The sequence below is a fragment of the Salmo salar genome, chromosome ssa27 (genome assembly GCF_905237065.1).
Source record: "Salmo salar chromosome ssa27, Ssal_v3.1, whole genome shotgun sequence".
Taxonomy (NCBI): Eukaryota; Metazoa; Chordata; class Actinopteri; order Salmoniformes; family Salmonidae; genus Salmo; species Salmo salar.
This window is the reverse complement of record NC_059468.1, coordinates 4,337,835-4,409,923: the sequence shown is the minus strand read 5'-3', so window position 1 is coordinate 4,409,923 and position 72,089 is coordinate 4,337,835. Positions and strand designations below refer to the sequence as shown.

The following is a 72,089-nucleotide window of genomic DNA, read 5'->3' as shown; positions in this document are numbered from 1 at the left end:
CTCAAGGGTACATCAACAGATTTTTCACCTAGTCGGCTCAGGGATTCAAACCAGCGACTTTTCAGTTACTGGCATAAAACTCTTAACCGCTAGGCTAACCACCGGGGTCTCCTTGGAGATGTTAAGCCCGGACCTGACGCTGATCAGAAACGGATCTGGTGACTTCTTCCAAAGACGCAGGATCCGGAGGTACCTGTGTCTTTGTCCTCTGTTCTGTCTACCTCTCCGGAGGCTACTACCTCTGGTTCAGATCCTTAGCACTCCCACCCCCAACAGACCATGTGGCTGTCTGAGAGACCGGCCCATTCAACATCACCAGCTGTCATCATCGGCAGCTCTATGGTGAGAAACATCTAGATTCCCAATGCCCTGTGCTACGCAGGAGCATGAGTACAGAACATCACAAGGCTGCTTCTGACTGTTCTACGGCAGATGGCGGGAGCTGACACTGTCGTAGTCTATGTGGGTTCAAACAACATCAGGAGGGCTAGCTCAGAACATCTGAAAATTGATTTTAAAGAACTGATTTTGGCATTGAAAGACTCCAAAAAACGGGCAATCATTTCAGGTCCAGTACCATCGCTGGGCCGTGGGTGTGAAAGATTCAGCAGGCAAATGGCTAAAAGATTACTGTAGCTCTGCTGGAATCCCTTTTATAGATAACTTTGACATCTTCTGGAAACAGAAGGTGCTCTACAGGACTGAGTCCATTCAAATCATCTTGGATCCTGGACTCTGTCCACGCATTTCAAGGCTGCATTGAAACAATGACTTATCAATGACCCAAGACCAGCTCAGTTAATCCCTACCATTGTGACAATGAGTCGTCATAATGCTGCATCAAATGTACATTATCCTAGGGGTGTTGGCAGACACAATGTAAGTAGTTAAATAAAGCTACAAAAAAGTATTATGTCACCAGCTCCAATATAAATACATTTAGCAAGTCTACTTCTGATAAGCTTCCCAGTAAAGCATTAAAAACAATCAAGCAACCCAGAAAAGAGCTAAATATAGCCCAGCCTGAGAAACAAGGTCCATGAAGTCAATAACTTGCTTGTAAAAGATGACAATCATATTCTATCTCTGAAACTCACTTAAATAATACCTTTGATGATACAGTGGTAGCAATACATGGTTATAACAGCTACCGAAAATACAGAAATGCCAACGGGGGCGGTGTTGCGGTTTATATTCAGAACCACATTCCTGTAAAGCTTCAGGTTCAGGTTCAACTCTCACCTTAAAACCTCTTGGGGCTAGGTGGGACGCTAGCGTGCCACCCGTGGTGCACTCCATCAACAGCAGGTGCATTTCAAGAGCGGCAAATTTGAATCCAAATAAATGTCAAAATTCAAATTTTTCAAAAATACAACTATTTTACACCATTTGAAAGATAAACATCTCCTTAATCTAACCACGTTTTACGATTTCAAAAAGGTTTTACGGCGAAAGCATAAATTTAGAGTATGTTAGGACAGTACATTTACAAGAGTTGTGTGTAATGTTTTGTCAAGTCAAAGACAGGGTCACCAAAACCATAAAACCAGCTAAAATGATGCACTAACCTTTTACAATCTCCATCAGATGACACTCCTAGGACATTATGTTAGACAATGCATGCATTTTTAGTTCTATCAAGTTCATATTTATATCCAAAAACAGCGTTTTACTATGGCATTGATGTTGAGGAAATCGTTTCCCTCCAATAACCGGCAGTCAAGTCAGCGTAACAAATTAAATAATTAAAATTAGAAAACATTGGTAAAATATTATATTGTCATTTAAAGAATTATAGATTTACATCTCTTGAACGCAATCAACTTGCCAGATTTAAAAATAACCTTACTGGGAAATCACACTTTGCAATAATCTGAGCACTGCGCCCAGAAAAATACGCGTTGCGATACAGACTAGACGTCATGTTGGGGAGATCTAAAATCGAAAATACTATGTAAATAATCCATTACCTTTGATTCTCTTCATCAGATGTCACTTCCAGGTATCACAGGTCCATAACGAATGTAGTTTTGTTCAAAAAAGCTCATCATTTATGTCCAAAAATCTCCGTCTCGTTAGCACATGATGTAAGCCAGCCGGACTTCTCGTCATGAACGAGGGGAAAAAATATATTTCCGTTCGTTCAAACATGTCAAACGTTGTATAGCATAAATCATTAGGGCCTTTTTAACCAGAACATGAATAATATTCAAGGTGGACGAATGCATACTCTTTTATAACGTATTGGAACGAGGGTACCCAACATGAACTCGCGCGCCAGGTGTCTAATGGGACATCATCGTTCCATGGCTCTTGTTCGGTCAGATCTCCCTCCAGAAGACTCAAAACACTTTGTAAAGGCTGGTGACATCTAGTGGAAGCAATAGGAAGTGCCAAAATATTCCTAAACCCCTGTGTTTTTCAATGGGATAGGTTTAAAGTCAATACAACACATCAGGTATCCACTTCCTGTCAGAAAATGTCTCAGGGTTTTGCCTGCCAAATGAGTTCTGTTATACTCACAGACACCATTCAAACAGTTTTGGAAACTTTAGAGTGTTTTCTATCCATATATAATAAGTATATGCATATTCTAGTTACTGGGTAGGATTAGTAACCAGATTAAATCGGGTACATTTTTTTTATCCAGACGTGCAAATGCTGCCCCCTAGACCCAACAGGTTAAGCCCATTCTTGTGGGAAGCTGCTACAGACCACCAAGTGCTAACGGTCAGTATCTGGATAATATGTGTGAAATGCTTGATAAGGTATGTGATATCAACAGAGAAGTATATTTTCTGGGTGATTTAAATATTGACTGGGTCTCATCAAGCTGCCCACTCAAGAAAAAACTTCAAATTGTAAGCTATGCCTGCATCCTGGTTCAAGTTGTCAGTCAATCTACCAGGGTATTTACAAACAGTACAGGAATGAAATCATCAACATGTATTGATCAATGCTGCAAAAATTTGCTTGAAAGCAGTATCCAAATCCATAGGATGTAGTGATCACAATATAGTAGCCATATCTATGAAAAAGTTCCAAAGGCTGGGCCTAATATAGTGTAAGAGGTCATACAATAAATATTGTAGTGATTCATATGTTGATGATATAAAGAATATTTGCTGGTGTGTGTTGTGTAATGAGGAGCAACCTGTCATGTCCTGATTCTAGTAAGATGTCATTTTCTATAGTAGAGTAGGTCAGGGCGTGACAGAGGGTGTTTTTGTGTTTTTCTATATTTTCTATTTCTATGTTTAAGTTCTAGTTTTTCTGTTTCTATGTTGGGATTGTTTGGGTTGATCTCTAATTGGAGGCAGCTGATCCTCGTTGCCTCTGATTAGAGATCATATTTAAGTAGGGGTTTTTCTTCCTGGGTTTTGTGGGTAGTTGTTTTCTGTTTAGTGTATGTTCACCTGACGGAACTGTTGTCGGTCGTTTTGTTGTTTTGTTCTAGTGTCTTCATAATAAAAGTGAATATGAGCACTATACACGCTGCGCCTTGGTCCCCTTTATACGACCCGCATTACACAAGCAAACAATGCACTTGACACATTTATGAAATTGCTTATTCCAGTTACTAATAAGCAGGCACTCATTAAGAAATTGTCTGTAAAAAAGTGTTAAATCCCATTGGCTTGATGAGGAATTTAAAAATTGTATGGTTGAGAGGGATGAGGCAAAAGGTATGGCAAATAAGTCTGGCAGCCTAACTGATTGGCCAATGTACTGCAAATTAAGAAATCATGTTAGTAAACTAAATAAAAAGAGACTATACTATGAAACAAACATAAATTATATAAAGACTTTTTGTAAAAAGCTTTGGGGCACCTTAAATGAAATTTTGGGAAAAAAGCCAACTTGGGTCCTTCATTAATTGACTCAGATGGCTCATTCATCATAAAACCTAGTGGTATTGCCAACTACTTTAATTACTTTTTCATTGTCAAGATAAGCAAACTTAGGGATAACATGCCAGCAACAAAAGCTGAGACTACACATCCAATTATATCTGACCAAATTATGAAAGACAAGAATTGTACTTTTGAATTCCGTAAAGTCAGTGGAAGAGGTGAAAAAAATGATTGTTGTCTATCAACAATGACAAGCCACCGGGGTCTGACAATCTCGATAAAAAATTATTGAGGATAATAGTGGACGATATTGCCACTTATATTTGCTACATCTTCAATTTAAGCTTACTAGAAAGTGTGTGCCCTCAGGCCTGGAGGGAAGCTAAAGTCATTCTACCCAAGAATAGTAAAGACCCCTTTACCATCTCAAATAGCCGACCAATCAGCCTGTTACCAACCCTAAGTAAACTTCTGGAAAAAAAGGCGTTTGACCAGATACAATGCTATTTCACAGTAAACAAATTGACAACACACTTTCAGCACACTTATAGGGAAGGGCACTCCGCAAGCACAGCACTTACACAAAGGACTGATGATTGGCTGAGAGAAATCGATGATAAAATGATTGTGGGGGCTGTCTTGTTAGACTGAAGTGCAGCTTTTGACATTATTGATCATAGTTTGCTGCTGGAAAAACATATGTGTTATGGCTTTACACCCCCTGCTATACTGTGGATAAAGAGTTACTTGTCTAACAGAACACAGAGGGTGTTCTTTAATGGAAGGCTCTCAAACATAATACAGGTAGAATCAGGAATTCCCCAGGGCAGCTGTTTAGGCCCCTTACTTTTTCAATCTTTACTAACGACATGCCACTGGCTTGTGTCTATGTGTGCAGATGACTCAACACTATACACGTCAGCTACTACAGCAACTGAAATGACTGCACTTAACAAAGAGCTGCAGTTAGTTTTGGAATGGGTAGTAAGGAATAAGTTGGTCCTAAATATTTCCAAAACTAAAAGCATTGTATTTGGGACAAATCATTCACTAAACCCTAAACCTTAACTACATATTGTAATGAATAATGTGGAAATTGAGCAAGTTGAGGTGACTAAACTGCTTAGAGTAACTCTGGATTGTAAACCTTCATGGTCAAAACATATTGATACAACAGTAGCTAAGATGGGGAGAAGTCTGTCCATAATAATACGCTGCTCTGCCTTCTTAACAACACTATCAACAAGGCAAGTCCAACAGGCCCTAGTTTTGTCACACCTACTGTAAACTACTGGTCAGTAGTGTGGTCAGGTGCCACAAAGAGGGACTTAGGAAAATTGCAGTTGGTTCTGAATAGGGCGGCACGGCTGGCCATTAAAAGTACATGGAGAGCTAACATTAATGACAGGTATGTCATTCTCTCATGGCTCAAAGTGGAAGAGAGATAGACTTAATCACTACTTGTTTTTTAACTGGTGTTGACACGCTGAATGTACCGAGCTGTCTGTTTAAAATATTTGCACAAAGCTCAGACACCCATGCATACCCCACAAGACATACCGCCAGAGTTCTCTTCACAGTCCCCAAGTCTACATTACTACAGTACTACAGTACTACATAACGCAACTGACTACATGGAACTCTATTCCACATCAAGTAACTGATGCAAGCAGTAGAATCTGATTTTAAAAAACATGTAAAAATAGACCTTATGTAACAAAGAGAAGAGACACACACAAAAGGTACTGACACATGCATACGCATACATTGTGATTTTGTAGTGTGGTGGTATTATACATTTTATATTGTGGATATGTAGTGGTGTAATAATGTTAAAGTTATATGATGTATTGTTTTATCTTTTGTTTAATATGTAATGTAAGTGCTTTAATATGTTTGGAACCCAGGAAGAGTAGCTGCTGCCTAATGGGGATCTGTAATAAATACAAAATACAAAACATACTGCCTACTTTGACACACTTTTCTGTTGGTTTAACTGAGAAAAATTAGACCCCATAAAAGAGAATTTTGAAGTCGTCTTTTAGGATTTACTTTGACTAACTCTGCCACCCAGGTCAACTAATAACACTCACAGGAATTCCACAAGGATCTGAACAGTGGGCCTGCCACTGGGGCAATACTGTATATGCACACCATTGTTGGTATAGCCCTGTAAATTAATGATAGTATATAAAATGGATAGACATTGGAGTGTAACTACACTGCTCAAAAAAATAAAAGGAACACTTAAACAACACAATGTAACTCCAAGTCAATCACACTTCTGTAAAATCAAACTGTCCACTTAGGAAGCAACACTGATTGACAATAAATTTCACATGCTGTTGTGCAAATGGAATAGACAACAGGTGGAAATTATAGGCAATTAGCAAGACACCCCCAATAAAGGTGTGGTTCTGCAGGTGGGGACCACAGACCACTTCTCAATTCCTATGCTTCCTGGCTGATGTTTTGGTCACTTTTGAATGCTGGCGGTGCTTTCACTCTAGTGGTAGCATGAGACGGAGTCTACAACCCACACAAGTGGCTCAGGTAGTGCAGCTCATCCAGGATGGCACATCAATGCGAGCTGTGGCAAGAAGGTTTGCTGTGTCTGTCAGCGTAGTATCCAGAGCATGGAGGCGTTACCAGGAGACAGGCCAGTACATCAGGAGACGTGGAGGAGGCTGTAGGAGGGCAACAACCCAGCAGCAGGACCGCTACCTCCGCCTTTGTGCAAGGAGGAGCAGGAGGAGCACTGCCAGAGCCCTGCAAAATGACCTCCAGCAGGCCACAAATGTGCATGTGTCTGCTCAAACGGTCAGAAACAGACTCCATGAGGGTGGTATGAGGGCCCGACGTCCACAGGTGGGGGTTGTGCTTAAAGCCCAACACCGTGCAGGACGTTTGGCATTTGCCAGAGAACACCAAGATTGACAAATTCGCCACTGGCGCCTTGTGCTCTTCACAGATGAAAGCAGGTTCACACTGAGCTCGTGACAGACGTGACAGAGTCTGGAGATGCCGTGGAGAATGTTCTGCTGCCTGCAACATCCTCCAGCATGACCGGTTTGGCGGTGGGTTAGTCATGGTGTGGGGTGGCATTTCTTTGGGGGGCCGCACAGCCCTCCATGTGCTCGCCAGAGGTAGCCTGACTGCCATTAGGTACCGAGATGAGATCCTCAGACCCCTTGTGAGACCATATGCTGGTGCGGTTGGCCCTGGGTTCCTCCTAATGCAAGACAATGCTAGACCTCATGTGGCTGGAGTGTGTCAGCAGCTCCTGCAAGAGGAAGGCATTGATGCTATGGACTGGCCCGCCCGTTCCCCAGACCTGAATCCAATTGAGCACATCTGGGACATCATTTCTCGCTCCATCCACCAACGCCACGTTGCACCACAGACTGTCCAGGAGTTGGCGGATGCTTTAGTCCAGGTCTGGGAGGAGATCCCTCAGGAGACCATGCGCCACCTCATCAGGAGCATGCCCAGGCGTTGTAGGGAGGTCATACAGGCACGTGGAGGCCACACACAATACTGAGCCTCATTTTGAGTTGTTTTAATGACATTACATCAAAGTTGGATCAGCCTGTAGTGTGGTTTTCCACTTTAATTTTGTATTGGACCCTACTTTACTCTAATCTCGCTACCCAGCAGTAAAATTATTGCGAAAGTTGGGGGGAATGACATTAACAATTGTGGTTTCCGTTGTGTGAAGGAAGGAAGCGAAGTCTCCTCCCTCGCAAAAGTAAACTCTCAGCCAAATCCCTCCCTTCCACTCATTTCACTCATGTTTATGATCCTAGTGGACATGCACGAAGCAGTAAACATGGAAGATGTCAGTGAGGATGTTTTCAACACAGTTATTTAGAATCTTAGCATTGTCCATTCCATCCCGTCATTTAAGCCAATGCAACAGTTGTGCTTAAAAATGTTGACTGACAAAGGGGATGTTTTAGCATGCTTGCCAACTGGCTATGGCAAACGTTTAATATATCAAGCAATGTATGGAGAAAAGTTACTCAAACAACTGATATCAGTAAGCGGTTGAAAGAACAGGCAGTGGACTAAGTGCACACTGTTGTTCACCGGTAATTCTACATTTCAGATAAACTCCTGGCTAGACATTGGCATTCTAATTGCAGCTAGCTAGCTGTATCATTCATCCTACTTAACTATTTTTATTTATTTTATATAACCTTTATTTAACAAGGCAAGTCAGTTAAATATAACATTTAATTATTTATAATTACATCCTACCAAAAGGCAGAAAGCCTCCTGTGGAGATGGGGGCTGGCATTTAAAAATAAATAAATAAATAAATAAATATATATATATATAGGACAAAACACACATCACAACAAGAGAGACATCACAACACTACATAAAGAGAGACCTAACACAACAACATGGCATGGCAGCAACACATGGCAACACAGCATGGTAACAACACAACATGACAACAAAATGGCAGCAGCACAACATGATAGCAGCACAAAGCATGGTACAAACATTATTGGGCACAGACAACAGCACAAAGGACAAGAAGATAGAGACAACAATACATTACCCAAAGCAGCCACAACTGTCAGTAAGAGTGTCCATGATTGAGTCTTTGAATGAGGAGATTGAGATAAAACTGTCCCGTTTGAGTGTTTGTTGCAGATTGTTCCAGTCGCTAGCTGAAGAGAACTGAAAAGATGAGCGACCCAGGGATGTGTGTGCTTTGGGAACCTTTAACAGAATGTGACTGGAAGAATGGGTGTTGTATGTGGAGGATGAGGGCTGCAGTGGATATCTCAGATAGGGGCCAGTGAGGACTAAGAGGGCTTTACAAATAAGCATCAACCAGTGGTTCTTGCGACGGGTATAAAGAGATGACCGGTTTACAGAGGAGTGCAGTGATGGGTCCAATCAAGAGCATTGGTGGCAAATCAGATGGCCAAATGGTAAAGAACATCTAGCCACTCGAGAGCACCCTTACCTGCCGATCTATAAATTACGTCTCCGTAATCTAGCATGGGTAGGATGTTAATCTAAATCAGGGTTAGTTTGGCAGCTGGGTGAAAGAGGAGCGATTACGATAGAGGAAACCAAGTCTAGATTTAACTTTAGCCTGCAGCTATCAACTGGGCAGCTGTATCAGTCCGCTTTAGATGAGGGGGAAAACAAATAGTATGCAACTGTATCTTACCCGTGGTCTGAAATCAGAGTAGATAGCCGGAGTGAATTTACCAGCTACTACGTCTATCAACAGTTGTAATGGTAGGTTTATTTGAACAGTGAGAGACAGAATAACAAAAAAAATCCCGAAAAACGCATGTCAAAAATGTTATAAATTGATTTGCATTTTAATGAGGGAAATAAGTATTTGACCCCATCTCAATCAGAAAGATTTCTGGCTCCCAGGTGTCTTTTATACAGGTAACGAGCTGAGATTAGGAGCACACTCTTAAAGGGAGTGCTCCTAATCTCAGCTTGTTACCTGTATAAAAGACACCTGTTGTAACGGCTGTCTATGGAAGAAGTGGACCAAAATGCGGCGGAGTTAGGGTTCGTCATGTTTAATTGAACGAACACTATGTAATTTACAAAAACAACAAAAACTGACAGCCAACACAGTCCTGTCAGGTGCAACCACAGTGACAAGAACAATTACCCACACCACACAAAGGAAACGTAGGCAACTTATGTGTGACTCCCAATCAACCACAACCCTCTACAGCTGTGCCTGATTGGAAGTCACACGGCCAAAAATCAATGAAACAATAAAACACTCACTCCCTTCTGCCACGTCCTGACCCAACTACACCCTCTACTGGTCAGGACGTGACACCTGTCCACAGAAGCAATCAATCAATCAGATTCCAAACTCTCCACCATGGCCAAGACCAAAGAGCTCTCCAAGGATGTCAGGGACAAGATTGTAGACCTACACAAGGCTGGAATGACCATCGCCAAGCAGCTTGGTGACAACAGTTGGTGCGATTATTCGGGGGTTTTGCCACCAAGTACTAAGTCATGTTTTGCAGAGGGGTCAAATACTTATTTCCCTCATTAAAATGCAAATCAATTTATAACATTTTTGACATGCGTTTTTCTGGATATTTTTGTTGTTATTCTGTCTCTCACTGTTCAAATAAACCTACCATTGAAATTATAGACTGATCCTTTCTTTATCAGTGGGCAAACGTACAAAATCAGCAGGGGATCAAATACTTTTTTCCCCCACTGTACATGCCCATCTGAAGTTTTCCAATGAACATCTGAATGATTCAGAGGACAATTGGGTGAAAGTGTTGTGGTCAGATGAAACCAAAATGGAGCTCTTTGGCATCAACTCAACTCGCCGTGTTTGGAGGAGGAGGAACGGTGCCTATGACCCCAAGAACACCATCCCCACCATCAAACATGGAGGTGGAAACATTATGCTTTGGGGGTGTTTTTCTGCTAAGGGGACAGGACAACTTCACCGCATCAAAGGGACGATGGACGGGGCCATGTACCGTCAAATCTTGGGAGAGAACCTCCTTCCCTCAGCCAGGGCATTGAAAATGGGTCGTGGATGGGTATTCCAGCATGACAATGACCCAAAACACACGGCCAAGGCAACAAAGGAGTGGCTCAAGAAGAAGCACATTAAGGTCCTGGAGTGGCCTAGCCAGTCTCCAGACCTCAATCCCACAGAAAATCTGTGGAGGGAGCTGAAGGTTCGAGTTGCCAAACGTCAGCCTCGAAACCTTAATGACTTGGGGAAGATCTGCAAAGAGGAGTGGGACAAAATATCTCCTGAGATGTGTGCAAACCTGGTGGCCAACTACAAGAAATGTCTGACCTCTGTGATTGCCAACAAGGGTTTTGCAACCAAGTACTAAGTCATGTTTTGCAGAGGGGTTAAATACTTATTTCCCTCACTGTACACTAAACGCTAGCTAGCGAGCCAGCCAGCTAACGTTAACTGCTAACAGTACACTTTAACTTGACATTAGGTTTATGCAGTTTTACTACGCAATACATTTTTTAAAAAAGCCACGTTTAACGTGATTAACTGGACCTACTGACCAGCTCCAATAGACAGATGCATGCTATGTGGCAGACCAATACAAACTCGTCTCTCGGCATGTCCAGCCCACTCATTATGTCAGTCAATCATCACTTGCAGGAAGATTGCTCCCTTTTTCTTTGGCTAAACCAACTAGGCTCGTAATTTAACAATTGTTTTCCTATTTACAGATGGCATACACGTTTGTTATTAAGGCACATGAAAGTTCACATGTTCGAGAAGGCATTTCTGCCCCCCCAAAAAACGCATTTAGATTTAAAAAAAAATAGAATAACATTAACATATACACGGTAACTGAGTTCATCAGGAAGTGTATAGGGGATATTGTTCCCACTGTGACTATTAAAACCTACCCAAATCAGAAACTGTGGATAGATGTCAGCATTCGCGCACCACATTTAACCAAACAGTGTAGTTAATCCCTCTGTAAGGCAATCAAACAGGCAAAATGTCAGTACAGAGACAAAGTGGAGTCGTAATTCAAGGGCTCAGATACGAGATTTGTGTGGCAGGGTCAACAGTCAATCATGGATTACAAAGCCTAGTTGGTTTTCCCAGCAATAAAATGCAAATTAATTACTTAAAAATCATACAATGTGATTTTCTGGATTTTTGTTTTAGATTCCGTCTCTCACAGTTGAAGTGTACCTATGATAAAAATTACAGACCTCTACATGTAGGAATGTCAGTAGGAAAATCGGCAATGTATCAAATACTTGTTCTCCCCACTGTACATAGGCATGGAATCACTGGTAACTTTAATAATGTTTACTTACTGCTTTACTAATTTCATATGTATATACTTTATTCTATTCTACTGTATTTTAGTCAATACCACTCCGACATTGTTCTTCCTAATATTTATATATTTCTTTTTCCTATCATTTACTTTTAGATTTGTGTGTATTACTGTGAATCATTCGATACTACTGCACTGTTGGAGCTAGGAACACTAGCATGTTGTTACACCCACAATAACATCTGCTAAATACAGTACCAGTCAAAAGTTTGGACACACCTACTTATTGCAAGGCTTTTCTTTATTTTTACTATTTTGAACATTATAAAATAATAGTGAAGACATCAAAACTATGAAATGACAAATATGGAATCATGTTGTAACCAAAAAAGTGCTAAAAAGTGAGATTCTTTGAAGTAGCCACCCTTTGAGTTGATGACAGCTTTGCACACTCTTGGCATTCTCTCAACTAGCTTCACGAGATAGTTAACTGGAATGCATTTCAATTAACAGAGGTGCCTTGTTAAAAGTTAATTTGGGGAATTTCTTTCCTTCATAATCCTTTTGAGCCAACCATATTATGGCAAGAACAGCTCAAATAAGCAAAGAGAAATGACAGTCCATCATTACTTTAAGACATCAAGGTCAGTCAATAAGGAAAACGTCAAGAACTTTTAAAGTTTCTTCAAGTGCAGTCACAAAACCATCAAACGCTATGATGAAACTGGCTCTCATGAGGACCACCACAGGAAAGGAAGACCCAGAGTTACCTCTGCTGCAGAGGATAAGTTCAATTGAGTTACCAACCTCAGAAATTGCAGCCCAAATAAATGCTTCACAGAGTTCAAGTAACAGACACATCTCAACATCAACTGTTCAGAGGAAACTGCGTGAATCAGACCTTCATGGTCGAATTGCTGCAAAGAAACGACTACTAAAGGACACCAATAAGAAGAAGAGACTTGCTTGGGCCAAGAAACATGAGCAATGGACATTAGACCGGTGGAAATCTGTCCTGTGGGGGTGCTTTGCTGGTGACACTGTCAGTGATTTATTTAGAATTCAAAGCACACTTAACCAGCATGGCTAACACAGCATTCTGCATCGATACGCCATCCCATCTGGTTTGCGCTGAGTGGGACTATCATTTGTTTTTCAACAGGACAATGACCCAACACACCTCCAGGCTGTGTAAGGACTATTTGACCAAGATGGAGAGTATTGGAGTTAGTTCATTAGATGACCTGGCCTCCACAATCACCCGATCTCAACCAATTGAGATGGTTTGGGATGAGTTGGACCGCAGAGTGAAGGAAAAGCAGCCAACAAGTGCTCAGCATATGTGGGAACTCCTTCAAGACTGTCGGAAAAGCATTCCAGGTGAAGCTTAAGGCTCTCGAGTGGAGCAACGGTCCGAGGCGTTGCATCTCTGTGCTTGAGGCGTCACTACAGACACCCTGGTTCTATTCCAGGCTGTATCACAGCCCACCGTGATTGGGAGTCCCATAGGGCGGCGCACAGTTGGCCAGGCGTCATCCGGGTTTGGCCGGTGTAAATAAGAATTTGTTCTTAACTCACTTGCCTAGTGAAATACATGTAAAAAAAACCATTAAAAAAGCAATTAGATAAATAAAATTGAAAATATTTAAAAAAAAGATGGCTGGTTGAGAGAATGCCAAGAGTGTGCAAAGCTGTCATGTAGGCAAAGGGTGGCTACTTTGAAGAATCTAAAGTATTGTCATGTCTACTCTTGCTCCTCCCCTCCGGCGTTCGACGTTGCTGGTATACTAACCACAGGTCCTGGCATCCATCATTACACACACCAGGCACCTATCATTACGCGCACCTCTACTTCATCATGAGGCACACTTAGATTCCATTACCTCACTCATTACCTCCCCTATATCTGCCACTCCCTTAGGTTCTTTCCCCAGTCCGTATTGTTTCTGAGTTTTATGTGAAGACGCCACTGCTATGTTGTCTCGTTCCATGTTTGTTGTTTTATTAAACGTACCACCTGCACCTGCTTCTTGACTCATTGTCTTCATTATAGAATACTGACTCAAACAATGGATTCAGCAGGAAAACAGAATATATCCCAGACGGTCGACGAGTGTGCAACGTCTCGAACATTCCCGGGAGGTGTTGCCGTCAACTAGCAAAGGATACTCTACAACCAGTCAAGCCAGCACAACAGCCCATTCAGCAACCCGCTCAGGTCAGCGATGACCGTTTGTCCCTCCCGGATAAATATGACGGCACCCCGTCTAAATGCCGTGGCTTCCTAATTCAGTGTTCCCTCTACTTGTGCACCAGATGGGAGCCCCCACCACCGAGAGGTCCAAGGTTGCCGCGGTTATTTCTCTGCTGACTGGGCGGGCGTTGTAATGGGCCACGGCCATCTGGGAGAGAGGAGAGGAGGAACCAGATTCATATGAGGGGTTCATGGTTCTGTTCAAATGTATCTTCGGTCATCCACCGGAGGGCAGAGAGGGGGGTGAGCACCTACTCCAATTTCGGCAGGATGACCAGACGGCTGCCGGGTACGCGCTCACCTTCCGGACAGTAGAAGTATCCAGCGGATGGAATGAGCCAGCACTCCGTACGCTATTCAGGAGAGCTCTGCGAGTGGAGGTCCAAAAGGAACTGGCCCGTCGAGACGACAACCTCTCCTTGGATTGACTCATTGCGATGGCCATCTGTCTGGATAACCTACTTCGGGAGTGTCGGTACTCTCATCGCTTCTCTCCCTCCCTCAGTGAACACTCTGGTTCAGAGCCTGAACCCATGGAGGTAGGGGTCACATGCCTCCCTGCGGCGGAGCGAAGCAGATGGAGACAGCTGGGGCTCTGTCTTTATTGTGGTCAAGAAGGGCACCAGCTGCAGCGATGTCCGGTACTTCCCAATGTCCGGTACTTCTTTACCAAACTGGACCTGAGGAGTGCAAACAATCTCATCCGCATCCAGGAGGGGGATGAATTGAAGACGGCTTTTAGCACGATGTCTGGTCACTACTAGTACTTGGTGATGCCATTTGGCATAGTTGCCTCTGCCCATAAAAACGACATCCTCTCTGGGCAGCTTTAAAAACAAAGTATGTCTTCTGTGCCAATATGAATAACCCTTACGATGTAACTGCAATGATGAGATAGATGTTCTTCTTTGTTTTATGTTTTATTATCTCAATGCCATACTGTGTTTAACTTCATTCGATCTTGCCTAACCATTGTGTCTCAAGAAGACCACAATGGAAATAAGTCCCAGACTTTATTGTGTTATCCTCGATGATTTTACTCATGTGCATGTATGGCTTTTTCAACTTTTATGTGTGCTTGTTTTTTTCAAATGGTTGAATTAATAAACTAAACTAAAAACTACAGAACTCACCATTGTGCTTTGTATCAAAAGTGGGTTGGGCCTCTATGTATCTAAGGAGAGAGTTCATGCAGAAACTTCCTATGTATGTATCATTATTCATTCAACTTAGACATATAAATTACCAAACCCGGTCTCAGGCTTGGATAACTCTGGAGGCCCCTTCGGTCTCGACAGAGTTGGGTAAAGCTGTTTTTAGTTTAATTGCGCCCTTTATGTGTTACAACAGTTCTCTGAAATTAGATGTTCTGGTCCCCCTTTGTCAGTTCAGAGTCCTGATCAGCGGCATCTATGTTGATAAATGCATCTTATTTTCTTAATATATTTTGTGATGTTGTATATTGTATATGTTTGACATATTTATTCAGAGCTCATCTGTAAAATATACCCTAGTTTCAGTACGACTTCCAAATCAAATAGAATTTAAATAAAATACATGTAAGTGAATAAAAATAACCACATAGGAGTTAAATTGGTACTGCATTCTCACTCAGGGGTGCAACAAATATAGTTTCTTACAAGGCACAATATGTTAATGAGCAAGAAACAAGAATAACATGCACCCACTAGAGGTCAAAAGGTTTTTGGTACTCCAAGAATACGGTATAGTACTGTATTCTGTGGGGTGGAATCACAATATAATTTGAAACACAGCAATGTTCCTACAATGCACCATAATTTACAGTATGCTGCAGTAGCATGTTTCAGAGTTTTTTTTACTGTTGATAATACCAAATATTTCTGTATAAATTACAATTTTCCATTACCGTGTGTTTCTGTTTCTACTGTGTGCATAAGGGTCCTAATTGTTTGTATTCATACTGTGTATTAATTGTAATTTGTACACACATCAAGATACTCATTTGTGTGGTGAATGTTTTAGCGATGGCAGAGATTCTCTGAATATTTATTTGAATATTTATTTGTACGGCTGTGGACAGGTTGAAGTTATCGGGACAGTAGCCTATTATGCCAAGTCCTAATCGTTGGATAACAAAAGTGTTCTGTTTTCTGTCAATTTATACAGCTTGTGTCATAAGGGGAGGTTAAAGCCAGGTTGGATAAGGGAGGGACCATTTAGGGAGGGCCCAGGGAGTCTGGTCACAATACGGACACATTGGGCAGCTAGAGACATTTTATTACCATGTGTAGACGCAACAAATCTCGATCAGATAGTGATCGGATCATCATGTTGATCAGATGACGATAACCACATCTTAATAATGCAAGGTGTAACCGCGGCTTCAGTGTAATGGTGAGTGGGCTGTTATACGTACCAGATTCTCTGACACGTGAAAGAGATTGGATTTCATATGAAGAAAGGGCCAATAATGAATGTGTTTTTCTCAATACAAAACTGTTAAAGATGAGTGAAATTAATCAGGGGAGATAGCTTTGATTGTAGACACATTAATACTGAAAATCTCAGGAAATAATCATCTGACCTTCCCGCTTATTTCGACTCATGCACGCTAAAGTATTGGTACTCTACCATGGCACATATTCTCCTTGTAAGGAGATCTCTTTATCCTAATGATAATTCTTTAAACAGTACTTTATACTGTCATTGCATCATACCATTTGGTAGCCAACCAGACTATTGCTTGAGACTTTGCAGCTACTTGAGATGTAATGGACCAAAAAAGAAAATGCCAGGTTCTGTTTCAAGCAACAGTGATTGTGTATGTTGGCCTGGGACCAGATCTGAGCCACTGAACCTCTGTTGATTTGCTGTTTGAAAGGTTTTCACAGTGTTTCATTTGATTGCCCCCCTCACACACCAGCTTTGAATAGATAGTTGTCACATGTCATTAGAGTTAGTGAAATGTGGTCCCATCCGGTCTCTTTCTATAACTCTCATGCCCTAAATTTCAAGGACCAGGAAATTATGAGCTTGCAGTGGCACCATGTGGTTAAAATAGATACTGATATTAAAATGTGTCTTCCTTTTTTTTCCCCCTGTAAGTTTTTCCTCTGTGGACTACATCGCCAGTCATTGTATGTTACAAACTGAACAAATATCATAACTGCATATTATGAAGTGCTGGGTCTTGAAAATATTAAACAAATATAAAGAAATATGATCACAATCAAAAACACAAAATAAAAACATGCATAATAAACTTACATATGGATGATATATCACAACACATCATTTCAAACATTGCAAACAATTAGCTAGCTACTCTTTTACATTAACAGAAAACTGGACATCCAGCTCATTCGGTAGCCTTGCTCTGGGTTTGAGTCCAGGTAGTTAGCGATGTCATCATAGTCACTCTCTGAGGACTGTTTGGGGTCAGGAGTAAACAGGTGGTCCTCCTCCTCATAATCATCACTGTTCCCATCAGCCACCCCTGGTTACAAACCATGATAAACAGAATATAGTGCGTCAGAAAATATAGTGACCATCCCAAATCCCTTATTGCCAAAATAGAGTAAATAGAGAAGAGAGGATAAGAGAGGAGAAGCTTGTTTATCATGGTCATGTACCTGGGTTTGATCAGGGTTCCCTGAAGGAATCAGGTGGATATTTGCATTGTGGGTAACTGGAGATTGCCATGGATCTATTCTCTCTGGCAGAGAAAAATAAATGCACAGGATGAATAGAAATTGAACTTATAGCTACAGTGATGGAAAAATGTATTTGATCCCCTGCTGATTTTGTACGTTTGCAAACTGACAAAGAAAAGATCAGTATATAATTTTAATGGTAGGTTTATTTGAACAGTGAGAGAAAGAATAACAACAGAAAAATCCAGAAAAACGCATGTCAAAAATGTTATAAAATGATATGCATTTTAATGAGGGAAATAAGTATTTGACACCCCTGCAAAACATGACTTAGTACTTGGTGGCAAAACCCTTGTTGGCAACCACAGAGGTCAGACGTTTCTTGTAGTTGGCCACCAGGTTTGCACACATCTCAGGAGGGATTTTGTCCCACTCCTCTTTGCAGATCTTCTCCAAGTCATTAAGGTTTTGAGACTGACGTTTGGCAACTCGAACCTTCAGCTCCCTCCACAGATTTTCTGTGGGATTGAGGTCTGGAGACTGGCTAGGCCACTCCAGGACCTTAATGTGCTTCTTCTTGAGCCACTCCTTTGTTGCCTTGGCCGTGTGTTTTGGGTCATTGCCACAGAAAATCTGTGGAGGGAGCTGAAGGTTCGAGTTGCCAAACGTTAGCCTCGAAACCTGATCGATAGATCGATCGATAGATCGATAGATAGATGAGGCCGAGACCAATCCATTGCGGTTTGCACAGTCCAAGAAGAAGGGGAGCGGGTTGCAGTATACGTCTCTCTCCAGAATGTGCTCTCTCCCGCCGATTTGTGCACATTCATTGTTTCATAACTTAATTGTGTGAATTGCTTGCATTTGAATGTTAATGTCTATCAATTCCCCATTACACATACACTACATGACCAAAAGTATGTGGACACCTGCTCGTCAAAGATCTCATTCCAAAATCATGGGCATGAATATGGAGTTGGTCCCCCCTTTGCTGCTACAACAGCCTCTACTCTTCTGGAAAGGCTTTCCACTAGATGTTGGGACATTGCTGAGGGGGACTTGCTTCCATTCAGCCACAAGATCATTAGTGAAGTTGGGCACTGATGTTGGGTGATTAGGCCTGGCTCGCAGATGGCTTTCCAATTCATCCTAAAGGTGTTCAATGAGGTCAGGGCTCTGTGCAGGCCAGTCAAATTCTTCCACACCGATCGACAAATAATTTCTATATGGACCTCGTTTTTGGGCATTGTCATGCTGAAACAGTAAAGGGACTTCCCCAAACTGTTGCCCCAAAGTTGGAAGCACAAAATCGTCTAGAATGTATCCACCAAACCCAGATTCGTCCGTCGGACTGCCAGATGGTGAAGCGTGATTCTTCAGTCCAGAAAACCCCTTTCCACTGCTCCTGAGTGCAATGGCGGCGAGCTTTACACCACTTGGCATTGTGCATGGTGATCTTAGGCTTGTGTGCGGCTGCTTGGCCATGGAAACCCAATTCATGAAGCTCCCAAAAGTGCTGACATTGCTTCCAGAGGCAGTTTGGAACTTGGTAGTGAATGTTGCAACCGAGGACAGATTATTTCTACACGCTTCAGCACTCAGTGGTCCCGTTTTGTGAGCTTGTGTGGCCTACCACTTCCCTGCTGAGCCGTTGTTGCTTCTAGACATTTCAACTTCACAATAACAGCACTTGTAGTTGACGGGGCAGCTCTAGCAGGGCAAGTTTTTTTACGAACTGACTTGTTGGAAAGATATCATCCTATGACGGTGCCACGTTGAAATGCGAGAAAATCTGGACTTACCGGTATTAAAGAAAATGAGGGTGAAGATCCTGAATGTGTGGTGAAAGAATTCCTTCCTTCTTAAAGCGCTACCGATCCCGGGTGACACTGTCAACAAAATCAAACTTGAACGTGTCCACCATTTTGGACGGAGAGGATAGCGATACAAGCCCGTAATTGTTGCCAAATTTGCATTCTTTAAAGATAAAATAATGGTTAGAGGCAGGGCAAAGTTTTGCACAAACTCTTCAAGGTGAATAGACCTAAAGGGAAATGTGTAGGTCTTGCAGTCGATAAACTGTACATTAATATCCAAATGTTCCGAGACACCAAGACTACTCCATGGCATTTGTAAATAATACACATTTCCCATAGAGGAGTCAAATAATAGAACACCCAATACTATCAAATCAAATGTATTATCTAATCTAATTTACTATCAATACCATCAAATCAAACTTTATTTGTCACATGCGCCAAATACAACAAGTGTGTAGACTTTACCGTGAAATGCTTACTTACAAGCCCTTAACCAACAGTGCAGTATAAGAAGAATAAAATATTTACCAAGTTGACTAAAAGAAAAAGTAATAATAAAAAGTAACACAATAAGAATAACAATAACGGGGCCCCAGTGTTAAGGATCAGCGTGACAGACGTGTTGTTGCCTCCTCTTACCACCTTGGGGCAGCCCATCAGGAAGTCCAGGATCCAGTTGCAGAGGGAGGTGTTTAGTCCCAGAGTTCTTAGCTTAGGGATGAGCTTCGTGGGCACTATGGTGTTGAACGCTGAGCTGTAGTCAATGAACAGCATTCTCACATAGGTGTTCCTTTTGTCCAGGTGAGAAAGGGCAGTGTGGAGTGTGATTGAGATTGTGTCATCTGTGGATCTGTTGGGGCGGTATGCAAATTGGAGTGGGTCTAGGGTGTCCGGGAGGATGCTGTTGATGTGAGCCATGACCAGCCTTTCAAAGCCCTTCATGGCTACCGACATGAGTGCCTGGGCGGGTAATCATTTAGGCAGGTTACCTTCGCATCTTTGGGCACAGGGACTATGGTGTTCTGCTTGAAACATGTAGGTATTACAGACTCGGTCAGGGAGAGGTTGAAAATGTCAGTGTAGACACTTGACATTTGGTCCGCGCATGCTTTGAGTACATGTCCTGGTAATCCGTCTGGCCCAGCGGCTGTTTGAAGGTTTTGTTCACATCGGCTACTGAGAGTGTTATGACACAGTCATCCAGAACAGCTGGTGTTCTTGTGCAGGCTTCAGCTTTGTTTGCCTCGAAGCGAGCATAAAAGGCATTTAGCTCATCTGGTAGGCTCGCGTCACTGGGCAGCTCGTGTCTGGGTTTCCCTTTGTAGTCCGTAATAGTTTTCAAGCCCTGCCACATCCGACAAGCATTATTAACAAAAAGACACACACCCCCACCCCTCATCTTACCAGAGGTAGCGTCTCTGTTTTGCCGGTGCATGGAAAATCCCACAAGCTCTCTATTGTCTGCATCTTTGTTCAGCCACGTCTCAGTGAAACATAAAATGTTACAGTTTTTTAATGTCCCATTGGTAGGATAATCTTAATCGTAGGTCATCCATTTTACTGTCCAATGATTGCGCGTTAGCGAGAAGAATGGAAGGCAGTGGGAGTTTACTCGCTCACCTCCGGATTTTCAGAACGATGCAAGACCTGCGTCCCCTTTTCCGGCATGTTTTCTTCATGCAAAATGCATGGATCTGGGCCTGTTCCAGTGAAAGCAGGATATCCTTCTTGTCGGACTCGTTAAAGGAAAATATTTCTTCCAGTCCGTGGTGAGTAATCGCTTTTCTGATGTCCAAAGGTTATTTTAAGTCATAAGAGACAGTAGCAGCAATGTTATGTACACAATACGTTAAAAATAAGTTACACAAAATGCAAAAAAAACAACTAAATAGCACAATTGGTTGGGAGAACGTAAAACGTCATCCGTGTTCTTCGGCGCCATCTTGCTCATCCGTGGTAGCCATTGTAATAATAAAAAAAAAGGAAAACAATAAGATACAACAATGTTTAAAGAAAAAAATAACAAAAACACTATACCATTCAAGAGAGGGAATGTTGTAAAATAATTAGTATTCTACTTTCTTTTTTTATGTAATGATTTTTATTTCCATTGCTTATTTATATATTTGTTTAATTATTTTCCCTTTTTTTTTTTACTTCAATTCATAGGATTCACATACAGTACATTTATAGATGTCCCGGATCCCCCCGGTACTGCTACTCATTCTGTTCACCAGCTCCGGAGGTCTAAGTCACTGGCCTTCTAGGTGTCACTGAACTGGATTCATTACCACCAACCCCGGACTGTCTTGTCCCCTGATTAGTATGTGTATATATGTACCCTCTGTTCCCCATTGGCCTTGTCAATTATTGTCCCATGTCCGTTGGTCTTGTGACTACCTGTGCTCTGTTGTATCGGCTTTTGTGCTACGTGTTATCATGCACTTGTTATTACTGGTCTCGTCCAGTGTATTATTTAGAGGTTTACAAATCGCTCTTTTGTTTGGGTTACATCCCTGTGTTATATATATTTACAGTTGAAGTTGGAAGTTTACGTACACCTTAGCCAAATACATTTAAACTCAGTTTTTCACAATTCCTGACATTTAATCCGTGTAAAAAATCCCTGTTTTAGGTCAGTTAGGATCACCACTTTATTTTAAGAATTTGAAATGTCAGAATAATAGTAGAGAGAATGATCTATTTCAGCTTTTATTTCTTTCATCACATTCCCAGTGGGTCAGAAGTTTACATACACTCAATTAGTATTTGGTAGCATTGCCTTTAAATTGTTTAAATTTGGTCAAACGTTTCGGGTAGCCTTCCACAAGCTTCCCACAATAAGTTGGGTGAATTTAGGCCCATTCCTCCTGACAGAGCTGGTGTGACTGAGTCAGGTTTGTAGGCCTCCTTGCTCGCACACACTCTTTCAGTTCTGCCCACAAATGTCCTATAGGGTTGAGGTCAGGGCTTTGTGATGGTCACTCCAATACCTTGACTTTGTTGTCCTTTAGCCATTTTAACACAACTATGTCCAAACAGTTATATTTTTGTTTCATCAGGCCAGAGGAACTTTTTTCCAAAAAGTATGATCTTTGTCCCCATGTGCTGTTGCAAACCGTAGTCTGGCTTTTTTATGGCGGTTTTGGAGCAGTGACTTCTTCCTTGCTGAGCGGTCTTTCAGGTTATGTTGATATGGGACTCATTTTACTATGGATATAGATACTTTTGTACCTGTTTCCTCCAGCAAGGTCCTTTGCTGTTGTTCTTGGATTGATTTGCACTTTTTCCACCAAAGTACGTTCATCTCTAGGAGACAGAATGCGTCTCCTTCCTGAGCAGTATGACAGAGTGGTTTTAACGAGTTTTAATGACTCCAACATAAGTGCATGTAAACTTCCGACTTCAACTGTGAGCATATATAGACTACTGCAATGCTCTACTTTTATTTATATATGTGTGTGTGTGTGTGTGTTTGTTTTGGGCTTCGTCCACGTCGATTTCATGACAGACTTTTTTTTGGGTGGAGAAATAAAACCCCTTATCACGTATTCCTGCACCTGTCTCCTATCATTGTACAGCTTGACAATAGATATATTTTTAAAGATCCCCACACCCCCCACCCGCAATCTGATAGCATGTAAAATAAATCATGAGAAAAACAAATAAATGTATATTACATAGTAAATCTACTGAACAATACATCATATAGCCTCAAGTAGTGACAAATGATTGATACACATTAATGGATGTAAAGGCCCGTTGTTTAAGAGTTCATTTACAATAGCAAATTTCAATTTACAAAAAAGAAACAACAGCGTTCTTCATCTTTTGAGCTTCTAGTCATGAAATCTATGCAGCCCACTCAATCACTTTTTATAGCTACTCTTTACAGGCCTTTACAGCGTTCCTCACTGAGTTCCCTGAATTCCTATCGGACATTGTAGTCATGGCAGATAACATTTTTGTTGGTCACTTTAATATTCACATGGGAAAGTACACAAACCCTCTCCAAAAGGCTTTTGGAGCCATCGTCGACTCAGTGGGGTTTGTCCAAAATGCCTCTGCACCTACTCACTGCCACAGTCATAATCTGGACCTAGTTTTGTCCCGTGGAATAAATGTTGTGGATCTTAATGCTTTACCTCATAATCCTGGACGATCAGACCACCATTTTATTACGTTTGCAATCGCAAAAAATAATCTGCTCAGATCCCATCCAAGGATCATCAAAAGTTGTCTTATAAATTCTCAGGCAACCAAAAGATTCCTAGATGCCCTTCCAGACTCTGTTCACCTACCAAAGGACATCAGAGTACAAAAATCAGTTATCCACCTGAGGAACTCAATTTAACCTTGCGTAATACCCTAGATGCAGTCACACACCTAAAAACAAAAAACATTTGTCATAAGAAACTAGCTCCCAGGTATACAGAAAATACCTGAGCTCTGAAGAAAGCTTCATAAAAATTGGAACAGAAATGGGGCTACACCAAACTGGAAGTCATCCCACTAGCTTGGAAAGACAATACTGTGCAGTATCGAAGAGTGCTCACTGCTGCTCGATCATCCTATTTTTTCAACTTAATTGAGGAAATTAAGAACAATCCAAAATATATTTTTGATAGTGTCGCAAAGCTAACTAAAAAGCAGCATTCCCCAAGAGAGGATGGCTTTCACTTCAGCAGTGATACATTCATGAACTTCTTTGATGAAAAGATCACAATCATTAGAAAGCAAATTACGGACTCCTCTCCAAATCTGCGTATTCCTCCAAAGCTCAGTTGTCCTGAGTCTGCACAACTCTGCCAGGACCTAGGATCAAGGGAGACACTAAAGTGTTTTAGTACTATATCTCTTGACACAATGATGAAAATAATCATGGCAACTAAACCTTCAAGCTACATACTGGACCCTATTCCAACTGAACAACTGAAAGAGCTGCTTCCTGTGCTTGGCCCTCCTATGTTGAACATAACAAACGTCTGTCTCTCTATCCACTGGATGTGTACCAAACTCACTAAAATTGGCAGTAATAAAGCCTCTCTTGAAAAAGCCAAACCTTGACCCAGAACATGCAAAAAACTAAATCGGCCTATATTGAATCTCCCATTCCTCTCAAAATGTTGGGAAAAAGCTGTTCGCAGCAACTCACTGCCTTCCTGAGGACAAACAATGTATACGAAACGCTTCAGTCTGGTTTTAGACCCCAGCATAGAACTGAGACTGCGCTTGTGAAGGTGGTAAATTACCTTTTAATGGCGTCAGACCGAGGCTCTGCATCTGTCCTCGTGCTCCTAGACCTTAGTGCTGCTTTTGATACCATCGATCACCACATTCTTTTGGAGCGATTGGAAACCCAAACCTAGAAGTGACAAAAGAATGGATACATTTTTCTTCATCTACACAGACAAGAATCTGTCGGAAAGATATCAGTTTCTCTCTATAGATGGTTTGTCCTCTGACAAATCAACTGTAAATTTCAGTGTTCCTCAAGGCTCCGTTTTAGGACCACTATTGTTTTCACTATATATTTTACCTCTTGGTGATGTCATTCGGGAAACATAATGTTAACTTTCAGTGCTATGCGGATGACACACAGCTGTGCGTTTCGATGAAACATGGTGAAGCACCAAAATTTCCTTCCCTGGAAGCTTGTGTTTCAGACATAAGGAAGTGGATGGTGGCAAATGTTCTACTTTTAAACTCGGACAAAACAGAGATGCTAGTTCTAGGTCCCAAGAAACAAAGATCTTCTGTTGAAGATCTGGTTTGCGGGGGGTATGCTAGTTCTGAACGTCACATGCTAATGTAAAAAGCTGGTTTTTGATATAAATATGAACTTGATTGAACAAAACATGCATGTATTGTATAACATAATGTCCTAGGAGTGTCATCTGATGAAGATCAAAGGTTAGTGCTGCATTTAGCTGTGGTTTTGGTTTTTGTGACATTATATGCTAGCTTGAAAAATGGGTGTCTGATTATTTCTGGCTGGGTACTCTCCTGACATAATCTAATGTTTTGCTTTTGTTGTAAAGCCTTTTTGAAATTGGACAATGTGGTTAGATAAAGGAGAGTCTTGTCTTTAAAATGGTGTAAAATAGTCATATGTTTGAAAAATGGACGTTTTTGGATTTCTGAGGTGTTTGTAATTCACGCCACGCCCTATCATTGGATATTGGAGTGGTGTTCCGCTAGCGGAACATCTAGATGTAAGAGGTTAACAGAGTGTATCCAAAGACGGGCCAGATGTATACAGAATGGAAAAGAGTCGGCCCGAGAATTGAGCCCTGTTGTACCCCATAGAGACTGCCAGAGGTCCGGACAACAGGCCCTCCAATTTGACACACTGAACTCTGTCTGCAAAGTAGTTGGTGAACCAGGCGAGGCAGTCATTAGGGAAACCAAGGCTATTGAGTCTGCCGATAAGAATACGGTGATTGACAGTCGTAAGCCTTGGCCAGGTTGATGAAGATGGCTGCACAGTACTGTCTTTTATCGATGGCGGTTATGATATTGTTTAGTACCTTGAGAGTGGCTGATGTGCACCCGTGACCAGCACGGAAATGGGATTGCACAGCGGAGAAGTTACGGTGGGATTCAAAATGATCAGTGATATGTTTATTAACTTGGCTTTCGAAGACTTTAGAAAGTAGGGCAGGATGGATATAGGTCTATAACAGTTTGGGTCTAGAGTGTCACCCCTTTGAAGAGGGGGATGACCGCGGCAGCTTAACAATCTTTAGGGATCTTGGACGATACGAAAGAGAGGTTGAACAGACTGGTAATAGGGGTTGCAACAATGGCGGCGGATAGTTTAAGAAAGAGAGGGTCCAGATTGTCTAGCCCAGCTGATTTGTACGGGTCCAGATTTTGCATCTCTTTCAGAACATCTGCTATCTGGTTCTGGGTGAAGGAGAAGCTGGGGAGGCTCGGGCAAGTAGCTGCGGGGGGGGGCAGAGCTGTTGGCCGGGGTTGGGGTAGCCAGGAGGAAAGCATGGCCAGCCATAGAGAAATGCTTATTGAAATTTTCGAATATCATGGATTTATCGGTGGTGACTGTGTTACCTAGCCTCAGTGCAGTGGGCAGCTGGGAGGAGGTGCTCTTTGCTCTTGTTCTCCATGGACTGTACAGTGTTCCAAAACTTTTTGGAGTTAGAGCTACAGGATGCAAATTCCTGTTTGAAAAAGCTAGCCTTTACTTTCCTGACTGACTGCGTGTATTGGTTCCTGACTTCCCTGAACAGTTGCATATCGCGGGGACTATTCGATGCTATTGCAGTCCACCACAGGATGTTTTTGTGCTGGTCAAGGGCAGTCAGGTCTGGAGTGAACCAAGGGCTATATCTGTTCTTAGTTCTACATTTTTTGAAAGGGGCATACTTATTTAAGATGGTGAGGAAATTACTTTTAAAAGAACGACCAGGCATCCTCGACTGACGGGATAGGTCAATATCCTTCCAGGATACCTGGGCCAGGTCGATTAGAAAGGCCTGCTCACAGAAGTGTTTAGGGAGCGTTTGACAGTGATGAGGGGTGGTCGTTTGACTGCGGACCCATAGCGGATGCAGGCAATGAGGCGGTGATCGCTGACATCCTGATTGAAAACAGCAGAGGTGTATTTGGAGGGCAAGTTGGTCAGGATAAGATCTATGAGGGTGCCCATGTTTACGGATTTAGGGTTGTACCTGGTGGGTTCCTTTATGATTTGTGTGAGATTCAGGGCATCTAGCTTAGATTTTAGGACTGCTGGGGTGTTAAGCATGTCCAAGTTTAGGTCACCTAACAGAATGAACTCTGAAGATAGATCGGGGGCAATCAATTCACATATGGTGTCCAGGGCACAGCTGGGAGCTGAGGGGGGTCTATAACAGACGGCAACAGTGAGAGACTTATTTCTGGAGAGATTCATTTTTTAAATTATGAGTTCAAACTGTTTGGGCATAGACCTGGAAAGTATGACAGAACTTTGCAGGCTATCTCTGCAGTAGATTGCAACTCCTCCCCCTTTGGCAGTTCTGTCTTGATGGAAAATGTTGTAGTTGGGTATGGACATTTCAGAATTTTTGGTGGCCTTCCTAAGCCAGGATTCAGACACGGCAAGGACATCAGGGTTGGTGGAGTGTGCTAAAGCAGTGAGTAAAACAAACTTAGGGAGGAGGCTTCTGATGTTAACATGCATGAAACAAAGGCTTTTTCGATTACAGAAGTCAACAAATGAGAGTGCCTGGGGACACGCAGGGCCTGGGTTAACCTCCACATCACCTGAGGAACAGAGGAGGAGTAGGACGAGGGTACGGCTAAAAGCTATCAAGACTGGTCGTCTAGTGCGTTGGGGACAGAGAATGAAAGGAGCAGATTTCTGGGTGTGGTAGAATAGATTCAGGGCATAATGTGAAGACGGGTATGGTGGGGTGCGGGTACAGTGGAGGTAAGCCCAGGCACTGAGTGATTATAAGAGAGGTTGCATCTCTGGACGTGCTGGTTATACTAGGTGAGGTCACCTCATGTGTGGGAGGTGGGACAGAGGAGGAATCTGAGGCATGTAGAGTGGGGCTAGGGGCTCCACTGTAAATGAAAACAATGATAACTATCCTTAACAACAGTATACAAGGCATATTGACATTTGAGAGAGACATAAAGCGAGGCATAAAGCAATCACGTGTTGATTGGGAGAGCTAGCTAAGACAACAACGGGTAAGACAACAACAGCCAATCAGCTAAGACAACAGCAACAGGTAAAATGGCGATGAATGGGCAGAGGGTCGGTTAACTACACACAGGGCCTGAGTTCGGGGCTAGGGCCGACAGATAAACCAAAATAATAAACAAAATGGAGTACCATGATAAATGAACAGTCCAGCAGGCATCAGTTATGTAGCCAAGTGATCATAGGGTCCAGTGAACAGCAATAGATGGAGCAGGGAAGCCGCAGCGTAGTCGTTACTACGCTCGCACGCGGGAGACACTGAGTTTAAAGTTAGCAGGCCGGGGTAAGTAGAAGCGTCTGCTCCGACGCCCGGCAATGGCCGATTGAGGGCACAGCGGATGGAATTATGTCTGCAGACCAGTCGTGGTGATACGGCGGGGCGCCGTGTCGACGAAGGGACCGGGCCAGATGGTGAAAGAGATTGTAGTTGTAGTAATTTTGTTTGCTAGCTGGGAGATGCGCCTGGCTCAGGGCTAGCTTCGGGGCTGGGTCACTCGGTGGCAGCTAGCTAGCTGTGATGACCAGGAGTAATGGTCCAGGGTTTACGGCAGGAATCCGGTGTTGCAGTGGAGAAAAACAGTCCCAAGGCTGGCAGGTATTATCCAGGCTAAAAAACAGCTGGTGCCTGTGCGGAGGGTAAACGCTGCTAGCAGTGGCTAACAATGACTAAATGGCTAGTAGCTAATTAGCTGGTTAGCTTCTGATGAAAGTTTTGGCTATAAGGTTGAAAAAAAAAATTGCGGATCCTTGTCACATTGAGTGAGGCGGGTTACCGGAAGGTATATTCAATAAAAAAATAGAGAAGAGATAAATAAATTGAAATATATTCAAAAAGACGAAAAATACAAAAAGTAAACGAGAGGACGCCAAACCACCTCTGCACTGCTACGCCATCTTGGGATTTTCCGTCTGCCTATCCATTTGAGAGACGCAGACTCGGTCTTGACCTATAAGTCTTTATTGAAGGCTCATCTCTCCAGTAGGTCCTATGATTGAGTGTAGTCTGGCCCAGGAGTGTGAAGGGAACGGAAAGGCACTGGAGCAACGAACCACCCTTGCTGTCTCTGCCTGGCCAGTTCCCCTCTCTCCACTGGGATTCTCTGCCTCAAACCCTATTACAGGAGCTGAGTCACTGGCTTACTGGTGGTCTTCCATGCCATCCCTAGGAGGGGTGCGTCACTTGAGAGGCCTGAGTCACTGACGTGATCTTTCTGTCCGGGTTGACGCCCCCCCTTGGGTTTGTGCCATGGGGGAAATCTTTGTGGGCTATACTCGGCCTTGTCGCAGGATGGTAAGTTGGTGGTTGAAGATATCCCTCTAGTAGTGTGGGCTATACTTTGGCAAAGTGGGTGGGGTTATATCCTGCCTGTTTGGCCCTGTCTCTCTCTCTTTCTTTCTCTCTCTCGGAGGACCTGAGCCCTAGGACCATGCCTCAGGATTACCTGGCCTGATGACTCCTTGCTGTCCCCAGTCCACCTGGTTGTGCTGCTGCTCCAGTTTCAACTGTTCTGCCTGCGGCTATGGAACTCTGACCTGTTCACCGGACGTGCTACCTGTCCCAGACCTAAAACTCCAAACAGCAACCAATGCAGGTGTAGAAGCACAGTGGCAAGGAAAAACTGACTAGAAAGGCCGGAACCTAAGAAGAAACCTAGAGAGGAACCAGGCTCTGAGGGGTGGTCAGTGCTCTTCTGGCTGTGCCGGCATGGCCAAGATGTTCAAATGTTCATAGATGACCAGCAGCTGAAATAATAATAATCACAGTGGTTGTAGAGGGTGCAACAGGTCAGCACCTCAGGAGTAAATGTCAGTTGGCTTTTCATAGCCGATCATTCAGAGCATCTCTACCGCTCCTGCTGTCTCTAGAGAGTTGAAAACAGCAGGTATTTATAGTATTTATGAATAGATAAAAGACAGCAGTAGAAGAAATTATAATTATTGAAATAACTTCTTCAAATATAAGGAACTGGAACACTTATTTAAAAGTACTCAAAAAAACTGAAATTAGGTAGGAATCAACATGGTAGGGATAAAAACACATCAAACAGAGGACATAGAAGGCACAGTATGAGGGTATGTGTTGGTGTATTGTGATGGAAGGTGTGTGTTTTTGTGTTTGGAAAAGTGTGGAGTTAAGTGAGTGTTAAAGGAAAATGGTTGCAAATGCCAGAGCCCATGTGTGTCTGCTAAAAAGAGTGACAGAGAGAACTTTCAATTTTGTGCAGATAAGGGATATACATTTTAAAATAAATTATAAATGGTTTATTTATTTATTGTCATATCATGATGAAACAGTCCCCAACCCTATACTCTAGACACCCAACTGAGTGACACACACACTAAGGAGAAGTCCTTATTTGTTTTATAAAACTGCCCCCTCAAGAGTCTGAGCCTGCCTGTCAGGGTTGGTCCAACAAAGCCAAAGCCCCCGGATGGGTGAGCATAAAATACAAGGAATTTCTCAAAGCTACTAATGAGAACATTGACGACCTTGTACAGTACCTAGCTGGTGGGAATTCCAGTGGGGTGCCCCCACCGAGTAGTATCAGTGCTGGCAACACTAGCTCTCCATGGGGAGAGGGTCACACTTGGACAATCAGAGTGTGGGCAAATTATTGTGGCCCTGGTGGCACAAAACAAATCTAAAGGTCTGACTGCACAAAGATGATTGGGAAAATGGTCACAACGGGGGACCAGCATGTGTGTGTTGTAGGGTGGGGGGTGTATCTGAGGTTCATCAGCTAGGACATGAAATTGGTTAATCAAATCTCCCCATTCTTGCATGCCTTCTCAAACAGCTACAAGTGCATATGCATTCGCACATACAGTTGAAGTTGGAAGTTTACATACACTAAGGTTGGAGTCATTAACACTCGTTTTTCAACCACTTCACAAATGTCTTGTTAACAAACTATAGTTTTGGCAAGTCGGTTAGGACATCTACTTTGTGCATGACATGTCATTTTTCAAACAATTGTTTACAGACAGATTATTTCACCTATAACTCACTGCATCACAATTCCAGTTGGTCAGAAGTTTACATACATTAAGTTGACAGTGCCTTTAAACAGCTTGGAAAAATCCCCAAAATTATGTAATGGCTTTAGAAGATTCTGATAGGCTAATTGACATCATTTGAGTAAATTGTAGGTGTACCTGTGGATGTATTTCAAGGCCTACCTTCAAAACCATTGCCTCTTGACATCATGGGAAAATCAAAAGAAATCAGAAAAAAATGTGTAGACCTCCACAAGTCTGGTTCATCCTTGGGAGCAATTTCCAAACGCCGGAAGGTACCACGTTCATCTGTACAAACAATGTACGCAAGTATAAACACCATGGGACCATGCAGCTGTCATACCGCTCAGGATGGAGACACGTTCTGTCTCCTAGAGATGAACGTACTTTGATGCGAAAAGTGCAAATCAATCCCAGAACAGCAGCAAAGGACCTTGTGAAGATGCTGGAGGAAACAGGTACAAAAGTATCTATATCCATAGTAAAACAAGTCCTATATCGATATAACCTGAAAGGCCGCTCAGCAAGGAAGAAGCCACTGCTCCAAAACCAGCATAAAAAAGCCATACTACGGTTTGCAAGTGCACATGGGGACAAAGATCGTACTTTTTGGAGAAATGTCCTCTGGTCTGATGAAACAAAAATAGAACTGTTTGGCCATAATGACCATCGTTATGTTTGGAGGAAAAAGGGGGAGGCTTACAAGCCGAAGAACACCATCCCAACCATGAAGCACATGGGTGGCAGCATCATGTTGTGGGGGTGTTTTGCTGCAGGAGGGACTGGTGCACTTCACAAAATATTGACACCTCATTGTAAATCTTAAAGCAGCAGCCTAGTCCTTTAGTGTTTGGGACTGGAATGTCTGTTTGGGCCTTAACCAAAATGGTGGTAACAACAATAGATGGAATATGAAAATGAATGTCGATTTTGTGATTAGCCGTCCTGAGAAGACCACTCTCACAGAACGAGTGCAAGGAAACAGACGACAAAGAGAAAGGACATTGTGACATCGTGTGGACAATCAGACTTCCACCTGAAGATGAAAGAACAAAGCGTCGGCCAAACCTTTCCCACTAAGCGGAACTCGGCCCACAAATAGATACCCAACAGAGATACCCAGCATTACACGTTTTACCTATAAGAGCGGCAGTTCGGGGCAAGGTGTTAGGGCTAAAACTAAGCATAGTTACAAATGTATCCTTGCTCTTTATCTCTTTAAATCTCCATCTTGTGAAACACGTGTCATATTGTGTTGGTCTGCTAGGGACCTGTTGTCATTGTATTAAGTTCTAATCAACAGCCTAGATTGTGTGTGTTTGTGTATCTTATGTTATCATTTAGCTTGTTAGTAAATAAATAATCAACTCAATTTGTGTAGTATGGAATGATATAGTGAGACCCGGGTTTGTGCAGAGTTACGAATTATAAGACATTCAGAATGAGACTGATGAGGAAATGTATTAATTAGTGACTGCTATGAAATCGATGTTCTGATATTCTTTGAGTGAATTCGGGAAATGGTCACTCATTAAACAAACTTTTCCTGTGGTGCCCCAGGTTACTGAGTTAATGGTTACAGGATTAATTTAATCACGTAATTATAAACAGTTATTATTCGATAAATAGCATGTCATCACATTAATGATAATACGTCATGACATATTGATGCCCCCTTGCGAGGAATCTAAGATAAAACTAGGCCTCACTGTTGAATTCAGTCCATATGAAGTGTAACAAGATGCTTAAACACCAATAGCTATAGGCAGGATTAAATGTTGAATGGTGTGTGAGTGGTTCTTGTCACCTAGATACTAGTGGCGAGAGATTACCTCGTGTGGTATATCTGACGAAAATCAGTGTATAGGGGATTTACTGAATGCTATGAGCTAGGGCATATGTACCAGCCGATGCAGGCATTCTGAGATAAATACTAGTTGGGCCCAACGTAGTGTTATTTCTGTCTATTGCGTTCAGGAGCGAGAAGACTCGGTCATAATTCATTTCTCGAGCAGGGACATAGGGTCAGCCGATTGAAATTTGAGTAGATATTGGCTTGACCAAGCTTGTAATTATCTCTGTCTCTCACCTTTTCATTAGCGTGAGTAGACCAACGGTGTATTTCTGTGTTTTCTGCGCATTCTGGGTTAATCACCAAAAATATTGCCGAAAGGTTGAATGTGAGAGGTAACTTAGTAAACCCGTTCTCTTTTTGGAGGGGACTTTTGCTGTGCTGGAAAGTAAGATTCTGCACAAGTGAAGCTAAGCATTGCACCAAATGCTAAGCTAACTAGGGGGAGCAGCCATTTTTGTTTTCCCCTTTGTTCAAGGTGAAATCCCGTGCCGTGTGGGAAACCTGGTAGTGATGAATCGCAAGAAGTCCTGGGAGTGCATTCTGACGAAGAACAGCAAAGGTAATAACATTTTTCTTATAGTAAATCTGACTTTGGTTAGTGCTAAACTTGCTGGGTGTCTAAATAGCTAGCCCTGTGATGCCGGGCTATCTACTGAGAATATTGCAAAATGTGCTTTCACCGAAAAGCTATTTTAAAATCGGACATAGAGTGCATAGAGGAGTTCTGTATCTATAATTCTTAAAATAATTATGTTTTTTGTGAACGTTTATCATGAGTAATTTAGTAAATTCACTGGCAGTGTTCGGTGGGAATGCTAGTCACATGCTAATGTAAAAAGCTGGTTTTTGATGTAAATATGAACTTGATTGAACAAAACATGCATGTATTGTATAACATAATGTCCTAGGGTTGTCATCTGATGAAGATCATCAAAGGTTAGTGCTGCATTTAGCTGTGGTTTGGGTTTATGTGACATTATATGCTAGCTTGAAAAATGGGTGTCTGATTATTTCTGGCTGGGTACTCTGCTGACATAATGTAATGTTTTTCTTTCGTTGTAAAGCCTTTTTGAAATCGGACAGTGTGGTTAGATTAACGAGAGTCTTGTCTTTAAAATGGTGTAAAATAGTCATATGTTTGAAAAATTGAATTTTTTGCATTTTTGAGGTATTTGAATAATGCGCCACGGGATTACACTGGCTGTTGAGTAGGTGGGACGCTTGCCCATAGAGGTTAACGATAATACGTCACGACAGTATGAACTGCCTACATTATTATGCATATTATTTGTTAATTGTGGAAATAAATTAAGATACGCAAGATATATATATATATAAAATATATATAAAATATATATATTTCAATAATTGTATACAATACAATCAAGGTGAGGGTGTTGGAAATTATTTGGGCAGTTAATCTGCTTCTGTTCTGTGGGTGGCACTGAATGCTCTTTTTAAAGGATGGGTCCTGTGATAGAAAAATTACATAATTACCTGATTTGTTTAATATTAATAGTTAGCAATTAATACTTAACAAGTAGGACATTTATGTTCTGTTTAATTCTGTGTTTCTGTAAAGAGATGGTTTCCACTCTAGCTTCCTGCAGTTAGTCTGCTAGAGATAGCTTGAGCTGACAATGACTTGGTGATAAAAATCTAAAAGCTGGCATTCCATAGACAAGATGTGGTGTGTGTAAACCGAGATAGAGATAGCTTGGAATAGTTTAGAACAATGCCTCATTGTCTCACCTTCCTGGCATCTGGGAAACTAAGCCGGGTTGTAAGTTAAACAATATCCCGTGCAGATAACCAGGAGATGAACCAAGGTGGCTTATGGGAAGGTTGGAACCAGGCTGACTAAGCATTTTTAGGTCCTATATGACATCGGTTTTTTCATTATCAGTTAAGCACTCGGCAACACACTTGTGGGGTTGACGGTTTCATTATTGCAATAATTAATCAATATTAAATAAAAGATGATTGTTGGAAGAAATGACAAAGTCTTTCTCAGTACTGAATTTCCACGACAGTCCCAATCTCTCAAAGGCCCTAGGATCCAGGTGGAGAGGGGTGGTCTGCCAGTCACAGGTACAACAACCCAACTTGGGATGGGGGGAGGTTTTAGCGTGTGGAACAGTGGAGAACAATTGAAGGTTTACTCAGTAGCTGTGCAAATACACTTAGGTTGGAATCATTAAAACTCATTTTTCAACCACTCCACACATTTCTTGTTAACAAACTATAGTTTTGGCAAGTCGGTTAGGACATCTACTTTGTTCATGACACAATTTTTCCAACAATTGTTCACAGATTATTTCACTTATAATTCACTGTATCACAATTCCAGTGGGTCAGAAGTTTACATACATTAAGTTGACAGTGCCTTTAACCTCTCTGGGCTAGGCGGGACGAATTCGTCCCACCTACGCAACAGCCAGTCTAATCCAGTTGCGCGATTTTCAAATACCTTAAAAATCCTATTACTTCAATTTCTCAAACATATGACTATTTTACAGCTATTTAAAGACAAGACTCTCGTTAATCTAACCACACTGTCCATTTTCAAAAAGGCTTTACAACGAAAGCAAAACATTAGATTATGTCAGCAGAGTACCAAGCCAGAAATAATCAGACACCCATTTTTCAAGCTAGCATATAATGTCACAAAAACCCAGAAGACAGCTAAATGCAGCACTAACCTTTGATGATCTTCATCAGATGACAACCCTAGGACATTATGTTATACAATACATGCATGTTTTGTTCAATCAAGTTCATATTTATATCAAAAACCAGGTTTTACATTAGCATGTGACGTTCAGAACTAGCATACCCCCCGCAAACTTCCGGCGAATTCACTAACAATTTACTAAATTACTCACGATAAACGTTCACAAAAAGCATAACGATTATTTTAAGAATTATAGATACAGAACTCCTCTATGCACTCAATATGTCCGATTTTAAAATAGCTTTTTGGTGAAAGCACATTTTGCAATATTCTAAGTACATAGCCCAGCCATCACGGGCTAGCTATTTAAACACCCGGCAAGTTTAGCACTCACCAATATCAGATTTACTATTACAAAAGTTTGATTACCTTTTGTTGTCTTCGTCAGAATGCACTCCCAGGACTGCTACTTCAATAACAAATGTTGGTTTGGTCCAAAATAATCCATCGTTATATCCGAATAGCGGCGTTTTGTTCGTGCATTCCAGAAACTATCCGAAATGGTAAATCAGGGTCGCGCGCATGGCGCAATTCGTGACAAAAAAAATCTAAATATTCCATTACCGTACTTCGAAGCATGTCAACCGCTGTTTAAAATCCATTTTTATGCCATTTTTCTCGTAAAAAAGCGATAATATTCCGACCGGGAATGTCCATTTAGCTACACAGAGGAAAGAAAACAAAGCTTTCGGTCGATGCGGGCACGAGCCTGAGTCTCACAGTACTGTAACCAGCCACTACCCAAACGCGCTACTTTGTTTCAGCCAGAGCCTGCAAAGCCACGATTCAGCATTTTGCCGCCTTCTGAGAGCCTATGGCAGCCGTGGGAAGTGTCACGGGACAGCTAAGATCCTCACTCTTCAATAAACAGAGACAAGAAGAACGACACCTTGTCAGACAGGCCACTTCCTGCATGAAATCTTCTCAGGTTTTTGCCTGCCATATGAGTTCTGTTATACTCACAGACAACATTCAAACAGTTTTAGAAACTTTAGGGTGTTTTCTATCCAAAGCCAATAATTATATGCATATTCTAGTTACTGGGCAGGAGTAGTAACCAGATTAAATCGGGTACGTTTTTTATCCAGCCGTGTCAATACTGCCCCCTAGAAGTTTACATACATTAAGTTGACAGTGCCTTTAAACAGCTTGGCCTATTAGAAACTTCTGATAGGCTAATTGACTGCATGGGGCGGCAGGGTAGCCTAGTGGTTAAAGCATTGGGCTAGTAACCAAAAGGTTGCAAGTTTGAATCCCCGAGCTGACAAGGTACAAATCTGTCATTCTGCCCCTGAAAAAGGCAGTTAACCCACTGTTCCTAGGGCGTCATTGAAAATAAGAATTTGTTGACTTCATTCAATTGGTGGTGTACCAGTGGATGTATTAACCAGCCCACTTCTGCATGTTGTAAAAGTGTTACATGGTCGCTACCCATATCATTGCATAATGCAGAAAATACAGGAGAGTTCAGGGGCCTTGTGTCCAAAACGTCTTTCAAGCTGTCAGGCATTCCCTTGGCAGCAAGAGCCTCTCGGTGGATGCTGCAGTGTACGTCGGGAGCAACTGCTTGCACGCGCGTTACCACTGTCTCCGTCATGGCTTTTGCCGCATTAGTATAGATACCAACACATCTTGACCACCAAAGTCCATTTGATGTCACAAAGCTATCCAGTACTTTAAAAATATCCTCTCATGTTGTCCTGGTTTCCAGTGGTTTGCAGAAGATGTCTTCCTTAATTGACCACCCATAAACATAACGGACATGTGCCAGGCCCGCCACGTCTGTTGACTCATCCAGCTGTAACGCATGTAATTCACTGACTTGTATGCGAAGCAGTAATTGTTTCAAAACATCTACCATTTCACTGATGCGTCGTGAAAGTGTTGTTTGATGAAGGCAGTCTGTATAGTTTTTTTTTTGCCTTTTCCCCACAGCATTGTCCCAGCCATATCCACAGCAGCAGGAAGAGTGAAGTCCTCCACAAAAGTATGTTGCTTGCCTGTCCTAGCCACTCGGTAGCTCACCATATAAGACGCTTCTAGCCCCTTCTTATGAATGGCATTGGTTGCTTTTATACATGTCATACAAAGTCATCTTAATTCTCGCTCAAAACTCCCGTGGCTTATTTTTCAAATGATCATGTTTAGTTTCTAAATGTCTGCGCAAGAGTGAAGGTTTCCCGAGAGAGAGTAACGGTTAATGTGATTGGATGTTAATTATTTGACTAGGCTACCTGTACCTTGACATTGTGTACTTTTATTTCACTGAACACTACATGGTTTAATTTTATTTTGACAGTAAAACGAGGCTACTCAGGCGAGAGAAAAAAAAACTCACCCAAATGTATAGCCCCGTTAGAAAATATAAATGTACTGTTTGAAAAAAAAAAAAAAAAAGTATAATGTGAATCATTTTTATTTGGCGTACCCGTTTGGGATTACCTGGTCTGACACAAAATGTGGAATGCCTTAAGGGGTATGAATACGTTCCGAAGGCACTGTATTATGATCCCAAATTAGTCAAATTAACTACAGTGCACATATTTGCAATTTACCTGTCATTCTCAGCTCTTAGCATCCTCAATATCAATTCATTGGACTATCAGTATCGGGTGCTGGTGGCTGCAGCATTATGTCATTACCTACCGTATGAATTAGCAGAAAAAGTATCAGGTGAGAAAGTACAAGTCATTTATCTATGGTTTTGCTGTTGAGGAGGAAATATAAATGAGACTTTTTGCAATGTGATTACTGAGGAGACTGTTATTGTCTCTCGCTCTCTCAGGTCTGACGTGGGATGTCCTGGACGCTGTTACTGACTGGATGGCTCCCTTTGTGAAGACGGTTGCTGTGTGTGGCAGGGCACAGTTGAAGGAATTTATCAAAGTAGCCTCTGAGGACAGGCCTAACATTCAGACACAACATGCAGACACACTCAAGCTACCTACTCATGCTGGTGAGTACTTAGTACCTTAGACACCATTGACTTAATTTCTTCAATTTCCATACTGTGGATGTCAATGTGGTTGCTGTAAGTAACAGTTGTAGAGGAAGGCTTCTCAGTGGGTGAATTGGGATTAAGCTTTGGCCAACCACTTGGTGTCTTTTCAGGAGGATGCCAGGAGGGAGTTGGAGCACCAATTCCTGACTCCCCCTAACAGCACAGAGAAGCCCATGACACTGAGCCTGGAGAGAGTGGTCTGAAGCTCTAAACTAACACTTGGAAGATAATAGCAAAGAGCTGGCTCTGTCATATTCTAATAGGCAAATACAGGACATGGTTTGTGGTTGATTATTAGGGACCAAAGGAATGACCAGTCTGCTTTCCACCAAGGGGCCCAAGACCAGGCTGTTTTGTCTGAGCTGGATGTCCAGCTCATTTAATGAACATTTTTGCAAAGGAGCAATTGTATTTCATATGGTTAATTTTTATTTATTTTAATGTTATGGTTTGAATGAAGACCGTCGTACTGACGTTCAGTAATGCGGACAAATTACCTCAACGTATTATGGGTTTATTGGCCTGTGGTACTTGTGCTTAGATTGATCTTTAACTTATTATTTTTTTTATTTTTTTTAATCCACTGATTAGTATACCAGAACATTAAAATGTGAGGTTATATTGATGAGTTTTCTGAATTATATATTTCTGGAAGATTCTATTCCTGTATGTAAATCAATTGCAGAGTATGGCATTAACTACATGTACTCAGAGGCCAGTTTATTAGGTACACCAATCTAGTACCAGCTCGGACCCGCCCCCTTTGCCGCCTGAAATCTCCTTTGACCTGTCATCGGGCTGTTTTTGCGCACAAGACTGCCGCTAACTGGATTTTTTTGTTTGTCACACCATTCTCTGTAAACCCTAGCCACTGTCGTGCGTGAAAAGCCCAGGAGGCCGTCCGTTTCTGAGATACTGGAACCGACGATCATACCATGCCCAGGCCAATTATTTTGCCCACTAATATTCAATTGAACAGTAATTGAGTGCCTGTGTCTGCCTGCCTTATAGCAAGCCACAGAGTGAACCATTTTCGTGAACGGGGTGGTGTACCTAAAACTGGCCACTGAGTATTTTCTTGTTTATGCAACCAGAGGTAAAATCTGTTAACTTGAACACTTCTGAAAGGCTAATGTAACTTATTAAAGTGGTGCTGTTTGTTAAACCAGGCCATTGTGTACCTCAGGGGATTACCATCTCTGAACACAGGGAATAAAACTGCTTACAGGTATTGAGTACAAAATATGAACTGCTAACTATTTATTTGAAAACATTTTTCCCCCACGTTTGGTGGTCCGGTTTTATCTAAAAGTACAGTTTGGCCATAGCTTGCAGGAATTTCTTCTTTCTCTTCTGTGCAGCCAGCTGCAGAACTTCCTCGGGGTTACTGGCATTCAGCTCAGTCTGTCCAATCGCCTTGATCTGAGGAGAGAGCCTGTTTTAGTCCAGGATTAAGCTTAATCTGTACGGGAAACCACCCCTAAGGTTTAGTCGATTGGGCTTCTAGGCTCTCCAAAAGACACATGGCTGTCGACGGAGACTAGATAAGCCATAGCGAATTAAGGTATTCAATGGAAATAGATTCTACTTACAGCAATTTGTCTCTTCTCGCTCTCACCCCTTTTATGGTGGATGTCTACACGCACGCACAGTCAAGAGGTAAACATTGTTTTAAAAACTTGCCTGCTAAAATAATGCCTAAGTAAATAACTAAAGATTAAAGGATACGTGTGAGATATTCAAGGATGGTGACGTCCCAGATGTAGTCATAGAACGAATCCATGGCATCGTGACTAATGATAAGATGGAACAAATAGGCCTATATTAGTCACAGGGCCATCCTTCCAAATCTCATCTTGTTGCCTGGGTGTACAAGGCCATCCCTCCCAATAAATTGCCATACCTGTTCTGTTCTTGAAGAGCTTTGAATGCTGTCATGTAGTCCACCTCCCTTAGAAACTGGCACAGAACTGCAACCTAATCAGCAAGACAACATGATCATAGCCTTCAAACATGTAACATTTACAAAGTTCAAATCAACGTACTGAATAAGAACCATTATAAACTTTCTGGAAAGAAAGAAGTCTGACCTGTGTGTGACAGTTCAGCATCGAACAACACTTGATCATTCTCTTTAGGACCTGCAAAGAAAATAGATCAGCGTCACAAATAATCCAGTGATCTTGGGTGTTTAAACAAGAAAACACCAAGTCTGCGTGCCAAATGGCACTCTATTCCCTATATAGTGCACTACTTTTGACCAGAGCCCTATGAGTTTCATTTGAAAACACCAGACTGTTTCTCAACCTGGTCAGTGTAGACATCAGGAGCCACAGCCTTGGTAAAGAAGTCAGAGCACACTGCCCCAGCCTGGAGGTAGAAATGCAACGCTGCAGAGTACTGGTTGGTCACTGGGGAGACAAAATAGAGAAGGACATTACTTGACTGTGACAACTAGCTACCCACTAAACTTGTTCTAGGGTCTGTACAGTGCATTCGGAAAGTATTTCAGACCCCTTGACTTTTTCCACATTTTGTTACAGCCCTATTCTAAAATGGATTTTGAAAAACTATTTACACACAATACCCCATAATGACAAAGCAAAAATATTTTTTTTCGAAAATGTTCCAAATGTATTAAAATACAAAACTGAAATGTGACATTTACATAAGTATTCAGACCCTTTACTCAGTACTTTGTTGAAGCACCTTTGTCAGCGATTACAGCCTTGAGTCTTCTTGGGTATGACGCTACAGGCTTGGCACAGCTGTATTTGGGGAGTTGATCCCATCCTTCTCTGCAGATCCTCTCAAGCTCTGTCAGGTTGGATGGGGAGCGTCGCTGCACAGCTATTTTCAGGTCTCTCCAGAGATGTTCTAGCTGGGCCACTCAAGGGCATTCAGAGACTTTTCCCGAAGCCACTCCTGCGTTGTCTTAGTTATGCACTTAGGGTCGTTGTCCTGTTGGAAGGTGAACTTTCGCCCCAATCTGAGGTCCTGAGTGCTCTGGAGCAGGTTTTCATCAAGGATCGCTCTGTACTTTGCTCCGTTTATTTTTTCCCTTGATCCTGACTTGTCTCCCTTCCGCTGAAAAACATCCCCACAGCATGATGCTGCCACCACCATGCTTCACCGTAGGGATGGTCGCAGGTTTCCTCCAGACATAACGCTTAGCATTCAGGCCAATCTTGGTTTCATCAGACCAGAGAATCTTGTTTCTCATTGTCTGAGAGTCCTTTAGGTGCCTTTTGGCAAACTCCAAGCGGGCTGTCATGTGCCTTTTACTGAGGAGCAGCTTCCATCTGGCCGCTCCACCATAAAGGCCTGATTGGTGGAATGCTGCAGAGATGGTTGTCCTTCTGGAAGGTTCTCCCATCTCCACAGAGGAACTCTGGAGCTCTGTCAGAGTGACCATCGGGTTCTTGGTCACCTCCCTGACCGAGGGCCTTCTCCCCCGATTACCCAATTTGGCCGGGCGGCCAGCTCTAGGAAGAGTCTTGATGGCCACTGTGTTCTTGGGGACCTTCAATGCTGCAGAAATGTGTTGGTACCCTTCCCCAGATCTGTGCCTCGACACAATCCTGTCTTTTGCTCTGACATGCACTGTCAACTGTTGGACCTTATATAGACAGGTGTGTGCCTTTCCAAATCATGTCCAATCAATTGAATTTACCACAGGTGGACTCCAATCAAATTGTAGAAACATCTCAAGGATGATCAATGGATGCACCTGAGCTCAATTTTGAGTCTCATAGCAGAGGGTCTGAATACTTATGTAAATAAGGTATTTCTATTTATTATATATTTGCCAAAATGTCTAAATACCTGTTTTCGCTTTGTCATTATGTGGTATTGTGTGTAGATTGAGGGGGGGGAAACTATTTCAATCAATTTTAGATTACTGATTAGCAAAATGTGAAAAGTCAAGGTGTCTGAATACTTTCCGAATGCATTGTATATGTAGTGTACAAAACATTAAGAACGTCTTCGTACTATTGAGTTGCACCCCTCTCCAACCTTTTTGCCCTCAGAACAGCCTCAATTAGTCTGGGCATTGACTCTACAAGGGGTCGAAAGCGTTCCACAGGGATGCTGGCCCATGTTGACTCCAATGCTTCCCACAGGGTGGTGGACATTTGTGTATACACATGGGAAACTGTTGAGTGTGAAAAACCCAGCAACGTTGCAGTTCTGGCACCTACTACCATACCCTGTTCAAAGGCACAAATATTTGGTCTTGCCCATTCACCCTCTGAATAGCACATACACAATCCCTGTCTCAATTGTCTCAAGGCTTAAAAATCCTTCTTTAACCTGTCTCCTCCCCTTCATCTACACTGATTGAAGTGGATTTAACAAGTGACATCAATAAGATATCATAGCTTTCACTTGTATTCACCCGGTCAGTCTGCCATGGATAGCAGAGGGAGCAGCCCCCCCATCTAGATTGACGGGACAGTAGTGGAGTGTTAAGTTCCTCGGCGTACACATCACGGACAAACTGAAATGGTCCACCCACACAGACAGCGTGGTGAAGAAGGCGCAACAGCGCCTCTTCAACCTCAGGAGGCTGAAGAAATTCGGCTTGTCACCAAAGACACTCAAACTTTCACAGATGCACAATCGAGAGCATCCTTCCGCCCATAACCGGAAGGCTATCCAGAGGGTAGTGAGGTCTGCACAACGCATCACCGGGTGCAAACTACCTGCCCTCCAGGACACCTACACCACCCGATGTCACAGGAAGGCCAAAAAAATCATCAAGGACAACAACCACCCGAGCCACTGCCTGTTCACCCCGCTATCATCCAGAAGACGAGGTCTGTACAGGTGCATCAAAGCTGGAACCGAGAGACTGAAAAACAGCTTCTATCTCAAGGCCATCAGACTTAAACAGCCATCACTAACATTGAGTGGCTACTGCCAACATACTGACTCAACCCACTTTAATAATGGTAAAATTGATGTAATCAATTTATCACTAGGCACTTTATATTATATAATGTTTAATTACCCAACATTACTCATCTCTTATGCATATACCGTACGCTATACCATCTACTGCATCTTGCCATCCTGATGTAATGTATCACTAGCCACTTTAAACAATGTCACTTCATATGTTTTCATACCATACATTACTCATCTCATATGTATATACTGTACTCCATACCATCTATTACATCTTGCCTATGCCGTTCGGCCATCACTCATTTATATTTTTATGTACATATTCGTATTCTTTCCTTTACACTTGTGTGTACAAGGTAGTTGTTGTGAAATTGTTAGGTTATATTACTTGTTAGATATTACTGCATGGTCGGAACTAGAAGCACAAGCATTTCGCTACACTTGCATTAACACCTGCTAACCATGTGTATGTGACAAATAAATTTGATTTGATAGAGCAGTTGCTCATAATGTTTTGTGCAGTCAGTGTATATCAAGTGACTTGGAGTAGGAGGGCTGATCTAGGGCAAGTTTTGCCTTGTAGATCACAATGAATTAGATCACAAAGGGGATCCGATTCCAGATCAGCACTACTCAGACACTTGATACATACACCCCCTGGTAAGGTTCTCTACCACCATTTGAGTGCTGCTTACCAAAGTAGATGTCGGCCTGCGTGATGAGCCAGGACTGGTTGTTGGGGTTCAGTGTAAGGGCGTAGGTCACAAGCTCTTTAACCGTCACAGCCACCGCCTCCACATCCACAGCCTGCATGCTAGAAGACAAACATTATCGAAGACAGTAAGTTGCCTTATTGTCGAGTGAGCAGCAAAGTAAATAGTCTTCATAAACTCATACGGTGAGAAGACACTATCTTTTAGAAACTCAAAAATGGAACTCAATGGAAAATAGGACCACATTCTGTAGCCATATAGAAGCAAACATGTTCATACTTTGCCAGGGTTGATGGCCAAATGGCAAGGTGTTCTGCTGTCACTTCATTGACAATATCATCCTGTAGAGAGATGCAAATTTGTTCAACCATGAGAGAACATGTTTTGTTATAGCCTGCACCAGTGTGCGGAAGGTGGCCAAACCTACCCGCACTATGCTATGAAACCTCACGAAAAGTGAGATAAGGGTGGTCAGCACCAGTGGTTCCCGAAGCTTCTTGATGAATGTGATGAATCGGCTCCTAAAAATAATATGGGAAACGTCAGCAAGAAGGAGACTTAGCACATTTAATGTCTGCCTCAATTTTCAGTATAAACTGATGAGGACTAAGCCAGGTGAAGAAACCTGTAGTTATAAAACAGTAGTTAACCTGAGTGTAATCATGTTAATTTCATCCATTCTTATTTGGTCATTGACCAACTATGGCTACCGGCCTGTTTACCTTTGCAGGATGCCCATACTGGACTCTCTCTGTTTGATGAGGCTGACACGTCCGTCACTGTTTCTCTTGTGCTGGTTGGACACACTGCAGATCTGCACTACCACCTCCCACAACTCTTTGGCTGTACGCCGGCTCTCTTTAGGACCCGGGAGCTCCTTACAGGTGGAGGCCAGGAGCTGACCCAGCTATTGGGGTCAAAAGGTGTGCCACAGGTGTAGAGCAAAGGATTTGAGTCTATCAACAGACCATGATTGGCAGAACACAATTACAACTAAACTGGCACACAAGTAACATTGAATACGTCTCAATATCACAAAGCAATAACCAGTGTGGTAGTTTTGTGTGTCACAAATGTATTTATGATACGGTTCAGTCACAGAACACTGATAATAAACACATCTTATATCCTCTTCAGATAGAAAGTGAGGTGTCGTGCAGTCTTTGAGAGGCTTGTACCTTGATGTAGGGGTTGTTCATGACCAGCTGCTGGGGCACCTGCAGTGTCAGGTATTCATTCTCCCTCCAGTTCAACATGAAGGCCACACACTCCTCCCCTACTATCTGGCGCAGAGGGAGATCTGGAATGGCAAGAAACACACGGACCATAGGCATACAGAGTTGTGGCCAAATATATTGGCACTCTTTTCTTAATTATACTGCCACTTTTCTTAATTCCTTATTTAAGAAAAATACAAATGTTTCAAATTTTCAACATTGTAGAAGCAATTTTGTTTTTGTAACCTTTAGTTTAGAATGGGCATGGGCAAAATTATTGGCACCCCAGAGCTTGGTCACACAGGCTTTGGCCAAGGTAACTGCAGACAAACGCTTCTTGTAACCATCAATGAGATTGCTGCTCCTTTCTACTGGCAATTTGGCCCTCTTTAAGAAGCAAACTACTCTAAATCTTCAATGTTTGAGGGGTGCCCAACACCGACTGCTTTTTTGAGATTACCATTTTATATACCGTAATTTCCGGACTATAAGGCGCTACTTTTTTCCCACGCTTTGAACCTCGCGGCTTAAACAATGACGCGGCTAATATATGGATTTTTCCCACTTTCAAATAAAATTAAAATAAAAAAAACATTCTGTGACGTGCTCAGTTTTTTGGCGGCATGAAGCTTTCATTAGACCAATGAAATTGACGAACGGGTTAAGGTCAAAACTTTTTTGTTTACTGTTTAGATTAAATCGAGCGCGCTCAAACTTCCCATCATTCTGATTACGGTAGTCATTTTGTCACCCTTATCATGGCAAAGACACGGAGAAATGCATATGATGCAGCTTTCAAGTTGAAGGCGATTGATCTGGCTGTTGGAAAAGGAAATAGAGCTGCTGCACAGGAGCTTGGTCTGGAGCAATGACTTTGTTGGTAGGCTACTGTTTACTGCTCATTTTTTATTACAAGCCGTGTTTCGTTAAAGCCTATTTATTTTTGTTACAAGCCGTGTTTCATTAAAGCCTGTGTAAATTTGTTTCAATATACCGGTAGGCACCTGCGGCTTATATTTATGTTCAAAATAATATATATATTTTTTTTAATTCAGTGGGTGCGGCTTATATTCAGGTGCGCTCAATAGTCCGGAAATTACGGTATATATTTTTTTAAATGTTCTTTTTCTCCCCAATTTCGTGATTACGATCTTGTCTCATCGCTGCAACTCCTTAATGGGCTCGGGAGAGGCGAAGGTCGAGTCATGCGTCCTCCGAAACATGACCTGCGCTTCTTAAAACCCGCTCGCTTAACCCGGAAGCCAGCTGCACAAATGTGTTGGAGTCGCCGCTAAAGCGCGATGAGCCAAGTAAAGCCCCCTGGCCAAACCCTTCCCTAACCTGGACGACGCTAGGCCAATTGTGCGCCGCCCTACGGGACACCCAGTCATGGCCGGGTGTCCCTGGGATCGAACCCCAGGCTGTAGTGACGCTGCAACACTGCGATGCAGTGCCTTAGACCTCTGCGCCACTTGGCCGGCCCTCACCATAGGTTTTGGATGTGATTCATCTCTGGACACGTCAGTGGCCACTTAACAGTCCAGCATCTCTTCTTGAACCATTCCTGGGTGCTTTTTGGTGTGTGTTTGGGGTCGTTGTCCTGCTTGAAGACCCACAACCTTCAATGGAGACCCAGGTTGCTTTTCTGTCTCTGGTACTGGGTGACTTGAATGTGTGCAAGACATCATGAAATCAGCAGATTATAAAACATTTTGAGTGCAATATTCAACCCAGGATCCAAAACCTGTTTCTCTGTTGTAGGTTATGGGTATTCCAGCAGGACAACAACCCCCAACACACATGAAATGCACCCTGGAATGGTTCAAGAACAAACATTGGACTGTTCTGGAGTGGCCAGCGAAGAATGAATCGCATCCATTACCCATGGTGAAAGCTGAAAACAGCAGTTGGTGGAGGGCACTCCTCAAACATTGAAGAATTAGAGCAGTTTTCTGCGAAGAGCTCATTGATGGCTACAGGAAGCATTTGTTGGCAGCATTTGTGAACAGCCAAAAGCTGTGTGACCAAGTACTAGCTCTGGGGTGCCAATAATTCTACCCATGCATCTTAATTTTTTTAATTAAAATTCTAAACTGAAGTTTACTAAAACAAAATTGGTCCTACAATGTTGAAATTATTTCAATTTATTTGAGAAGAAATAGGGAATTATTTAAGAAAAGTGCAAGGGTGCCAATATATTTTGCCACAACTGTACATTATAAGACACTGATATGCAAAACTCTGAGGGACCTGAGGCCTGAAATCAAACTTTCCATGTGCTTCATTATTTATGCCTTGAACGTTTCATGAGTAAAGTGACTGTTTCTCCATTCACCTACCATGTATCCTCATCTCCAGGTAGCCTCGCACCCTGCTGACCAGGTCGGGTGGGGGTCTGACATTGCTACCCTCAGCCACCCCGGTCTCGTGGGCCCGCACCTCCAGAAGCAGCATCTCGTTTAGCATCACCTGCCTTAGCTTAGGAGAGAACTCAGTCACCAGCTCCAGACAGGCTGAGAAGAGCTGCCGCGTGTGGGCAAAGTCCTGGTATACCAACAACATTACAAAGATGAGATCAACCCAAGTTCTTTATGGGCTGGTTTCCCCAGACAGATTAAGCCTATTCCTGGACTAAAAATCAGAAAGCATTTCTTAGTCCAGGGTTAGGCCTAATCTGTGTCTGGGAAACCGGAACTACAAGTACTACAAAATCATGGTTGGTTGACAAGGAATACATCCCATCTTCTATCAACCAACAGTAACATTGTGTTGACCCATGAACTTCATATTCCATAATCCTCATGATTTTAATGGAGAATATGAAAGGGATTGACCTTTACAGTGATGCAGTGAAGCCCTTTGGCCATGAGGATGTACACCAGATCCTTGGTCAGGTTGTCTTTGATGTTGAGTATCACATTGATGTAATCTGGAGGTACTTCCCACTGTAGGTACAAGGAATAAAGTTTCAGGCAAGTATCATTCTAACAAAATCACTGCTAACATTTAAAAGAATAGGTGCTGTAGAAGCAGTCTGTGTCCAGCTGTGGTGACCTTTGAACCCTGACCTTGTTGTTAACCCGCCAGAAGGGTCGTTCGGCCATGCTGTGCAGCTCAATTAGGATCTGCCGGATGCGGCGGGCATCCAGGCAGAGGATGAGCTGCTGCTCCAGCTGTCCAATGTTGACACTGGCCGCAGCTGGGGAGCAACAGGGAACAGAAGGACAAGCACAGGATCAGAGGGATATGCACATCCAAAACATAATACATGGGAAAGAAGACTGCATCACTCCTTGATGGGAGCTTTAGATTAAACAAGAGGGCAAACTTTCCATGCAAGACAGACAAGAGGTATGATAAATAAGTCATCTACTAAATCACCTAAGAACCCACATACTGGCCCCTACTTCTCCACCCCTGCCATACAGAGCTCTGAATACTTGCCGAAGTGATGTTGTGTGGCACCTGTGTTTAGCCAGAGAGCAGTGCAAATATAAACTCCACAAAAAAAGAAACATCCCTTTTTCAGTACCCTGTCTTTCAAAGATAGTTGAAGTTGGAAGTTTACATACAATTAGGTTGGAGTCATTAAAACTAGTTTTTCAACCACTCCACACATTTCTTGTTAACTTCTTTGGGATAGGGGGCAGTATTTTCACGGCCGGATAAAAAAACGTACCCGATTTAATCTGGTTACTACTCCTGCCCAGAAACTAGAATATGCATATAATTAGTAGATTTGGATAGAAAACACTAAAGTTTCTAAAACTGTTTGAATGGTGTCTGTGAGTATAACAGAACTCATATGGCAGGCCAAAACCTGAGAAGATTCCATACAGGAAGTGCCCTGTCTGACAATTTGTTGTCCTTCTGTTGCATCTCTATCGACATTACAGCATCTGTGCTGTAACGTGACACTTTCTAAGGCTTCCATTGGCTCTCTAAAGCCACCAGAAAGTGGAATGGGGTGTCTGCTGTCTCTGGGCAAAGTACAGCAGCAGAGTTTGTAAGTGGTCAGCCTGGGGACAGTGAGACTGAGATGTGCGTTCATGAGACTTCTCCATTTTTTTCTTTCAGCCTTTGAATGAAAACAACGTTGCCCGGTTGGAATATTATCGCTATTTTACAAGAAAAACAGCGTTTTAAACAGCGTTTGACATGCTTCTAAGTACGGTAATGGAATATTTTGCATTTTTTTGTCACGAAATGCGCTCGCGCGTCACCCTTCGGATAGTGACCTGAACGCACAAACAAAACGGAGGTATTTCAATATAACTATGGATTATTTGGAACCAAAACAACATTTGTTGTTGAAGTAGAAGTCCTGGGAGTGCATTCTGACGAAGAACAGCAAAGGTAATCCAATTTTTCTAATAATAATTCTGAGTTTAGTGAGCCCCAAACTTGGTGGGTGTCAAACTCAAAATTCCAGTCAAAACTGTTCGCTGCTCTGGCACCCCAATGGTGGAACAAGCTCCCTCACGACGCCAGGACAGCGGAGTCAATCACCACCTTCCGGAGACACCTGAAACCCCACCTCTTTAAGGAATACCTAGGATAGGATAAAGTAATCCTCACCCTTCTAACCCCCCCCCCCCCCCTTAAAAGATTTAGATGCACTATTGTAAAGTGGTTGTTCCACTGGATATCATAAGGTGAATGCACCATTTTGTAAGTCGCTCTGGATAAGAGCGTCTGCTAAATGACTTAAATGTAATGTAAATGTAAATTAGCTAGCCTGTGATGGCCGAGCTATGTACTCAGAATATTGCAAAATGTGCTTTCGCCGAAAAGCTATTTTAAAATCTGACATAGCGTTTGCATAAAGGAGTTCTGTATCTATAATTCTTAAAATAATTGTTATGTATTTTGTCAACGTTTATCATGAGTAATTTAGTAAATTCACCGGAAGTTTTCGGTGGGTATGCTAGTTCTGAACATCACATGCTAGCCTTTTTTGAAATCGGACAATGTGGTTAGATTAACGAGAGTCTTTTCTTTAAAATGGTGTAAAATAGTTGATTGTTTGAGAAAATTGAATTGTGGTATTTTAGTTGGTTTTGTATTTCGCGCCGTGCGATGCCATTGGCTGTTGGCTAGGGGTTAGAGTGTTGGGCTAGTAACCGAAAGGTTGCAAGTTCGAATCCCCGAGCTGACAAGGTACAAATCTGTCGTTCTGCCACTGAAAAAGGCAGTAAACCCACATTGAAAATAAGAATTTGTTCTTAACTGACTTGCCGAGTTAAAAAAGGTAAAATAACGAAAATCTAAAATTAGAGGTGTACCTGTGGATGTATTTCAAGGCCTACCTTCAAACTCAGTGCCTCTTTGCTTGACATCATGAGAAAATCTAAAGAAAATCAGCCAAGACCTCCACAAATCTGGTTCATCTATACAAACAATAGTACGCAAGTACAAACACCATGAGACCATGCACCCGTCATACCTCTCAGGAAGGCGATGTATTTTGTCTCCTAGAGATGAACGTACTTTGGTGCGAAAAGTGCAAATCAATCCCAGAACAACAGCAAATAACCTTGCTGGAGGAAACAGGTACAAAAGTATCTATATCCACAGTAAAACGAGTCCTATATCGACATAACATGAAAGGCCGTTCAGCAAGGAAGAAGCCACCGCTCCAAAACCACCATATAAAAGCCAGACTACGATTTGCAACTGCACATGGGGACAAAGATCGTACTTTTGGGGGAAATGTCCTCTGGTCTGATGAAACAAAAATAGAACTGTTTGGCCATAATGACCATCCTTATGTTTGGAGGAAAAAGGGGGAGGCTTGCAAGCCTTAGAACACCATCTCAACCGTGAAGCATGGGGTGGCAGCATCATGTTGTGGGGGTGCTTTGCTGCAGGAGGGACTGGTACACTTCAAAATAGGTGGAATCATGAGGCAGGAAAATTATGTGGATATATTGAAGCAACATCTCAAGACATCAGTTAGGAAAATACAGCTTGGTTGCAAATTGTTCTTCCAAATGGACAATGACCCCAAGAATACTTCTAAAGTTGTGGCAAAATGGCTTAAGAACAACAAAGTCAAGGTATTGGAGTGACCATCACAAAGCCCTGACCTCAATCCTATAGAACATTTGTGGGCAGAACTGAAAGAGTGTGTGCGAGCAAGGAGGCCTACAAACCTGATTCAGTTACACAAGCTCTGTCAGGAGGAATGGGCCAAAATGCACCAAACTTATTGAGGGAAGCTTCTGGAAGGCTACCCGAAATGTTTGACCCAAATTAAAGAATTTAAAGGCAATGCTACCAAATACTAATTGAGTGAATGTAAACTTCTGACCCACTGGGAATGTGATGAAAGAAATAAAAGCTGAAATAAATCACTCTCTCTACTATTATTCTGACATTTCACATTCTTAAAATAAAGTGGTGATCCTAACTGACCTAAGACAGGGAATTTTTTACTAGGATTAAATGTCAGGAATTGTGAAAAACTGAGTTTAAATGTATTTGGCTAAGGTGAATGTAAACATCCGACTTCAACTGTAATTCATAAAAATCCAAATAACTTCACAGAGCTTCATTGTAAAGAGTTTAAACACTGTTCACATGCTTGTTCAATAAAACATAAAAAATTAAATGAACATGCACCTGTGGAACGGTCGTTAAGACAGTACCAGCTTACAGACGGTAGGCATTTAAGGTCACAGTAATGAAAACTTAAGACACTAAGGAGGTCTTTCTACTGACTGAAAAACACCAAAAGAAAGATGCCCAGGGTTCCTGCTCATCTGCGTGAACGTGCCATAGGCAAGCTGCAAGGAGGCATGAGGACTGCAGATGTGGCCAGGGCAATAAATTGCAATGTCCGTACTGTTAGACGCCTAAGACAGCGCTACAGGGAGACAGGACGGACAGCTGATCATCCTCGCAGTGGCAGACCACGTGTAACAACACCTGCACAGGATCGGTACATCCGAACATCACACCTGCGGGACATGTATAGGATGGCAACCACTGCCCGAGTTACACCAGGAACGCACAATCCCTGCATCAGTGCTCAGACTGTCCGCAATAGGCTGAGAGAGGCTGGACTGAGGGCTTGCAGGCCTGTTGTAAGGCAGGTCCTCACCAGACATCACCGGCAACAATGTCGCCTATGGGCACAAACCCACCGTCGCTGGACCAGACAGGACTGGCAAAAAGTGCTCTTCACTGACGAGTGGCCGTTTTGTCTCATCAGGGGTGATGGTCGGATTCGAGTTTATCGTTGAAGGAATGAGCGTTACACCGAGGCCTGTACTCTGGAGAAGGATCGATTTAGAGGTGGAGGGTCTGTGATGTCTGGGGCGGTGTGTCACAGCATCATCGGACTGAGCTTGTTGTCATTGCAGGCAATCTCAACGCTGTGGGTTACAGGGAAGACATCCTCCTCCCTCATGTGGTACCCTTCCTGCAGGCTCATCCTGACATGACCCTCCAGCATGACAATGCCACCAGCCATACTGCTCGTGCTGTGCGTGATTTCCTGCAAGACAGGAATGTCAGTGTTCTGCCATGGCTAGTGAAGAGCCTGGATCTCAATCCCATTATGCACGTCTGGGACCTGTTGGATCGGAGGGTGAGGGCCATTCCCCCCAGAAATGTCCGGGAACTTGCAGGTGCCTTGGTGGAAGAGTGGGGTAACATCTCACAGCAAGAACTGGCAAATCTGGTGCAGTCCATGAGGAGGAGATGCACTGCAGTACTTAATGCAGCTGGTGGCCACACCAGATACTGACTGTTACTTTGACCCCCCCCCCTTCGTTCATGGACACCTTATTCAATTTCTGTTAGTCACATGTCTGTGGAACTTGTTCAGTTTATGTCTCAATTGTTGAATCTTATGTACATACATATATTTGTTAAGTTTGATGAAAATAAACGCAGTTGACAGTGAGAGGATGTTTATTTTTTTGCTGAGTTTAGCAGCATACCTGGGATGTCATAGAAGGAGGGCAGAGGCTTGGCACAGAGGTTGACCGTGGCTGACCTCTTCCTCATCTGCTCCACCAGGATCTTCCTATCCTCCTCCTTCAGCAGCTCCGTGAACAGCTTATGGGCGGTTACCACGAACACCAGGTGGGGCTCTGCCAAGCTCTCACACAGGGTTCTGCATGGGAGTGGGGACAATGATGTAGAAAGATATTAATACATGTCTATGATGGGGAAGCATCAAATGTCAGGACAGGTATCAGCATTTGGCATATTGCTCACCATCAACAGGCTACACCAACACATTAGATCTGCAGTTATTACAAGCTTACAAAATGCCTCAAATCTAAGTTAACTCAATCCTACGCACTTTAGAAAAATAACCATCTTCCTCTTGGAGGTCTCTGATGAACGGTCCTTGTCTAACGACCTTGTGCATACCTGTAAGAGGAAACACCGTTTGAATGTAGATTAGTGTTTATACATAGAAATTCAATTCATTGAGAAGAGTGGGTTTGTTAGCCTGGTTAAACCAGACTGAAACAACGGTGAGCACAGCCTTTATTGTGGTTTAATCAGGCTATCAGTTTGTAGTTCTACCTCTAGCATAAAGTCCACCACATGTTTTCTTGGCTTGTGGAGCAGCTGCTGAAAACGCACACTGAGGACCTCCCCTTGCAGGGCGTCTCGAACAGCGTTGCACACACAAAGCTTGTGACACACTTCGTCCAGGCCCCTCTCCCTGTGTACATCATGTAAACAGAGCATTAACATAACACCGGCAAGTATTTAAACGTCTTAAAGATGGGACTGCTTGCAAGCAATCAAGACTGATGTGCCTCATTTTAATACATTTGGTTCTAAGAAAAATATTTACGCCTAAAACAGTGAAGTGGTGTATAGTACATTTCAAAGATAACATTTTTATTCTGGGTTGAATGCATTAACCACCAAGTGTTCTCACCCTTGCTGGACTTTGTGCAAAAACTCCCTCAGGACAGACTGTCTGAGGTGGTTGGGCAAGCTGAGGGACACATTGTCTTTGATGAAAGCCTCTACAAGAGCCTGAGGAAAAGAAGAGGCTTCAATTACTTCAAAGACTTCCGGTTACTGAGCAAGATGGTGGCATAGGAGTTTTGCTCATGCTGGTGCAAACTTTTAAAATGGCATTTTTATCATACTTTTGAACATCTCTTAACTAATCGAGAAAAAGGATGAACACTGAAACACCGAAAAATTGATATGTTGGACCTGACTACCAAGTCTACAAATCAAGAAGATAAGAAAGAGGATGTCGCTTGCAGAAGGCGTTCACCTTCCCGGCATGGATGAGTCGGTTTTATCTCAACTCTTCCTTATTTTGGGACAGCGTGGTGATCTAAAATACTCTTTACTTGAAATGCATACTGACATAATATCTACCAGTGTCACAGTCAATTCCATCTTCACAGACATGGAATTATTCAAGATGAAATTCATCCAACTTCAGACTGAAAAACACAAAAGGTAAACTAGGCTGTCGCAACAAAATCATCCCACACAGACAATACAATGTAAACACAACACTGATGAAATCAGTACCTACGCAGATAACTCCTATGGCATGACGAATCATTTAGCCGAGATGGAAGATTATTCATGCAGCTCATCCTTACGCCTGTGGCTCCCCAGACTGTCATCCCGTGGGGTGATTGAACTGGAACGCGCACGTCGCTGAACTAAAACCCGGCGGTAACAACCAACCGAGAACATTGATCTTCAGGATGCTCCGCTATATATACCTACAAAATGGCCTTCATGGATGCACACAAAGCAGCTGGGTCGCTAATGCAAAGCCTGAGAAAGAGCTATACCGAACTTTCTACTGTATCCTGCTAAGCTTAAAGTGTCCCACAACAAATCGACAGCTCCTATTCAACACTCCTGATGAGGCTCAGAAATTCCTGCATAGCCTTCAGAAAGCATTGACTGTCCTCATTGTACATGAACGAGCAATAGGAAACAGGAAACTGTAATAATCATGAGTTCTGCTTAGCGCTCCTATGGTTCCCTTCTATAGGTAGATATCTACTACCGGTCAAAAGGTTTAGAACACCTGCTCATTCAAGGGTTCCTTTATTTTTACTATTTTGTACATTGTAGAATAATAGTGAAGACATCAAAACTATGAAATAACACATTGAATCATGTGTTATTTAAATATGCTCTCTCTAATTCTCTCTTTCTCTCGGAGGACCTGAGCCCTAGGACCATGCCTCAGGACTACCTGGTATGATGACTCCTTACTGTCCCCAGTCCACCTGGCCGTGCTGCTGCTCCAGTTTCAACTGTTCTGCCTGCGGCTATGGAACCCTGACCTGTTCACCGGACGTGCTTGTTGCACCCTCGACAACTACTATGATTATTATTATTTGACCATGCTGGTCATTTATGAACATTTTAACATCTTGACTATGTTCTGTTATAATATCCACCCTGCACAGCCAGAAGAGGACTGGCCACCCCTCATAGCCTGGTTCCTCTCTAGGTTTCTTCCTAGGTTTTTGGCCTTTCTAGGGAGTTTTTCCTAGGGAGTTTTTCCTAGCCACCGTGCTTCTTTCACATGCTTTGCTTGCTGTTTGGGGTTTTAGGCTGGGTTTCTGTACAGCACTTTGAGAATATCAGCTGATGTATGAAGGGCTATATAAAAATAAATTTGATTTGATGTAGTAACCAAAAGTGCTAAAAAAAAAAGGCCATTCTCTCCCCTATTTGACCTAGATAGTTTGTGTGTATGCATTGATATGTAGGCTACGTGTGCCTTTTACATTTTTTTATGTAGTTCTGTCCATGAGCTGTTCTTGTGAATTGATGTTCTGTATTATGTCATTCTGTATTGTGTTTCATGTTTTGTGTGGACCCCAGGAAGAGAAGCTGCTGCTTTTGCAACAGCTGATGGGGATCCTAATAAAATATCAAAACCAGCTACACCTGGAATGCTTTTCCAACAGTCTTGAAGGAATTCCCACATATGCTGAGCACTTGTTGGCTGCTTTTCCTTCACTCTGCAGTCTGACTCATCCCAAACCAACTCAATTTGGTTGAGGTTGGAGGCCAGGTCATCTGATGCAGCACTCCATCACTCTCCTTCTTGGTCAAATAGCCCTTATACAGCCTAGAGGTGTTAGATCATTGTCCTGTTGAAAAATAAATGATAGTCCCACTAAGCCCAAACCAGATAGGATGGCGTATCGCTGCAGTTAACTATGCTGGTTAAGTGTGTCTTGAATTCTAAATAAATCACAGACAGTGTCACCAGCAAAGTACCCCAACACTTCCTCCTCCATTCTTTACGGTGGGAAATACACATGCGGAGATCATCCGTTCACCCACACCGCATCTTACAAAGACACGGTGGTTGGAACCAAAAATGTCCAATTTGGACTCAGACCAAAGGACAAATTTCCACTGGTCTAATGTCCATTGCTCGTGTTTCTTGGCCCAAGCAAGTCTCTTCTTATTGGTGTTCTTAGTAGTTTCTTTGCAGCAATTAGACCATGAAGGTGTGATTCACATAGTCTCCTTTTAACAGTTGATGTTGAGATGTGTCTGTCTTGAACTCTGAAGCATTTATTTGGGCTGCAATTTGGCTGGTAAGGCTGGTAACTCTAATGAACTTATCCTCTGCAGCAGAGGTAACGCTGAGTCTTCCTTTCCTCATGAGAGACAGTTTCATCATAGTGCTTGATGGTGTTTGCGACTGCACTTGAAGAAACGTTCAAAGTTCTTGAAATTTTCCATATTGACTGACCTTCATGTCTTAAAGTAATGGTCGTTTGTCTTTATTTCTTTGAACTGTTCTTGCCATAATATGGACTTGGTCTTTTACCAAATAGGGCTATCTTCCGTATACCACCCCTACCTTGTCACAACACAACTGATTGGCTGAAACGCATGAAGGAAAGAAATTCCACAAATGAACTTTTAACAAGGCACACCTGTTAATTGAAATGCATTCCAGGTGACTACCTCATGAAGCTGGTTGAGAGAATGCCAAGATTGTGCAAAGCTGTCATCAAAAATATACATTTGATTTGTTTAACACTTTTTTGGTTACTACATGATTCCATATGTGTTATTTCATAGTTTTGATGTCTTCAATATTATTCTACAATGCAGAAAATAGTAAAAATAAAGAAAAACCCTTGAATGAGTAGGTGTTCACCGGTAGTGTATGAAAAACATTTTAATTGTGACATACTTAAACTCCCAGAGATTTAGCTGGTCTCCCAATATATCCCTTATACAATGACTGATGTACAATATTAATGAGGATCACATACTTTGGGATATATGCGTTTCAGTGGAGGTTTATTCCTCCCACAATGTTTCTCCATACATTTAGCTATGTACATGTATGGATTAACCACCTCGTGTTATGGACAATGTCATTTATTTTAGTGGGCATTATGTTAATTTAATCAGTTAAATTAAATTTAAATTCAATCAGTTGTGCACCAGGACCTCCCACTCCTTCTATTCTGGTAAGAGCCAGTTCGCGCTATTCTGAAGGGTCTAAACAATATTCTGTGCAAAGTTTTTCAAACACCCCTATCAAGAGAATTAAGTGTTGAGTATTTACGATGTAAAAAACATTTTAAAAAATAATGATTTTGCCTTCCTACTTCCCACTGATAAAAAGATTTCAGAACAAATTTTATAAGAACACATTTTCTTTAAGTTGTCACATGTGCCGAATACAACAGGTGTAGACCTTACCGTGAAATTCTTACTTACAAGACCTTAACCAACAATGCAGTTAAGAAAATATTTACTAAATAAACTAAAAGTTAAAAAAAATAACAATAACGAGGCTATGTACAGGGGATACAGGTACTGAGTCAATGTGCTGTGGTACAGGTTAGTCGATAATAGCCTACTTTTGTGCCCCAAGGAAAACAAAGTGTGTTATAATTGTAATTAAGAGGAAACTTAATATGAAGGTGGTGGTGTCTGGGGAGACACTGAAGGTCAGTATTGTTATCCCTCTTACTATTAAATGACACTAAATTAGGTTAGTCCTCCATGTATGCACCAAAGGCTATTGTTAAATCCTTTTTGAAGACCTGAAGCTTAAATTGTTAGACTTCCCAGCTTCAGTGACCATTCTTGGTAGAGATTTTAATTTGACTCTAGATCCTACTATTGATACCACCAGTGCTAATATCTTGGCACACTTGGCACCTTCAAATTATTTCAAGAGCTTTTTAGATGACTTGAACATTGTGGATGCCTAACACCTAAGAAATCCTAGTACTAGAGACCACAGACTCCGTCTTTCTGAAATGTACTGTATATCCCATGCAGATATTTTACCTATGCTGTTATCTTACCATTCTCCATTATTGATTTATCATTTTGAGAAGTCACAGGTTTTAAGAGATTCATGTTTTTCTTTTGCAGGATAGGGAATTCTTAAAACACAATTTTGGCTGGCATTAAGAATTTCTTACAGGTTAATGCACAACCAGGGGTAGACCCATATACAGTACATTAAGGGAAGTAACAAAGTGTTGCATTAGGAATATGTACTTCTTTTTCATCACATAATAAAAAAAGCAACCTTCTGATTCTTAATTAGAGAGAGAAATAGCCTGTCTAGAGTTGATGCAAAAGTTTAACTACACTGAAGATGTGCAGAGAGAACCCAACACATTTAAAACTGAGCCTAAGATGGTGACTAGTTCTAGGGCTGAATTTATTCATTTGAACTTGAGACAGAATTACTATGAGAATGCGGCTAGACCGAGTAGGCACTTGGAAATTAACTGAAGCAAACTTGAACATTTGTCATCTATTGATGTCATTAGGAACAGTAAAAAGGTGAACTTTATTTCTATCCCTCCCAAATTAAATCATACATTTACTACTTTTTATTCCAATCTATATACACCTCAGAGTTTCCTTGTCATTAGAGCTGCTAGCCCAGGCCATCAGGCAAAATATTAAGATTTTACCATATACCACATCTTCCATTATGCTGATGACACCTTACTGTATTTGTCCAATCTCTCTAATTCTATACCACACGTACTTGACCTCTAAAGAATTCGGCTCTTTCTCTGGCTATAATATTAACTGGTCCAAGTCGATCTTAATGCCTCTAAACAAGTTACTTTACCCTCTTTACCGCTCAGTTTAGAAAATAAGTTATTTACATACATGGGCATAAAAATTTGACCTAATTTGCAACCCAAGGAGAATTTTGTTGCAACATTGAAAAAAAAAAAAAAAAAGTAAGTAGATGGTCTCCATGTTACTCTTTATGGGAGAGTTTAGGTTGTTAAAATGAATGTCCACCCCCATATGAATTTCCTGTTTTCAATGCTTCCTCTTCCTTCCCCAACTTAATTCTTTAAGGACATAGATATCTTGGTGAGAACTTTCATTTGGAATGGGAAACGTCCTAGATTTAGTCTCTCCACCTTACAATGCCCCCAAAAAGTTTGGAGGGCTCTCTTTACCAAACTTTAAACTCTACTATTGGGCATATCAGCTGAGGTCATTGACTATTTGGCATGACTCATAAGATGTGCCTTGGTGGACAATAGAGGAGGCCAAGTCTCACCCAATTAGAATTCAGGACCTTCTTTCTTCTGGGATAAAGCAACAACTAAAAAAGGCTAATCTTTTATGGGATCTATTATAACAAAAATACATTTGACTGTTTGGTACCAAATCAATAATTATCTGGGAACAACTTGCAATTTTCATGAGTTCTCCTATTTGGAATAACAATTTTATTTTATCTGGCATAATGCAGTTTACATTCCCTCTGTGGTCTAAGCAAGATATTCTTGTTTTAAAGTGTATCGTCAACCTGCAAGGGATTTGTTTCTTTCAAGTTCTGAAAGAGTCACTCTACCTGGTTCTTTTTTTAAATCTCAGATTTCATACAGTGTTGAAAACCTATGGTGTACCATGGGACACCAAACCCTCACTCTTTACTGAAACCGCTTTCACGTCCAAGGAAAGCTGGAATGGCATCCTCACTATATGATAGGCTAGTGACTCGTAATATAAAACATCTACCTGTTATGGAGATCTGGGAGAAGGACCGTTTGGAGCTGTGTACCGGTAAAGTCTCTTTGGGTTCATGTTGTTAGTGTTTTAAAATGGAATTCTTGGCAGGAACCTACCCGTTTGCCCATCCCTCCTCCTGCTGGGTTGTAGCCGTAGCAATTCATTATCTTGTCAAGAGAGGCGGATTGTTACGGCTGCATCAACAGCAGTGTTTTTGAACCGGGTATTGCCCTTTGCAGATGGTTTCTTATGTACTTGTAAAATAAAAAAACATGCGCTGGCGCACAACCAGAAAAATTATTTTGTTTGGAGGTGCTGACTAAACGGTGAATAAACTATAAAGTATCAAAATAGAGTCGCACACGCCATATATAAACTCCCAGTCATTTATTGGGTATTTACCAACGTGTCGGCATCACGGTGCCTTCTTATGTACTTGGACATTGCACAGCTGGAAAGATCCACTGCCAGACTGCGTGGGGCCAAGCCCAAAACTTTGGTAAATGGTCACATGCTATCTACCACCTGCAAGAGCTAAATTTCACAACAATGTGAGATAGGAAAAAAGAAGAGCAGGGAGCAGGGTAATGCTATGTGGCTCTGGGTTGGTAGCCTTTGAGAATTACATTTTAACAGACTGTTTTAATTTGGAAAAAATAAACTATTCATCTTTAATCTATTTTGTTTTGTCCTTTTTAATTTGTATGGTGTTTAGGTTGTGATTGTTTCCCCCCAATGAACTGTACATATTAATATCGTGAAACTGTAATTGTCTAGGACATGCAAGAAAAACATGAATAATTGTTCACAAAATTACTGATTGTGTTTGTGTGGCTTTCAGTTCCTTACATAATGCCTAAACCACAGGAGAACATGTTTATACCATCATCAGCAGGGCACAGTCTACATTGGTGCTAATTAGTTTTTTTGCTTGTTGCATTTATTTCTTTTTTATGTTCTCAGGCTGACTGACCTGGTAGTTGCGAGTTCTGATGAGGCTGTTGATCTGTCCGTAGGGGTTTAGCTGTGTGTCACTGGGGTCCAAGGCTCCAGTCAGGGCCCTGCAGGCGTTCCAGTACCCAGCAAGACGCTTCTCATCCAGGTGAACGTGAAGCGTCAAGTCAAACTGCAATACAAGAACAGCAGAGCTACAGTGATGAACATCATTAACACAAAAACTCATATCAAATTGAATCAAAGTCAGACCAAATGTATGATATGTTTTTTAATATATTTTAGTGCAAGAGACCATGAAACTACCAAAGCAAAATATATCAACATCTACAGCTCAATACTGTACCTTCAACAGCAACTCTCGTGTTTGTTGAAAATGCTCTCTAGCCTTCTCATATGCCAGTTGGTCTGAGCAGCCTTGTTGAAAGAAAATACCTCCCAAATCATAATGCACCTGTAGGACATAAGACGTTGTTTACCAAGAGCTTGAGCTCTGTGAGCCGTTCCCTCTGGCCATACTGCATCCAATAGGATAATCTTCCATCTAGAGTAGTCTACCCATATAATGACATATAGAACTTTAATAGGACATATATTAAACAATAATTATATACAGTACCAGCCAAAAGTTTGGACACCTACTCATTCAAGGGTTTTTATTTTTACAATTTTCTACACTAGAATAACAGTGAAGACATCAAAACTATCAAATAACACATATGGAATCATGTAGTAACCAAAAAAGTATTAAACAAATCAAAATATGTTATACTTGAGATTCTTTAAAGTAGCCACACTTTGCCTTGATGACAGTTCTGCACACTCTTGGCATTCTCTCAACCAGCTTCATGAGGTAGTCACCTGGAAAGCATTTGCGCTGGAGAAGGCTGACGTTTTACGTGTCCCCAACCGATTGTGTTTTTGTTTTGTTTATTTGCGTTGTTTGTAACTTTTTTGTACATAATGTTGCCGCTACCGTCTCTTATGACCGAAAATAACTTCTAGACATCATGACAGCGATTACTCATCACAGACTGGCAGAATCCTTTTTTTCCTTTAACGAGTCTGACGAGCCCAACGTGAATGATATACCGCTTTCTCGGGAAAAGGCCCAGATTCCATAGATTTGCGTGAAGAGGAGGCGGAGAAAAAGGGGCCAAAGGGTGGGCTGCCTTCTGAGAATTCGTAGGCGATCTAATAAACCTCCACTTCCTTCCATTCTGCAAGCAAACATGCAATCTTTGGGGAATAAAATTGATGACCTACGCGGAAGATTAAACTACCAACAGGACATTCAAAACTGTAATATCTTATGCTTCACGGAGACGTGGCTGAATGACGACACAATCAACATACAGCTGGTTGGTTATAACCTGTACCGGCAAGATAGAACAGCGGCATCTGGTAAGGGGCGGCAGACTATGTATTTTTGTAAATAACAGCTGGTGCATGATATCTAAGGAAGTCTCGAGTTATTGCTCGCCTGAGGTTGAGTATATCATGATAAGCTGTAGACCACACTATCTACCTAGAGAGTTTTAATCTGTATTTTTTGTAGCTGTTTACATACCACCACAGAGTGAGGTTGGCACTAAGACAGCATTGAATGAGCTGTATTCTGCCATAAGCAAAGAGGAAAACGCTCACCCAGAGGCTGCGCTCCTAGTAGCCGGGGACATTAATGCAGGGAAACTTAAATCTGATTTACCAAATTTCTATCAGCATGTTAAATTTGCAACCAGAAGGAGAAATACAACTCTGGACCACCTTTACTCCGTACACAGAGATGTGACTGTACGTGAACCACAGTGACCGTACGTACATACCCCAACCAGAAGCCATGGATTACAGGCAATATCCGCACTGGGCTAAAGGCTAGAGCTGCCGCTTTCAAGGAGCGGGACCCTAACCCGGAAGCTTATAAGAAATCCAAATATGCCCTCCGACGAACCACCAAACAGGCAAAGCTTCAATACAGGACTAAGATCGAATCGAACTACACCGTCTCTGACGCTAGTCGGATGCGGCAGGGCTTGCAAACCATTACAGACTACAAAGTGAAGCACAGCTGACAGCTGCCCAGTGACACGAGCCTACCAGACGAGCTAAACGACTACTATGCTCGCTTCGAGGCAAATAACACTGAAACATGCATAAGAGCACAAGCTGTTCCGGAAGACTGATCACGCTCTCCGCAGCCGATGTGAGTAAGACCTTTAAACAGGTCAACATTCACAAGGCCGCTGGGCCAGACGGATTACCAGGACGTGTACTGCGAGCATTCGCTGACCAACAGGCAAGTGTCTTCACTGACATTTTCAACCTGTCCGAGTCTGTAATACCAACATGTTTTAAGCAGACCACCATAGTGCCTGTGCCCAAGAACACTAAGGTAACCTGCCTAAATTACTACCAACCAGTAGCACTCACGTCTGAAGCCATGAAATGCTTTGAAAGGCTGGCCATGGCTCAAATCAACACCATTATCCCAGAAACACTAGACCCACACCAATTTGCATACCACCCTAACAGATCCACATATGATGCAATCTCTATTGCACTCCACACTGCCCTTTCACACCTGGACAAAAGGAATACCTATGTGAGAATGCTATTCATGAACTACAGCTCAGCATTCAACACCATAGTGCCCTCAAAGCTAAGGACCTTGGAACTAAACACCTCCCTCTGCAACTGGATCCTGGACTTCCTGACCGGCCGCCCCCAGGTGGTAAGGTTAGGTAACAACACATCCGCCACGCTGATCCTCAACACGGGCACCTCAGGGGTGCATGCTCAGTCCCATCCTGTACTCCCTGTTCACTTATGACTGCACGGCCAGGCACGACTCCAACACCATCATTAAGTTTGCCGATGACACAACAGTGGTAGGCCTGATCACAGACAACAATGAGACAGCCTATAGGGAGGAGGTCAGAGACCTGGCCATGTGGTGCCAGGACAACAACCTCCCCCTCAACGTGATCAAGACAATGGACCGAGAACACCCCCATTCTCATCGACGGGGCTGCAGTGGAGCAGGTTGAGAGCTTCAAGTTCCTTGGTGTCCACATCACCAACAAACTAACATGGTCCAAGCACACCAAGACAGTCGTGAAGAGGTCACGACAAAACCTATTCCCCTTGAGGAGACTAAAAAGATATGGCATGGGTCCTCAAAAGGTTCTATAGCTGCACCATTGAGAGACACCTGACTGGTTGCATCACTGCCTAGTATGGCAACTGCTCGGTCTCTGACCGCAAGGCACTACAGAGGGTAGTGCGAACAGCCCAGTACATCACTGGGGCCAACCTTCCTGCCATCCAGGACCTCTATACCAGGCAGTGTCAGAGGAAGGCCCTAAAAATTGTCAAAGACTCCAGCCACCCTTGTCATGGACCTAGACTTGAGAAAAACAGTCTTTGAGGCTTCTAAACAGCTTCTACCCCTTCTAAGCCATCAGATGACCTGGCCTCCACAATCACCCGACCTCAACCCAAATGAGATGGTTTGGGATGAGTTGGACCACAGCGTTTAGGAAAAGCAGCCAACAAGTGCTCAGCATATGTAGGAACTCCTTCAAGAGTGTTGGAAAAGCATTCCATGTGAAGCTGGTTGAGAGAATGCCAAGAGTGTGCAAAGCTTTCATCAAGGCTTTGAAGAATCTCAAATATAAAATATATTTTGATTTGTTTAACACTTTTTTGGTTACTACATGATTTCATGTGTGTTTTTTCATAGTTTTGATGTCTTCACTATTATGCTACAATGCAGAAAATAGTAAAAATAAAGAAAAACCCTTGAATGAGTAGGTGTGTCCAAACTTTAGGCTGGTAATGTATATAATATGGTAATTTAATAGTCTCTGTGAGTATACCCACCTGACAGTGCAGCTCATCAGCACTGATCCTAAGGCCTGCTGTGGACGACTCCGTTTCCCCATTAGCAGTACTGGGGTCGGCAGCCAGCAGGTCCAGAGTCCTCAGGGTATGGATATAGAAGTCCTTCTTCAGACCAAGAGATCCCTCCAACACCATGATAGAGTCCGCTGCCTGTTCTTTCAGCTGCAATAGGAGACAGTGACACAGCACCATGTAATCCCTCAGGTCATTCACTCATGTTTTAAAATGGTGTTCCGTTGTCTAATATGTCCTGAGGAAAATAGCAGACTCACCACGCTCAGGATATTTTCGGTCAACTCTTTCTCCTGCTGCACAATATTCAACCTATAGACAACATGGAAAAGGAATGTAACGCTGTACTGATAAACATCCTGTCATACCTACAGCAATACCAATTTAGTTCTGAAAGCAGAAGGAGAACCAAAGAACCTACATGTTCATCTGATGAGGCCCAGGTTTTGTCTGTTTTTCTGGAAAACTACTTAACACAATGGTTCGTATGGCCCTTCGAGAGACAAAATATGGATACAATTATTAGAAATGACAGAATTATGTCAACCTGGTGGTCTATTACACAGTACAATCAATCCTCCTCCGCAGTACCCATTCTCACCAGCGGTTGTAGATGATGACAGCCATGGCAGTGGTGGGAGGCAAGGTGGACAGATCCAGGTCAACATGTTTCACTCCAGGTGGAACCTTACTCACACACAGCAGCTCATTCAGCAGCATGTTCAACACAGGAATAGTCAAGCTGGAGGGAAAAAGGATGTGTCAATTCAATATGAAACACCTACATAAAAACGAACAAAAACCACACTACTATGCTAGCTTTTCAGGGTAACGGAATAACAACAAATTCTCAAATAAAAAGAGTCACTGCAAACGTTTCTACATCACACTCACCCTTTCTCCAATACATCTAGATCCCACTTCAAGTGTGCTGCTACTTTAAGAGCCAACAGCTTCAGAGTGCGGTTCCTGCGGTTGTCTGCAGGAGGCTGGACTTGGTTCTGCTCATTCACAGAGGGCTTGGCCGCTTGTTCAAGGAACTGGATGACAAGCTGCACTGGAACAGGATCTGAAGGAAGGAAACATATATACGTTTTCAGTCAAACAAACCAGTCAAGTTTGAGTCCCCTCATGTCTAAGTTCAATCACTGCTACCAATATGGTTATGCCAATCAGATCTGGACCAATATTCAGAGAGGATTCTCTTTCTCTCAGCAGACCTGGATGGGACTTCTGGAGGTGGTTCTCCAGCAGCATCTCATCCAGGAGAAACTCGAACCAGGAGGTCTGAGGAGGAGTGCTCGGCCGGCTGCCGCTCACAGCCACACGGTCTGCCGCCTCTGCACTCATCTCCACCTGTCAGTGTCACACAGTCTTGGTTACACTTAGGCTATTCATAGATGCCAATTCTATTCACGAAGGCATCTTCCATCCGGGGGGGTGGGATCGTTATAAGGTTAGGGTTCCCACACGGCCATATTTCCACGTTACAATGCTTGTTCACGGAAGACAGAGGTGATCGACCACCTGTACTAATTATCTAGCGGCCCCCGAACACCTGTGTAATGGAAGGATGCCAGAAAAGTGTTGTAACTGAAAAGAAATACGGTCCTGCTACAACTGTTAAACCGGTTACAAGTGTACAGTAACTAACTATGTTTTGCATTTGTGAAATTATTTTTATGTGATGTGAAAGTAGAGGATTTTATGTTTCCAAAACCATATCGCAAGGAGAGTCTATTAACATTTCTAAATGTTAAAACAGAGAGTGTCTGGATTGTAGTCCCCATGGTCCCAGCTGTGGGCGATACTTACATCTGAGAACCCTAGGGATAAGATAGAATGCTTCCTTGGCTTCTGGAGAGCAAGGTTACATGATGCTTACATTTTTAAGAAGCTAACAATGCTTGTTAGAAATTCCACCTCAAAGCGCTGAAAAACAATCCTCAGTAAGCAACAAGAAATTGCAATTTCATATTGAATTGAAATTGCAATTACCTAATCTCCTAAATTATAATGGAATTAATCCCAATTTAAAATAAATTCACTGGTTTGCCATAAATAGTAGTTCCCTTCTGATCCCAACCGGGATTTCGGAAGTGCAGGGAATTCGAAAGTTTTGCAACCTAAACCCTGTAGCTCTGGTCGCGTTCGCTCACTACACCCTGGACCAGATACTTAACACAGCCACAAAGTCATATACCCCGCCTATTTCTACAATTTCTCTTCTTAAAATCTGATTTTAAACCTAACGACAATATAACCTTACACCCAACCTCAAATTAAAAACAAATGTTTGTTTTCATAAATATTTACGATATAGCCAAATTGATTGTGGCTGTGCTATCTAGTGGAAACACTGGACCCAGAGCTACCAACCCTGCAAGCTCACTTTTCCAAAATGCTACCTAGTAGCTAAGTAACCAAATGTCTAATGGATATTAAATAGTAAATCCAAAACCAGTCTAATTTAAGTTATACAAATATCAAAATCCTAAAGAAATTAAGCTAAAGAGAAAAACATCTGATGAGGTGCACAATCAAGCAAACAAAAGTTAGCTGGCTAGCTATCTAAACTAATGTTAGCAGCTAGCGGTTGATGGTAGCTAGGTGGGTTTCCCTAATATTATCAAGCTGGCAAATGTAAATGCATGAGAGTTTACCTTTTTTGAGTTTGCAATTCTAAAAATATTCAGAAAGGTTTAATGTTTTGACACCTAACGTTAGCTAGCTTACTCCAAGATGCTTTCTAATGATTTGCTTTGCTCAATAAACACTCATGACGTCATTTCCGGATCCGCTCCAATCATGAACGTGGTTATCTTGCACCTTTTTTTGCGCATCGTGCACTTGCATTTGTACTTTATCTGACAGTCTTCACAAATTGCAGATGTTTGCCTAATCTTCCCATTCATCTACCTATTTGTTAGTTTAAAAAAAGATGGAAACATTAACAAGCTATTACATAACTTCCATGGACAGTTTGGATGAACTTTATTATGCCAGTAACATATTTTCTTCAATTCAAATTACTACAACCAAAAACAATTTCCAGGCAGACTGATGAATAGTCTGACATTTGTTTGACAAGTCTAATCCAATACCTCCAGTGGTGGACCACTGATGTTACTTTTGTGGCTCTTATACAGATTTACATAATGCTGTGGTCCATATGACTGAAAATGTAATTCCTCCATCTGTGGGTTCATCATACACTACATTACAAAAAGTATGTGGACATCTTCTCGTCGAACATCTCATTCCAAAATCATGGGCATTAATATGGAGTTGGTCACCCCTTTCTGCTACAACAGCATCCACTCTTCTTGGAAGGCTTTCCACTAGATGTTGGAACATTGTTGCGGGGACTTGCTTCTATTCAGCCACAAGCGCAATAATGAGGTCGGGCACTTATGTTGGGCAATTAGTCCTGGCTCACAGTCGGCGTTCCAATTCATCCCAAAGGTTTTCAATGGGGTTGAGGTCAGGGCTCTGTGCAGGCCAGTCAAGTTCTTCCACACAGATCTCTACAAACCATTCTTTTGTGGACCTCGCTTAGTGCACGGGGGCATTGTCATGCTAAAATAGGAAAGGGCCTTCCCAAAACTGTTGCCACAAAGTTGGAAGCACAGAATTGTCTAGAATGTTATTGTATGCGTAAATATTTCTCTTCACTAGAACTAAGTGGCCTAGTCCTAACCATGAAAAACAGCCCCAGACCATTATCCCTCTACAACAAACTTTACAGTTGGCAGTATGTATTGGGGCAGGTAGCGTTCTACTGGCATCTGCCAAATCCTGTTTCGTTCGTTGGACTGTCAGATGGGGAAGCGTGATTCATCACTCCAGAGAATGCGTTTCCACTGTTCCAGAGACCAATGGCGGCGAGCTTTACACCACTTCAGCCTACGCTTGGCATTGCGCATGGAGTCTTAGGCTTGTTTGTAGCTGCTCGGCCCATTTCATGAAGCTCCCGACGAACAGTTATTGTGCTGACGTTGCTTCCAGAGGCAGTTTGGAAATGGGTAGTGAGTGTTGCAACCAAGGACAGACGATTTTTAAGCGCTCGGTGGTCCTGTTCTGTGAGCTTGTGTGGCCTACCACTTTGCTGGCTGAGCCGTTGTTGCTCCAATACTAATCCACTTCACAATAACAGCACTTACAGTTGACAGGGCAGCTCAGCAGGGCAGAAATTTGACAAGCTGACTTGTTGGAAAGGTGGCATCCTATGATGGTGCCAGTTTGAAAGTCAATGAGCTCTTCAGTAAGGCCATTCAACTGCCAACGTATCGCTATGGAGAATGCATGGCCGTGTGCTCGATTTTACACACCTGTCAACAACGGGTGTGGCTGAAATAGCCAAATCCACTAATTTGAAGAGGTGTCCACATCCTTTTGTATATACAGTTTAAGTCGGAAGTTTAAATACACCTTAGTCAAATACATTTAAACTCAGTTTTTCACAATTCCTGACATTTAATCCTATAAAAAATTCCCTGTCTTAGGTCAGTTAGGATCACCACTTTATTTTAAGAATGTGAAATGTCAGAATAATAGTAGAGAGAATGATTTATTTCAGCTTTTATTTCTTTCATTACACTCATTTAGTATTTGGTAGGATTGCCTTAAAATTGTTTAACTTGGGTCAAACATTTCAGGTAACTTCCAACAATAAGTTTGGTGAATTTTGGCCCATTCCTCCTGACAGAGCTGGTGTAACTGAGTCAGGTTTGTAGGCCTCCTTGCTCGCACACGCTTTTTCAGTTCTGCCCACAAATTTCCTATAGGCTTGAGGTCAGGGCTTTGTGATGCCCACTCCAATACCTTCACTTTGTTGTCCTTAAGCCATTTTGCCACAACTTTGGAAGTATGCTTGGGGTCGTTGTCCATTTTGGAAGACCCATTTGAGACCAAGCTTTATCTTCCTGACTGATTTCTTGAGATGTTGCTTCAATGTATCCACATCATTTTCCTGCCTCATGATGCCATCTATTTTGTGAAGTGCACTACATTTTACATTTACATTTTAGTCATTTAGCAGACGCTCTTATCCAGAGCGACTTACAGTAGTGAATGCATACATTTTATTTAATTTCATGCATTTTTTTTGTTGTTGTTGTACTGGCCCCCCGTGGGAATCGGACCCACAACCCTGGCGTTGCACACACCATGCTGGCATTGCAAACACCATGCTCTACCAACTGAGCCACAGGGAAGGCTAGTCCCTCCTGCAGCAAAGCACCCCCACAAAATGATGCTGCCACCCCCGTGCTTCACGGTTGGGATAGTGTTATTTGGCTTGCAAGCCTCCCCCTTTTTCTGCCAAACATAACGATGGTCATTATGGCCAAACAGTTCTATTTTTGTTTCATCAGACCAGAGGACATTTCTCCAAAAAGTACAATCTTTGTCCCCATGTGCAGTTGCAAATAATATTCCGTTTTTTTTATGGCGGTTTTGGAGCAGTGGCTTTTTCCTTGCTGAGCGGTCTTTCAGGTTATGTCGATATAAAACTGTGAAGGACCTCGGCGTTACTCTGGACCCTGATCTCTCTTTTGAAGAACATATCAAGACTGTTTCAAGGGCAGCTTTTTTCCATCTACGTAACATTGCAAAAATCAGAAACTTTCTGTCCACAAATGATGCAGAAAAATTCATCCATGCTTTTGTTACTTCTAGGTTGGACTACTGCAATGCTCTACTTTCCGGCTACCCGGATAAAGCACTAAATAAACTTCAGTTAGTGCTAAATACGGCTGCTAGAATCCTGACAAGAACCAAAAAATGTGATCATATTACTCCAGTGCTAGCCTCCCTACACTGGCTTCCTGTTAAGGCAAGGGCTGATTTCAAGGTTTTACTGCTAACCTACAAAGCATTACATGGGCTTGCTCCTACCGATCTTTCCGATTTGGTCCTGCCGTACATACCTACACATACGCTACGGTCATAAGACGCAGGCCTCCTAATTGTCCCTAGAATTTCTAAGCAAACAGCTGGAGGCAGGGCTTTCTCCTATAGAGCTCCATTTTTATGGAATGGTCTGCCTACCCATGTGAGAGATGCAGATTCGGTCTCAACCGTTACGTCTTTACTGAAGACTCATCTCTTCAGTGGGTCCTATGATTGAGTGTAGTCTGGCCAAGGAGTGTGAAGGTGAACGGAAAGGCTCTGGAGCAACGAACCGCTCTTGCTGTCTCTGCCTGGCCGGATCCCCTCTCTCCACTGGGATTCTCTGCCTCTAACCCTATTACAGGGGCTGAGTCACTGGCTTATTGGTGTTCTTCCATGCCGGCCCTACGAGGGGTGCGTCACTTGAGTGGGTTGAGTCACTGACGTGGTCTTCCTGTCTGGGTTGGCGCCCCCCCTTTGGTTGTGCCGTGGCGGAGATCTTTGTGGGCTATACTCGGCCTTGTCTCAGGATGGTAAGTTGGTGGTTGAAGATATCACTCTAGTGGTGTGGGGGCTGTGCTTTGGCAAAGTGGGTGGGGTTATATCCTTCCTGTTTGGCCCTGTCCGGGGGTATCGTCGGATGGCGCCACAGTGTCTCCTGACCCCTCCTGTCTCAGCCTCCAGTATTTATGCTGCAGTAGTTTATGTGTCGGGTTGTCTAGGGTCAGTCTGTTATATCTGGAGTATTTATCCTGTCTTATCTGGTGTCCTGTGTGAATTTAAGTATGCTCT

The 72,089-nt window shown here is 42.4% G+C and overlaps 1 protein-coding gene across 2 annotated transcripts; it reads right to left on the bottom strand.

The window, feature by feature from the left end:
* Positions 1 to 39,184: 39,184 nt before the first annotated feature.
* On the bottom strand, positions 39,185 to 68,201 carry ints8 (integrator complex subunit 8). 2 transcript variants are annotated; one of them, XM_014176826.2, is made up of 27 exons: positions 68,069 to 68,201; positions 66,626 to 66,761; positions 66,300 to 66,474; positions 66,007 to 66,147; positions 65,827 to 65,898; positions 65,666 to 65,717; positions 65,373 to 65,555; positions 61,837 to 61,944; positions 61,510 to 61,662; positions 54,439 to 54,539; positions 54,075 to 54,216; positions 53,845 to 53,915; positions 53,477 to 53,652; positions 48,596 to 48,726; positions 48,362 to 48,472; positions 47,867 to 48,071; positions 45,489 to 45,610; positions 45,033 to 45,217; positions 44,738 to 44,831; positions 44,590 to 44,651; positions 44,293 to 44,411; positions 40,994 to 41,097; positions 40,777 to 40,827; positions 40,590 to 40,663; positions 40,415 to 40,479; positions 40,279 to 40,322; positions 39,918 to 40,108 (listed from the first exon to the last, which is right to left on the bottom strand). In XM_014176826.2, the coding sequence occupies exons 2-27, from the start codon at positions 66,753 to 66,755 to the stop codon at positions 39,992 to 39,994; spliced, it is 2,988 nt and encodes a 995-aa protein (XP_014032301.1). In that variant the 5' UTR covers positions 66,756 to 66,761; positions 68,069 to 68,201; the 3' UTR covers positions 39,918 to 39,991. The 2 variants fall into 2 exon arrangements, with proteins under 2 accessions (NP_001167413.1, XP_014032301.1); NM_001173942.1 differs by having other exon boundaries at positions 39,185 to 40,108; positions 40,777 to 41,097; positions 68,069 to 68,136.
* Between the last annotated feature and the right edge of the window lie 3,888 nt (positions 68,202 to 72,089).

Bases quoted from the DNA above. Each gene is read 5' to 3' on its own strand.
- ints8 (XM_014176826.2), bottom strand. From the start codon at position 66,755: ATGAGTGCAGAGGCGGCAGACCGTGTGGCTGTGAGCGGCAGCCGGCCG. The intron at 61,663-61,836 runs GTACAGTATTGA...CTTGTATTGCAG, and splicing joins CACGAGAGTTGCTGTTGAAG to TTTGACTTGACGCTTCACGT. The intron at 53,653-53,844 runs GTGCGTAGGATT...ACTCCCATGCAG, and splicing joins AAGATGGTTATTTTTCTAAA to AACCCTGTGTGAGAGCTTGG.